The sequence below is a fragment of the Balaenoptera musculus genome, chromosome 8 (assembly GCF_009873245.2).
Source record: "Balaenoptera musculus isolate JJ_BM4_2016_0621 chromosome 8, mBalMus1.pri.v3, whole genome shotgun sequence".
In the NCBI taxonomy this organism is placed as follows: Eukaryota; Metazoa; Chordata; class Mammalia; order Artiodactyla; family Balaenopteridae; genus Balaenoptera; species Balaenoptera musculus.
In genome coordinates this window covers 77,127,130-77,199,218 of record NC_045792.1, presented here as the reverse complement: position 1 = coordinate 77,199,218, position 72,089 = coordinate 77,127,130, and positions in this window count along the sequence as shown.

Below are 72,089 nucleotides of genomic sequence, written 5' to 3'. Positions count from 1 at the left end.
GGCCTAGTTGCTCTGCGGCATGTGGGATCTTCCCAGACCAGGGCTCGAACCCGTGTCCCCTGCGCTGGCAGGCAGATTCTCAACCACTGCGCCACCAGGGAAGCCCTTTTGGCTACTATTAAATTTGAAGTTACAGTTGTGCTTCTCATCATCTTTCTCTTGGATAGTGTTGTTCCAAGGAAAGGCAAATGTAGATGATCCTTGTATATCTGGTTCTGGGGATATTTGGATCTGATGACTAACCATGAAGATTTGTTTGTTCTTAGTTTTCCTCTTTTCCTTAAGTATTTCCACATGGCAGGGATTTGCAATGTTGGAGAGGATGAAGGTTGGCATCAAAACTGATTTAAGATTCCACAGTTACAGTATCAATTATTGATATTCATAAAGTTTAGGAATGGTTTTCTTTGGGTGATCTAATCTTTTGATGAATAAAACACAGTGGGGAGACAATATCACTATTTCCTGTATATAGATGAGAAGGATGAGTCTCAGAAATCCTAGTCCCCAAGCGATGTTATAGAATCCAATCTAGAGACCCTCAGTTACCCCTTATATTTAATTGTTAAAGTGACCTCACATCTTTCCAACCCTGCTTATTCTGAGTGCTCCACAGTAATCCCCAACTATAATGAAAGTCAACTAAAACTGATGACTAAGCGTTAAGGCTTTGTTATAGGCTTCTGGGGTTTGAATCTGGGTCCATGACTTACTAGGTCGATAGGTAAATATCCATATTTTTAACCTCTCTCCTAGTTAATTTCTTTTTATTTTTTAAATTGTGGTGACGAAAACACACATAATATAAAATCTACCCTCGTAACAAATGTTTAAGTGTAGAGTACAGTATTGTTAACTAAATGTACATGTTGACAACAAATTTCTAGAAATTCATCTTGCATGACTGAACCTCTATACCCATTGAACAACAACTCCCCATTTCCCCTTCCCTACAGTCCCTGGAAACCACCATTCTACTCTCTGCTACTATAAGTTTGACTACATTAGGTACCTCATATAATTGAAATCATGGTATTTGTCTTTCTGTGACTGGCTTATTTCACTTACCATAATGTCTTCAAGTTTCATCTATATTATAACATATGACAGAACTCCTTTTAAAAGTTGGGATTATAGTAGTACACACTGTCTAGATTAATTTTAAAGGCAAAATGAAGACAACACAAACCCTACAATATATTAAGGGATCATTTTATTTTAGTTTTTAATAATTTTAATAATAACTTCTATGCAGTGTGAAAAACAACTACTGAATAGGGTTGAACATGGCAAAAAGAAGAAAGTTCATGCTAAGAATCAGAGGGTGTACCCTCAGTCTTTAACAAAAGAACAAGAATGCCTAATGTCCCTCTCAACTTGAATAAACTTTAGACAGTCTTCTTTCTGATTGTAGGCCCCTGACTTCCTTTTTCTTAAAGCATTTACTTTAGAAAACGTTTGAGTTATTTCCCTGCCCCTTTGAGACATATGTAAAACTTTTTAAAAACCTCTTGTCAGTTTTAAGACCCAGTGATGTCTCTCTTAAGGACCTGAGAGGCATCCCTTTGAATTACAAGCATCCAGGAAGATATCACCCCTATCTCAGAGACCCTGTGGGATAGTAGGAGCCTAACTTTAATAGGCACCAATTAGCAAGCACAGATGGCTTAATCACAGAGAAGAACATTAGCAAACTCAGGAATAACTCAATGTGCTCCACACATTCCACTGATAGACCTCTCCCAAAGTCCTCCAGTACTTTTCTACCAGCTCAGCCCTCTCACCTTTATTTCGGCTGAGTTGAGTTCCAACTTTAGCTCTGGCTTCTGTCCTCTACTGTAATAACCTTGAATAAAGTCTTCCTTACCTATTTAACCTTGTCTGGTGCAACTTTAGCTTTAACAAACAATATATCTTAATATATAAACATTCTTATAATACCTCTAATAAAATTTAAAATCAAGGGCGATTATTTAAAAAAAAAACCCAAGAAAAATAATTCCTAGCAAAACCTCAGAGAAACAAACAAGAGAAGTACATTATTTTACTAAAAGATTATAAATTAGCTCACTCAAACTTATTGGTTTGTGATTAAAAATTAACTAAATAAAAGATATTCCTCTTCTACTAGAGTTTTCCCAAGTTAACTTAATCATGGACTCTAAAAGGTCACTAAATCTGCCCCTCTCCTTATTACCTTTTTTGGATTATTTTCTTCCTTCTACAGGGAATTTCATAGAAAATTAAGTTGAAAATAAAAGTTTCTTCTCTCTAATCATATTAAAATTTTCAACATTTTTGGAGTTGGCCCTTAATTAAAGACAACAAACAAAACAGGGTACTGAGATAATGCTGTTAGGGATACAAAAGTGAGTAAGGTCTGTCTTTGTTCTCAGTGTACACACTGTAATTATGAAAAGTTTTATCATACATGTAATAAGTCTGTTTCATGCCGTATCTACTGTGGGACTTAAGCATAGACAATGGAATAATTCTAGAAGCTATTAAACAAATCCCAAAGGAAATTGTATAGCAGAAGACACTAACACATTACAAAAATGTAAAAGACTTCAAAAATACATTGATGCATTTAAATTTTCTTAAATGTCAATGTTCATTGAAAAGAAATAGAGAAGAAAATAAATTGTATTTTGGAGATATTGGATGTTGAATCAAAGCTGAGATGCTCAATAACTGCACAAACCATTTATTGTCATATTCATCAGCATTGTGAGTACTACTCTTGGCAGATGACAACAGAAGAGTTGCTCCTTAGAAGTCTGGAGAAAGATTAGGGTGATAAATTCTGCCCCAGGTCAGCTTGTTATATACCTCTATTCTTATCAGGGCACTGAGGTGTTACATAGAGGGTACGAGAGGACAGGATATAAGGTTATATACTGATAGTAAATGTGCACAGCATACTGAAAATGCTACTAAGCATATTAACCACATAATCTGTAGGATTCTATTTGAATTGTCATGCCTTTTGATCATCAAATATAAAATATTTGCTACTAATTAGTAATGTTCTATCAGATATGTATACATATAAAATGTTCTATCAGATATATATATATGTATATATCTCTTAGAAGTACAAAAATAACCAGTTAGATCTTTCAAATCCTTGTGTGTTATACTTGATTCAAAATAATCTTTAAATTTTTATCATAGTTAAATTAAACATTTTAAAAGAGAATCAAATAGAATGCTTACGTTTAAGCTTAATTTCAGTTTCCTCCACTTAATGGTTTCTTCAATTACTCAAGAAGAAGGCAGACTGAACTCCTTCAATGGGAACTGAAATGTCAAATTGTATATATTTTTAAGTCTGAAGCCAAGGAACGACACATACTTCTTTGAGCATTCTTGAAAAAACGAAGGATTGGCTTTGGTCATTGTAAAGTCAAATATTTAGTTCACTGGAGCCAATTAATAGTTTTCCAGTGGCTATATCCTGAGTTGTATTTCTGCCAAAGAATAACTCAAGAAAAAGTAAAATTGGAGAAATGCACTTCTAGTAATTTTTACACACACACACATACAAACACACACAAACGCACACAAATACTGAATGGACACACTCTTTACTCCATCACTTCCCACTCCTTAGCCACACACTTCAAACTGTGTACTGTTTCATATTTTTCTTTAGCTTCTCTACTAGAAAGCAAAAGCTTTGATGGTGAATTTAGGTCTAACCAGAATCCATGATCAATATATATTTGTATCAAATATATTTATGGCAATAGTTTTGGATCTTTTGTTTCTCATACTTCATTCAAGAATTTGCCCCACTCCTTTAGTTCTAATTCTGTTGGGCTTCTGTTCATAAACTTTTAAATATTGATCTTGTTAAGAGTCTCCCTAATTCTTCCAAATCATAGCTTTGCAATTTTCCTTTTTTGCACTTACTCCTATTTCTCTGGACAATTAATAGTTGTTGATAATTCTGGAGTCAGACAGACAAAGATTTAAATCTTGTCTCTGCTATTTACCAGGTCTGTACTCCCAAGTTACATAATTTCTCTACGCTTCAGGTTTTTTTGGCTTTAACTTGTTAAATAAGGTTGATAAAGTCTGTAAAAATGCTGTTGTGAGGATCAACCATCACAGCCTGTATTTTTAGCCCAGTTACTGTCAAATGCTAAGATGTTAATTGTTACTCTTGATACTGTGTTTCATATCATTATTAATAATCAGACTTCAGAATTCCACACTGCCCATAGTTGACCAGCCTGGTTCTCCTGAATGTCAGTGGACCTGACATTGTTACTTAACAGTGAAGCAAAGTAAGGGAGAGTGTCTTATCCATTGCAGGCAGACCCCTAATATCCTTGCAATATGGCCTTGTTTATTGAATAAAATAATAATGAATGAAAAACAGTAATGTAGCCTAGCATGTTATCTGCACGGAAACAATGAATTGTCAATTTAGGAAATTATGTGGAAGTATGTGAAATTGAGGAATTATATGATGACCTAAGCTAGTGGTATAGTTTGTATTCTATGAAAGAATTTTTTACCCTGAATTATTTTTATAATATTCTGTTTCCCATTTCATTAGAATAGCTATAATGTTTTACCAATATCTGAATAGAACTGAACTTTAGGTATAAGTTGTTTTGTAGTCAGAACCTTATTTAACAAAGTTATACATGAGAATATAAAGCTAATTTCAAAAACTGACCAGTAATAGTAAAGACTAGAACAAGAGACAGAGCTTGACTTTGAATTACAGTTAGACTCTTCCTGTTATTTTAACATCAATAAAAGTATTTTTTGCTTTTAAAGTGTAGTACCATTTATTTTTAGGTGTTCCAGTTTCTATTGTATCCAGTAGAAATTAAAATGAACCTCATAAACCATTTTCTTACTAGAAATGTAAGAATACTTATCAAACTTTTGTGAAACTAGCTTTGGCTTTCAAATCAGTGATAACAGTTTAAATATTTTCTACTACATAATGAAACTGTGCCAACCTTTTAGTATTGGGAAAGAAAATGAACTGAAATTGCTTCAAAAGGTGCTTGCTGAGATACAGGTTTCCATGATAACTGAATAGTGTGTCAGGGAAAACAAATTCTCCTAGGACGAAAGTGTTATTTGTGAGTGATTCTAAAGGGAAATGATGCATTCTGTGTTAACATGTGACAAAATTTGGAGGGGGCAGTGAGTTGATTTTAGTAACAAAGAGGAGAAAGAACGTACAAACGCATCATTTAACACTATTTCTTGATTTCCTATAAAATCTTATAGGATGTCATTTAAAACTCACCTACTGTAAGACTCTAATAGTGAATAATTTTATTAAAAATATGTGCTTCAAATAACAGAATTTGAAAAAAATATATTTAAAAGTTAAAATTGCATATAAAACTTCAATCCAGATATATTTTTTAAATCACTTTTTTCTTCCCAAATTTTTGTTTGATGGTACATATGATTTGCTATCATTCATACACTCTTTAGAAAGAATCAAATTTCTGTTGGGTAATTAATGTTGGAGCATTTTCCAAGCTCTCCAATATTTTGTTTTCAATATTACATTTAACAGCTGCTTAATAATGCAGTGTATGAATATAAATTTTCATTTAATCTGCATTCTTTTAAATAAGTGATACTTTTCAACACCATAATGTTATTATGAATAGTTTTGCAAACAAATCTTTGTGCACTTCACTTACTCTGATATGTTAGCATTTCTATATTTGAAAAGCTAGTAATAGAATATTCTGAGACTACACATAATACACCTGTTTCCTGGTGTTCTTAATTAAGAATGTCACATTTCCTCCTTTTGCCTCAGTATCTACCATAATTTTCTCATCAACAAGAAGCTTTCAAGACAATGATTTATAAATGCACTCTGTGACAAATAAAGAAAGAGAATAAAAACAATGTGAAAATTAGAGAAAAGCAATGGAATTCTATGTAGGCATTAAATAGATGATTAGGTTAAAACTCTTTAATGACATGTAAGTATATTTTAGTGTATTTTTAGATATTAAATACTGTGTTCTTTTTAAATGTGCATGTGATAAAAATTATTTCAAATGTGCATACTTAAAATCAGTCATCTCTCTCTAAATGCTGGTATTATGAATACTTATCAGTATTTTACAAAAGTTAAAAAGTAAAAATTTAGTCTGTATATTTGAAAAATTTCCAGGAAGAGGCACATTTTGTCAAGTACTAACTTAGAAGCGTTTCCTCTAGAAAATGTGGCTCTTAAATATAAATGCTTCTTTTTTCATATATTATACATGTCAGTACTTTAGAAAACTGATCATCTGCAGCATTTGTTATTCAAAAACTATCATTTTGTCAATTTCATATCTTATTTTGTTCCTACTTATCATTAAATAGGTGACCCACAATTTATAGTGAGGTTTAAAAATATTTCCTCTGATATCACATCCTCCTTTAAAAGCACCAGTAGTTTCCTATGGCTAAGGTCTTCTCGCCTGCCTCCTTTCCCCAGAGGGGTCTTCTTTCAGCTCCTAGAGTATATGTGCTCTTTCCTGAAGCAAGACTTTCTCAGGTATGAGAGTGCTCAGTAAATATTAGCTGTGAGAGCATATGAAGCAACAAATTCACTTAATTTTCATTTTTGTTAGAATTTCTATAACGTATTAAGCGATGTGCACGTAAGACTATGAGGAAAAAGCATTTTGATGCCCTAGACTTGTTTCAGAAGACTGGATTTAGGTTTTCATTTTTGTTGTTGTTGTTTAGAATATGGTGTAATAACAGATACTCTGTCTTGCTGTGATAACATTAAAAATGTATGCATTGTAAAATATTTTTAACCATAAATATCATATAAACTAAATTTATTATTATTCTTACTGCTACTGTTTCTATTATTGTTGTTGTGGATGGTATATTTGTTGTTGTTATTATTGTTGTAGGTTCTTTGTTCACCAAAAGATTTTTAAAAAAATGATATTAGAAAGCTTGAAAAGCAAAATATGGCAATAAAAACTCTAAGAATACAGGTTTCAATTAATTTAAACTGATAAGTTATTCATTTGGGATCTCGTTAGTGATGCTTTTCAAATACTTCAATAAATTTTATATGCTGGAGTTAAGTTTACAGGTAAAATGAGACATCTAATTCTAAAGCATAATTAACTTATAATTTTAGGAATGTATCTGCCATTAATTTTCCTTTCCACTGTCCTTCCCTTTTGTCCACTTTGTTACTGAACTATCAGTATTTCAGGCTCAGCCATCTCAAATGTCTGCCACATTCCAGGTCCTAGATATATAAAGATACAAAATAACCCAGTTTCCTACTTAAAAAGTTTAGGCAGTTTGAACTACACAAAGGATTTCACTAGCTGTATAATATTATTATAGATAAAGAAAATATTTAAAAATTATTTCCCAATGTGAACAAAAATAAAAGATTCCTAAGTAGTTTATATGTCTGAAAAATTACAAATAAATCATAGTTGTCCAATATATTAAATATATTATGCTATCTGATAAAATATGCAATAATATTGATCATGTTCAAAAATACTTGCTACTATCTTGTAATAATTGAGGTTCTCTTAAAGAAAATTATACATACATACACAAATGCACACAGGGTAGTGTCTTCTCTTAACCTACAATAGGTACAGTATACATCCAACTTATAATTGCATGAGTGTCACTTCTTCATAAAAAACTGATGCAACTGCCTGCAAAAGGGCAGAGTTGCTGATAAGGTTATAATTGATGGGAATAACTTCTTAGTTTAAGGAACACATCCACTGGATTTTAAGAACTTTTTGAAGACTCAGAGTGTTTTTGCTTTTATAAATGGGAGATAAGAGATGGCTACATATAGGATATGATACTTTAAAGCCAGCACTGTGAAAGACCCCAAAAAGCTCTGCCGTGATTTCACGAAATCTTGAATAATTCAGTCACCATCATACAGTGGTGAAAAACACGGTTCTAATTTCTTTGAAATCATTAAGATTTAACCGTCACTACATTGGGGATGAATCAGTAATGCAAATTCCCTGGAATTTTATCAGCATGATCCAAAAAAACTAATTAATCTCACACATACAGAAGGCTCTTGTTTCCTATGGTTTTGAGAAGTTCTTTTGGTGAAAGTTGGAATTATTTTGATTTGTTTCGCTTTAATTTTAATTGTTCAAACTCCATTTAGACTTCTACAGTGAATATTTTTACATAAATGGTTATGTAACATACTGTTCACACCTAGAGGTTTGAAACTAATAATAATTTTAATTAAAAATTAATTGAGTTATGAAATGAGACTGTTGGTCTATAAGCATTTTTTTCAAATGAATTCTTTGAATTTCTGGATTTATACAGGGATGTCAGTGATCCCCCAAGAGGGAAGACGAGGTTGAGTAGAGAGGGAATATGCAGCCACTTATCACCTGCAAGAAAGGAGAGAGTTCTGCTCTTTACCTATGTTCAAATATTAGACTTCTTGCTTAGAATTTATTTGAAAAATATAAAAATAAAATAAAATAATTTGTCCTGCTATAAAAAGCACAAAAATCCCTTTTAACTTTGATTTTAAGATACGCCTTTTTATTTACAGCTAGTAAGTGGCAGAACTGAGATTCAAACTAGGCAGTATAGCTTTAGAGTCTGCTGTTAATAGCTAGGCATGCTGCATTCCAGAAACTGTGCTAGAAATGTAACATGTAATCTCATTGCATTATGTTCAGTGTTTTTGAACCATCACCCGTGTTTCATAGAAAACTAATGAAAACTTCGGTAAATTGTGCAAAATGTCACACACCCAGGGATGAAGGAGCAGAAAACAGGATGTGAATAGTCTGTCAAACTCCACAGTCAGCACTCTTATGCATGTTGCTTGGCACTAAGTTTCTTACACTAATGTTAAGTTCTTGAATTAATTTTTAAATTTAGTCTGTATCACTCTTTGGTATCATGATTACTTTTTTTTTTTTTTGCTACCTGTTGTTTGAGGGCACTTTGCCTTAACATCGCTTCTTATCTATTCTAATGTCCTAATGTTCACTCTTGTAGAACAAGTGTGCGTCCTCATTCTTGTTTCTCAGCATTTGAAAACAAAGTAGAAGCTGGACAAATTAGCAGAAATGAGAAATGCTATAGGAGAGATTTGAATTATAGAGTTAGAGTGTTTGGTATGGGATGAGAGTCATATGGAGATCTTCAATGTTTTGTCATCAAGGTCCAAGACTCCCCTAAATGCACTTTTTTACTGAGAAAATACAGGTCATTGGTATCTCCGTTTTTTGTGTCTTTGACTGACTTTTACATCAAAAGTTACAAGATCTTTATTCTTTCTTTTCAAATTGTCTCTCTTCTCAAATGCCGGTATGTCTCCTTTCATTGTCTAGCTGCTGTACTTGGGCTCATGGCCATATTCCTTATTGCTTCCTATGGAACTTTGCACCAATTATTACCAATCTCTCTCACACAGAATTTCAATATCTCCTTCCTTTGCTTCCTTTCTCTCTAATTAAAATGTGTTCCCACCATTTACCTAAAATTGGAGCTTCCATTGATCTGTCTGCCCTTATCTTCACTACCAAATTTCTAGAAGGAAATGATCCATTTTTACCTCCACACTCTTGCAAATTCCTGCTAATATTAACACACTTGTATTTCTCAAATCCAATTCTATTTCTCTTTTTAGCTACCACTCTCCCTCTATTGATCACCCAGAATATAGCAATCTTCTTTTCACTTTCCCTGCCTCCAGCTTCCTGCCTTCTGATCTTTTCCTCTACTTAACCACTTGAGGTATCTTTCTAAAACTTTAGTCTTGTTAGTGTTTCCCTTGCTTAAGTTCTTTCACTGACTTTCTAGTGGCTTCTTGATATGGCCTAAATAATAGGTTGATAGATAAGCCCTGGAGAGGAAAAAATAAATCACATCAAATATTCTTTCCACATGCTATAAAGAAATAGAATTTTATATTTGGCATTTTATGCTTAGTGATTTTTATGGGAGAAAAAGAAACATAAGGAAAGTAGGTCAATGATTTTTATCTCCAAAGCAAAATATGCCCTTACACTTAATAAGACTATGGCTTGGTTCATTATCAGTGAGACCATATGGGGGAGTCTTTCTGATTTATGGCTAGGTAACTGGTAAACAAAAAATAATCTGAAACACCTTTATAATTACTTGTATCTGCTGCTTTAGGGACACCAAGGAAGCCATTACTGCTGGGAGGGATTCCCTAACAATTATAATGACAGTATCTTAAGAGGAATTGGAACAAGATTGGTACTATTATATGACAGTCATAAGAATTCAATAGTGATATTTACTCTGAATATATATATATATTACATATTGGAATTAGGTACAGTAAAATTTCCACCAAAAATAATGTTTATTTCTCTCTCTCTATATATTTTTAATTCGGTAAAAAACTAGTTAATTTTCTCTTCAGATTGCTACAAAAGCCTTTGAAAAGAGATCAAAGCTCATATCCCAGGGAATCTAGTTCTATAAGTAATGTTCTTATTTGATAGTCCCCAAGGTAAATGAAAGAGTGAACATTTATTAGCATATGATTTCAAACCATTCTTGGACACCAAGCAATGTAGCAGTGTTAAAAAGTCATAAAGCTAGCTTCAGTCAATGTATTGATATTTGTTAGTTCAATGATATTATGATTTAAACATGCAAATGTTTAACCTACAACCTAAAAGAAAATAATGGAAAAAAAACTAAAAACCTAAAAAAAATTATGCACATATCAATTTGCACATATTGATGTGAAAAATAAAGAATTTTAGGATTAAAAATGTTTGTTGTGTCTAAAATGCTCTATCTACTAAGATGTAGGTATATAAGACATCAAGGCCTACCAAAAATAAATAAATATTTAGACTTATAAATACCTTGCAGAAGTTTTTTTTATTCCTATGCATTCATTGTCATCCTCAAAATTATCTTGTTCATATCTTGGGAAGATATGTATTTAAATTTATATGTTTAAATAAATAGCATGTAGAGAATATAGTTACATAAAGGGTAGATCCTTCGAGGAGTGGAAGGATTACCTACCTAATAGCAAACAACTGATCAGAAAGTGAGCTATCAAATACTTATAACTGATATCTGGGCTCAGTGAGAGATTATCTGATCTAGTGGCAGGAAAATGGGGAGAAAAAATAGTCTTATTTTTAGAGTCGCCTTTAATTCCCAGTTTGAGAATGTCCATTATTCACAACGTTGGCTGTAAATTAGAATACCTACGGGCTTTTAAAATCATTTCCCAGAATGCACTCCAGCTCAATTAAATCAGCATCTCTGGACGTGGGACTTTGGCGTTAGAATATTTATAGCTCCATGGTGATTAAAATGCCTGGCACAGGTTGAGAATCACTTATCTATTATGACTCCAGGTGCACCTTGAGAATTCTTGGAAAATTCTCTGCAACAGATTTTTGGCAAAGGAGAGAGAAATGCAAAAACTCCTTGCTCCAAACTTGCAGATGACAAGCAGAATGTAATTTGCCCTCGGATGCCTTCAAGCTTCTGGATAGGGCTTGGTGCCCTAACGTGACTTTAGCATTCCTGACAAATTTGAAAAATTGGCAAACAGCCATTATCCAATTAAACAGGTTCAACAATCATGGCCTTTAAATTGCAAAGTTTAAGTCTAAGCCAGTAAGTGTCATGGGAAGGAAGAAAACAGCCTGGCATTGGGGTGTTCTAATAACATTGTCATTGCTTTTTAATCTGCATTTCTTGTCCAAATTGTTTTTCATTGTTATCTTTTATTTCTGCTGTATCTTATACCATTTGCTGTTATAATTCCTAAATTTAAAGGTACTCTGAGGATTCTATTGTCCTTTTAAGAAAACAATTCATACTTATTGTTTAGATATATTTTCACATGAACAATAAAATAAGGTAAGAGCTTAATTTTGGAGGAAAATAGTATCACCCAATCAAAGAACCTTCCTTATATCTTTTCATAGTATTACCCAAGTTTCCAGGTATGATCATGACACTGATTATATACATCTATCACTTGCTTTCTTGGTGCCAGTTTGATCACATTCAGATTGATTTTTCATAAGAACAGAATTTTGTGGCATTTTAACTTACTCCATATTCATTCCCATTCCCTGCTCAGTGGTAGTTGTGAAAATAACAGCCTACATTCCCAGTACTGCAGGGAAAAAACAGAGCTTATTCTCAAGGAATTGTAAATTAACTAAATGAATAAATAAATGGGAGAGAAAAGACAAATCTTCTAAGTGAAATAACTTCAAATAATTCATGTAGATGCTCTTCCCTCAAAGAGGTAGAGTATAAGTTTTTATTTTTCTTCCTCTAGTATGGGCTGTGTATAATAACTTCTTTCCAAAAAGTACAGTACAGAAAAGGGATAAAAGTAATTTTACAATGGAAACCTTACAATAACTACTTCAGCCACAGGATGTCAAGGTCTGCATCAACAGACATAAATCATGTCCATAGTATGCGCCCTTGTTATGATGTAATAAAAATTACACTTTATCTCTGTGATCCTTCTCCCCAAAACTTATAACCTCAGTTTTATCATGAGAAAACATCAGACACATGTCAATAGAGGGACATCCTACAAAATATCTGACTAGTACCCCTTAAAACTACCAGAGTCATCAAAAACATGGAAAGACTGAGAAATAGTCACAGCCAAGAGCAGCTTAAGGAGACACAAAGACTAGATGTAATGTAATAGTATGCTGGATAGGATCCTGGAACAGAAAAAGGACATTAGGTAAATACAAGGAAATGTGAATAAAATATGTACTTTAATTAATAATAATCTATCAGTATGGATTCATTAATTGTGTCCATTGTACCATACTAATGTAATATATTAATAGGGGAAACTGGTTTTAGAACATATGGGAACTTTCTGTACTGTCTTTGTGATTTTTCTGTAAAACCATTTAAAAAATGAAATGTATTTAAAATATACTAAGAAAATAGTTGATGTATTTATTAGCTTATTGTAAATTAATTGATTAATTTTTTTAAGATAAGCCAAAAAAAAACACTTTTTTAAAATTTACATCAAGCTGATGCCCATCACTTATCCTTTCTTCAGCACTTCCCTGTGTTCTGTCATGTTCTAGAAGCTCATGGAAAAGAACAGAGCTCTTTAGTGCTTAAGCCATTTAACCACTCTGAGACTCATAGGAGATAACACAGTTATTATGAAGATTAAGTGAAATAAAATGATGCGTGGAGGACTTTGTGAACTCTTGAACCAGTAGACTAGCACAGCTCAACAATAACATGGAAAGTATTAAACATAAAACAGTTTTAAGGCAAAATAAGTAAGTAAATAAATATGTTTTTAAATATGTACTATTTATAATCACATGGAAGCCATTCTTTGTGTAGAACCCAGTACACACATTAAAATCACAATTACATTGTTCCTGGCTTATATGGTCTCTCAGGCGTGATCAAAATATGTGGGATTTAGAGGAACTGAAAACTAATGTATAATAAAATGTTCCTTTCATTGGGCTAATTATCTGGGATTTAGAGTTTAAGCTCTAAATATATTCCTTTGTAACCTCTTTATTAACTCCTCCAGTGATTTTTTAAAGGACCTGCCTTCATTTATATTAGACTGATGCATCTCTCCCCAGTCTTGATAGTTCAGACAGACTACATCCTTAAAAAACTTGTATTTAGGATATCAAAATGTTGATTCAACCATCCTTGCAGATGGTCATCAAACTGTTTTACTTTAGGCACCTACTGGAATTGAGTTTATAGTGATATTTCAATAACAGTCTAATTCTGGGTAGCCATAATCAGATAATTAATTAATTGACATCTCCAAAATAAAAATTTTTCTTTACCAAGCATGAGAAAAATCAAATATAAATCTTGGTTTACTCTGGGAAATATAGTTAATTGGACACCCTGAGGAGGTGTTAAAAAGTCCAGAGGTCTTTCTCTTTTTTCATCCTCTATTTGCTCATTCATTCACCAGAAAACCCATTCATAAGTCCATCTACTCACTCACTTCATTCTTTCTTCACCTTTTCACTCACTGACCTATCAACCCATTATACATACCTCCATCCATCTACCTACTCACCCATCACCAATTTCTGATTAGTATATTCATCCATTTGTCCAATTCTGTGTTTGTCCACTCATAAATTGATCTATCCATCCATTTTTCTGCCTACTTTTTATTAAAGCAAATTATAAGCTAGGCATTAGGAAGGTGCCTGAGGTACAAAGAATAAATGCATTGAGCTTATTTATACAAGAGAGGAGAGATGTTTGATCTCCTGTAGTTAGAGAATTAAAAATGTTTTATAAATGTTTTCCAAAGAGTTCTGATCAAACTATAATTATTATCTTTCACTTACCTAAATCAAGATTCCTTAAATAAATTATTCTTTATTCTGGCTGCACAGAGAAACTATCCCATGTATTTGTGAAAAATATACATACTCAGGCTTCAAACTAAATATCCCAAAGCAAAAATCCAGCAGCTTAGATAGGGCATTAGTGTTTTTAAAGACCTGCATATAGATTTTGGTATACATCCAGCACTGAGAAAAATGGCTCAGAGCAAGCATATGATATAATTTTCATTCAATACAATATTTCCCCTGACACAGCTCAGTAGAACACTTAGATATTTTAAACATTTTTAGCATCCAATGTAAACACTATATAATCCAAAGGAAAAGGAAAATTCAGTATTAACATACTGAAAATATATAGTAAATATACTTTAAAAATAAACAATTCCATTGGTATTATTGAAGAGAAAAGCAATATGTTTTAGAACTAACATTTATCAAAGGACAATAAGGGTTAGATTTCAGTATAGATCTTTCTCCTTATGGTTTCATGAGAAAACTCTCCCTTCATTTTCCAAGAGGGATTGATGATGAAGAAACACTTCGGGACCCACTCGTCATTTCTTACCCAGGGTAGAGGTAAATTTATGAGTGGTAGGCTGCCAAGAGTCTAAAATGCATTGGTCACCTTTTTCAATATATATCAGGGTTAAAGGTATTAAAACACTGCGTTTCCTCATGGTATTGTAGGAACAAATGGGACACAAGAGGATGGTCATGTCCAGGTCTCCACTGAGTCCCTGTAAGTGGCCACCAAGTAAGGGTCCTTGGCTTTGTGCAGGAGAGAATTAAAGAGCAAGCCATAGTAAAGTGAAAGCAGGTTTATTTAGAGAGGTACACACTCTATAGACAGAGTATGGGCCATCTCAAAAGGTGAGAGTGGCCCTGAGGTGTGGGGCTGTTTAATTTTTATGGGCTGGGTAATTTCATAGGCTAATGAGTGGGAAGAATATTCTAGCTATCTTGGAGAAGGAGAGGATATTTCTAGGAATTGGGGCACCACCCACTTTTTGGCCTTTTGTGGGCAGCCTTGGAACTGTTCTGGTGCCTGTGGGTGTGTCATTTATCATGCTAATGTATTACAATGAGTGTATGAGGCTCAAGCTCTACTGGAAGTGGAATCTTCCACCATCTTGGGCCTAGTTGGTTCTAACTGGTTTTTGTGGTATTCTGTTCTTAATGGTTGTGTCATTCTTTTAATGGTTGTGCCCTGTTCCCTTTTCTGTCTCGGTGGCTTCTCTTTATATCCTCCTTTGGAACTTTCCTGTAACCCGCTAATATTTTTTTCACTCCTAACCTCTGAATGGTAACTGTACCTGCATAAGTGCCCACTGTGTGCTTTCTAGAGTCAATTCTGGAGCTCATATCTCTTTCTGCTTCTGGGATCCTCTGCATGAAGGTGTAATCTGCTTTGTATTATAGTTAACCTGCTATTGCCTTGCAGACCCCTTTCCCTTATGCAAACATGAATTCAGAGAGTATATTGGAAGTAAGTTGAGGAAGTATTAGGAAGCCCAAATCTGGCTGTAGCTCATAACCACATTCTCCAATTCACCAATAAAATTGATGTTAGACGAAGCACTTATGTCTATTTTTCAATTTGTTTAGACCATAAAGGTGGAAACAGTGAGATTAAATAGTATCCTTAGACAAACCCTCAACTTCTCTGTGTACTACATGTATAGCTTATATTATTAATAGTTTTTGAAATAGAAGATTATTCAGTTTATCAGCAGAGATACCTCTCACTTTTTCAAGTCATTTCTTAATTTGGAATTACCTTGTACTTTCAAAGAGATCAGTTTGATGAGCATTTACTAAATAAGTCAGATATTAGCATTATCCTATTATCTTCTTCCCCCCTCATCTACCATGTCTAGTCCATGGACAAGTCTTGAATATTTACCTCATAAATGTCCTTCACCTCTGCCATTCTTTTCCATATCTTCCCTTCCTCCATATCAGCATCAAAAACTAGTCCAGGTTACTCACATTTTCTATCAGGAGAGCTTGAGTAGCCTCTCAATAACTTAACCAATGTTCTTTTATCTGTTTTATTCTCCTACTCTGGAAAAAAAAAAAAGATGGGTATATTTTCATTTTCTCCAATACTGTCTTGCTTGTGAGCCCTTAAACAGATGTAATGAAAAAACTTTAAAAAATTGCACTTACCCAATGTTGAAGAAGAAAATCCTATTTAAAAAACCCTATAGAACTTACATTATCTGGGTCATATCAGCTCCTCTGGATGTATCTCTCAACATCCTTTCCCTCTTTGTTAATTTTTCCTTTGCTGTGCAGATGCTTTTTCATTTGATATAGTCCACTTGTTTATTTTTGTTTTTGTTGCCTTTGCTTTTCATATCAAATCCAAGAAATCATCATCAATACCACAGATGTCAGGGAGCATACCACTTAGGTTTTCTTCTAAGACTTTTATGGTTTTAGGTCTTATGTTCAAGTGTTTAATCCATTTCGAGTTGATTTTTGTGTATGGTGTAAGATTGTGGTCCAGTTCAATTATTTTGCATGTGGCTGTCCAGTTTTCCCAAAAAAGAGAAGATACTGTCCTTTCCCCATTGTATATTCTTAATTTCTTTGTTGTAAATTAATTGACCATATATGTATGGACTTATTTCTAGGCTCTCTATTCTGTTCTATTGATCTATATTTTTGTTTTTATTCCAATACCATACTGTTTTGATATCTATAGGTTTGTAATGTAGTTATTTAGTATAGGTTTTGCATGTGTGTGAGATAAATATTCCATCAACTGGACATACTACAGCTTATTTATCTGTTCATCTGCTGAAGGACAACTTGGCTGCTTCTAAATTTTGGCAATAATGAATATGGCCACTATAAATATCTATGTGCAAATTTTTGAATGGACATGACTTTTCAACTCATTTGGGTGAATACCAAGGCATGTGATTGGTAGATTATATGGTAAGAGTATGTTAAGTTTTATAAGAATGTGCCAAACTTTTAAAGTGCCTGTACCATTTTGTGTTTCCACAAGCAGTGAATAAGAGTTTCTGTTGCTACATATCCTTGACAGCATTTGGTGTGTTCTGGATTTTGACTATTCTAAAAGGTGTATTGTTGTTTCACTTTGCAGTTCCATAATGACATATGACATTGAGCATCTTTTTATATGCTTATTTAGTGAGATGTCTGTTCAGATCTTTTGCCCATTTTTTATTTTGGCAGTTCATTTTCTTATTTTTGAGTTTTAAGAGTTCTTTGTATGTTTTGATAACAGTCCTTTATAAGATGTGTCTTTTGCAGATATTTACTCCCAGCCTGTGGCTTATAATCTCATTCTCCTGACAATGTGTTTTGCAGGGCAGAAATCTTTAATGTTAATGAAGTCCAGCTTATCAATTCTTTCTTTCATGGATAATGCCTTTTGCTGTATCTAAAAGTCATCATCATACTGAAGGTCATCTAGATTTTCTTCTATTTTATCTTCTAGGAGTTTTGCAGTTTTGAATTTTATGTCTAGGATTGTGATCCATATTGAATTAACTTTCATTAAGAAAAAAAGTCCTGTGTCTGGATTCATTTTTTTTTTCCCAGAAGGGCATTCCACAGTGAAAACCTATGCACCTTTTAGAGCATATTTTTCTGGGAGTATCTGGGAGCTTGTGATTTTTATTTTCTTTTATCTCTTTTATAGCTTTGTAGAGATAGAAGTTTATTTGTGGAAAACTAAAAATAATGTAAAAGATTCTTGCTTATAGACAGGTGAATATATTTTGTCTCATTGATATTGAGCTGACTCCCCTCCTCTACTGTAGAAGAAGCCCATTTTGTATCTATTAAGAATGTCCTTTTGGGTGTGTTGAGGGGTTAGAGTATGAAAGCATCAAAATTAAATAGTAGTGTTTTAGAGTGTGGATTCTTACCCAAAGCCTTCATTTATCCCCATAAACCTCCCGATTACAAATGTCATAATCAGTTTCATTAGTGCTATATAACCAGGTACTCAATAAACATCTGTTGAATGACTTAATCTCTGCTTGAACCCAGTTGTGCAGCTATAACATTATAAAAAGTACTCCTTTTTTTCATTTTCACATTTAAAATTTATGAGTCATAATTATTTTCTCTGTTAGCAGAGTCAAAGAGATAATAAATAACCTCTTTATTGAATTCAAATGAAAATGAAAGTGCTACTAGTGGTTTAAGACTACATAAAACACAGGAAAAAATGCAGACTCAACCATGCCATAAAATGTGACTTGTTAAGGGTTATGAAGTAGAATGAATTCATAACCAATGCCATGGGATAACACAGCAATTATGGATTACTGTGCCAGAGTGATACAGACTTTAAGTATTTACCTTGAGATAATGAAAGACTATGAAACACTACTCTCTGTGGATTACCTCGTGAATGCCATTTGTGCCCCTCATGTCTAAAATAGAAGTGTATAGGTCAAGCCTAGCTCAGATTTACCTGTGAAGTATCATGAAATAGGCAATTACTTTTCATTGTATTTGTCTTCAGTAATATACAATAAATCTAAAATGCAATTTTGTTAAAAATAAGCTGGAAAAAATTAAAGAAGTCAGCATTTGATTAGTACCTACTATGTACCAGGCTTTTGTTAAATAATTTAACAACACTTTCTATTTTGACCCTCAAGATACTCCTTTAAGACAGCAGTGATTTTAATTCAGTTGTAGAAATAGACTTAGGTTAAGAAATTTGTTCTGGGCTGAGATGTTAAAGACAATTGGAAATGAGAATTTAATCTTTCAGATCTCTGTCTCCAGACAGCAATCAAATGAAATCATGTTAATAAATTAATTTCTTGATATCTATATCCATTAAGGAGGCTCATGTAAACACTTTATCAGAAAAATAAAACCATAATGAAAACTTTATTTGTAAAAAGCTTTAATGCCCTCCTTTTTTGATAGCCTAAGAAATAACAGAGCACATGAGTTTTGGACTCTATGTGTTCCAGAGGCTTTTTTGCCTTTATAATGTTTAATTAAAGTAAACAGAGAGCTTCCCCTCAGGTGAAGTGGATGGATTGTTCCCTTAAGGTAAATAAGGGGGCAAAACAAAAGGTCCTGGAAGATACTTGTATACATTCCAGAGACTGAAAAAGACCCTGAATGAAGAAGGTGTGATGCATTTACTGACTGAGAGAAAGATCATGTTTTAGACTCAGAAAAAATGGTCAGAAAATTTATTGAGGAATGCATTCTTTCAGAAAAATAGAAAGCAAACCATTGTTACAGGAGAAAGGATTTTCACATCTTTGGCTTAAAAGAATTTCCTGCATGTGTGTAATAAAATATTTTGTAAGGTGCATTTACAAATATAATCACATTTGTTCCTGTCAAATAACTCTGAGTGGGATATGTTAATCTCATGCCCTGTTTACATCCAGGGATGTTGATGAACAGCAAGGTTAAGAGAACTGACCAAGTCAAGTTGCTAGGTAAGAAGGAGCTAGAAGAAACCCAAAGTTTAACCATATATTTATTCTACCACATAAACTGTGTTTCCTAAACAAGAATCAAGGTAAACATCTTCAGTAGAAAATGTTCAGTGTAGATGCAATTTAAAATATCTAAATAACATTAATCATGGAAACACCACATCTGACATTGTAATATAGTCTTTCTCAGAGCTCTTTTTTCTATTTCTGCATGCATTGCAGACCTGGACCCATGGCAGGTGCTTCCTAATTGTGGTATGTAGATTTCCTGATTAATATCAGGAAGTACTAATTGCACAAAAAGCTTTAGGTGATTTATAAACGCAGAGTTTCCATACATCATATAACATATCCCAAGATAACCTAGAAGTAGCCTCAGGGAGTCTTCATACCTCTAGTTCTGGAGATGGGACAATGATTGGAGAATATGTTAGCTGAGATTTCCAAATGAAAGTTTGCAAAATTAGGAAGAAAAATTAAAATGGTGTATTGGCAGTTGTAATTTCCAGTGTGTTTTTTTGTGTGTGTTTTTTTTAAAAATTTATTTATTTATTTATTTTTGGCTGTGTTGGGCCTTCGTTTCTGTGCGAGGGCTTTCTCTAGTTGCGGCGAGTGGGGGCCACTCTTCATCGTGGTGCGCGGGCCTCTCACTATCGCGGCCTCTCTTGTTGTGGAGCACAGGCTCCAGACGCGCAGGCTCAGTAGTTGTGGCTCACGGGTCTAGTTGCTCCGCGGCATGTGGGATCTTCCCAGACCAGGGCTCGAACCCGTGTCCCCTGCATTGGCAGGCGGATTCTCAACCACTGCACCACCAGGGAAGCCCCCGGGAAGCCCCCAGTGTGTTTTATCAATTTACAAATGCCTAAGTGTTATGAGTTCAGGGCACTAATATGATCTTCACACCCTCCCCAAATACTTCCACCTTGGACCTGCCTTCCCAGGTGATTATTACCTTTAAGTCCAACAGAGGTCTGTTCTTTACTTAAGACAAAACCGCTCATGGGAATGGAAACCACTTACACCAGGAACTTAAATTCTCAATGGAGAGAGTGAGCATAGAGAACAGAATAGGTAGATAGAGAGTAAAAAGACCAAGAGGAGAAGCATGGAGGGAGAAGACGTGCTTTTCTCTCTTCACAGATAAGAGCTTGATTCATCAGTGAGGTTCCTGTTGGAATCTATAAGATCAGTTTTCACCTTATATTAGCTGGAGATTCTGTAACAATCAGAACTTAGCAAGAAAAGGATAACCTTTCTTGGGGTGTAGAAAAACCCTTTCACTGAATGATTTCATGTGAGGCAAGTGGGTGTTTTGGAAGGCTATAGAGGAAGTTCCTACATTTTGTAAGGGAATGGGCTAGATGGATTTTCAGGACCTTTCCAATTGGAGATTCTAAGTTTCTGAAAACTTCTATAAGAAATCGTGAAGATACAGGAAGTCTCTTCTCAGAGGTTAGGCAAAGAATTGCATGTATTGGCCACTGGTACACTATTGCCATGGTGTAAAACTCTTACATTTTGGTCTTATTTTTATGAGATGAGTAAGCACCCTTTGATAAACAGTGTATTTTATGCAGTGCTGTCATCGGATTTCTTTTCTCCTTTTCCTCCTCCTTCCTTCCTTCTTTCCTCTTCCTCCTGCTTCTCCTCCTTTTCTTTGTCTTCTTCTTCCTCTCATTATCTTTCTCCTCCCCCTTTTTATTTCTCTTTCAAAAAGTTTTCATAGCTGTATCTGTTCCTGGAAGTTTCCATATAATTACTTTTAGAGGTGAATGTCTTTTTTTTTTTTTTTTAATCAATAGGTTTAAAAACACCCTTGTACCAGAAGATCCATAACAAATGGAATAAAATAAACTAATGCATCCATAAATTTGGTTTCAAAATGATACACGCTAGCAGCTTATAGAAAATAAATATGCTTAAATGTGAAGTTATACATTATTTAGAGCATATCATTTGGGGTTACCTGATTTTTATTCTGCGGGGACTGCATGCCTTTCATTAGCTATGGACTATTTCACATCTTTCTAAGTTGTAGATAACAGATACCAGTGCAAAAATAATTCCTGTCTGCGTAGATGTAAATACATTCTGTCCAGTGGAGTTTCAATTGACTTGTCTACCCTACTGTGGAAGAAATCAGTTTTGCATCCATTTCTAAACTGATTTCAGTATTCTGATTTATAAATGGCTATGTTTTTTCATTTTCCTTAAACTGGTTTTAATATCTGCCTAGCCTTCTTTTTAATAAGGTAGTAAGTAAAATCTTTAACACATATTTATTTTATACCTGTAGGACAGTCATGATTTTATATGTTTTTTTCAAAATCGATCTTTAACATATAGAAGGGAACAACTAAAGTGCCTAAAGGAATAATACTCAACGAAAAAGTACAATTTGCTCCTGCTTTAGAAATTATAGATAGTATCACCATTAAGATAAAAACAAGGCATGTTTTTAAAAGTATGTAATGAATTAAATTAGTTTATATTTTCTTCAGTGACCTTTCTTTTATTTTACAATAAAATTTTATAACAAAATATGCTGCTTAGCATGCAGGTCCACATTGGAATTTTCTACATTTTAAATAGGGATAATGTGCTATTTATGAATGTAATAATTCCCTAGGCAGTGATTCCACAATGTCTAACTGCAACTCTAAAGAAGGCCATAATGGCGGACAGTATTTTAGAACATGACATGACTTTTTCTCTCAAAAAGTGTTGACCTTCAAGTCACTCAAAAGATTTAGAGGGTACATTACAATTTAAGTTTTTAAAAAAGTAATTGCAAAGGAAGCATGTAGGGCCTGAAGAAATGGTTTACCAATTAAATGCTGAGTTACTTAGGATAGAGATGATGGTAATAAAGGCAATTCCCTGAACAGGAGTAGGAAAAAAATAAACAGAAATTTGAACAAATGTATCTTTAAATCCTGGCTAAGAGAACTTCCTAAAGAGAATGGTGTTTGTCAGCTGGAAAGAACACTTCTCAATGCCTCATAGACAATAAAGCCTCAGTAAATATTTACTGAATAAACAAATGAATAAACTTGGAATTATGAGACTTAAATTGAAGTTCTGTGACCTTATATAAATTTCTCAATCTCTGGGTTTATTTTTGTTCTTCTTGCCCTTAAAATATGATAGGTGGGCTATGTTATCTCTAAATGCTCCTGGATAACCCAACCTTTAGGGATTCTGTGTATTTAAGAAAAATCCTAAATTCGTATGGAGAAAAATTATGTCTGTATACACTCTGGATTGGCGTGGCATTTGATAAGCAACAGATATGCTTATATATGCATACCTCACAAACATACCCTAATCTATATATCTATCATTTTAACTGGTAAGTGATGGAAGATAATATTGGCCAATTGACTTTTAGGCTTTGAGCATGAAGTAATGAGATCCAAAGAGTTAATTTGACATGTGTTTCCTAGTCATATGATATGTAGTTCAAACGCTGACCAAAGATCTTTTAAAATAGTACGGTTGATTACAAAGATTGGAGGCAATAGGCAAGAGGTTATGTCTGAGTGAATGTATATCTCTGCAAATATTTGCCTGCTCTGTAGATAAATCATTATATTTTCATATAGAATATGCTAGTATTGGTAAGAAAATGCACCTAATTCTGGTTACCTATTAATATATTTCAATATTACTAAACAGCTATCTCCAACAATGTATGTTTGGCATCTGGATTAGTATATTTTAAAGTGCTTATACAGATGTTTGGTTCTGTGTATTAATAGACATTAAACTATAAATTCATATTAGTCTTAAGTAGTTATAAAGGGAAATTAAGTCAGAAAAAAAGATACTATTACCATGCATTTCAATATTTTACAGTATCAATATATGAAGCAACTAGAAAAAATTCAGAGATAATATATAATCTATGCTTTTATAAGGAAGAAAAAATATAAATCATTCATTAACTTAGGATCTAAAAATAAAAGAAGGCCATATTCTTTTCTCTAACACCAAAGAAATTCCTCTCCTGCGCAACCACTGTCCTACCATCCACATGAGTATTGTGAGTTCCCTGTGAACAAATGAGAAAGACTAGGATACAGTTTATATACAGATCTTTCTAACTCAAAACCTTCTAGTAATAGTCAGGAAATGCACAATCCGTATCTGTATCATTACTAAGAATATGGCAAGTATAGGAAATGAAGGAGACTCCCTCTCTACAGAAACATGTAATGAAACTAGAAGAAATACTAAATTAACTTATATTTCAGAGCCATTCACCGTAGTATTTTATCTTATGGAGCATCAACCACCATTCTAAATTTTTAATATTCCTATTCATATCTTCAAGGACATTATTATTTTTGTCCATGTTAGGTTTTATACTAAGAACTATTACTTTTGTACTACTATAATTATCACCTTCTTATAGGGATGTTCTCTCAAAGATGGACACCTTTTCTCAGTAAATCAAATGTAAACAGAGAATTATACAATTCATTATCTATCTATCTATCTATCTATCTATCTATCATCTATCATCTGTTTGCTTTCAGTCGAAAAATCTCCTTGGGGTCATGATTTTAAGAAACATACCACCCACTGTCAAAGAAATACTTCCTTTTGTTTATTCTACATTTGATTCTTCAACACATTTGGTGAATAAAAGTAATTTCACTTTACCAAAACAATTGTTAATAATTGTATAGATTCATACCTTTTCCTTACTGTTTCCTTTCCTGTTAAAACATTCTCTTCCTTTTGCCTGAAAAATGTATTGGCCTTCCTATGGAACTTTTCAGTTCATCTAATTGATTTTGGAGTAGAGACCTCAGAACTATTAAAGATTAGTACAGAGTTTTTGTTTGTGTTTTTCTGAAATGGGGCATTAGAATAACAACATATGTTTTGTGTCCATAATGTCTTTTCAGGATCCTGGATATTCTGATAGGATTTATGGCTACTTTATAAGATGGATATAAATCCAGATCACAACATACATTGGTGAATCTTGTATTCCTGAGGTGGGAAAAATCACACTCACTATGAGTTACATTTCCCTACCAAATAAGTAGAGATCATACAGACTGGATGTATTCAGTTCAAAGGGAGAAGAGGATAATTAATTATTCTCATTAACATTGGAATAGCTAGATTTGTGTATTTATACATTTACATATGTATGTATTTATTTACTTATTTACTTACTTATTTTTAAGAAGTGCTTGAAACCATTTTCTTGCCTCAGCAAGAAGAGAAAAGAAAATGTATTGGTTGACTAAGATTCATCATCAACCACAAATTCCTCAATCTGATAATTTATTATCTTGGCACAGACCTGCAGAATTGACATAGAGAAGTTATAAAAATTTACTAGAATGTCAATGAAGTGACATATTTATTATTACAGACAACTGTTAAACAGGTTGGTAAAGTATTTCAGACAACTTCAGCACTTCAGATAGGAAATGACAATGGAATCCTTTGATTAAACAGCCATTTCTTAGATATATGGCTTTAAAACATTTAGTGATGTCTAGAGATTTACAATGTTTTCTTTTTTCTTATAAAAATGATTAAAATTGTGTTAGAAAATATGATAAAATAATCTAACTGCTAGCAGTAGAAAAGAAAAATTATGTAAGATAAGTATCTGAGGTTTAAAAGAAAAAATGGCATGAATATTGTTTTTATCTGATTAAGGCTAGAAGAATAAAAATACAACTCACCTCTTCTGCATGGATGCCTCCCAGCTTGTTTCATGACAAAATTTGCATTTCAGACTTTTGTACTAAATTTAATAATAAAAAATGCCATTGTTTCAAATCTGAGTATTTATATAAACTTAAGTTAAAATTTTAATGTAGACGTATGGTGATTTTATTCAATGAAAACTGTTGATTAATTAATATCATCCTATTTATAAACAAGATGAAAATTTATATATAATAAATTTATAGCATTTTTGTGAAAATATAACTAGTATAGCATTTATTCAGAATGCCAATACTCAGGAAATTTTGGAATTCTAATTACAAAACCCTTGGCATTGAAAAATTCTTATTCTTAGAACAATGTTGGGTTAAAGAATCAAATGTCCAAGTGCCCACATTTAAATGTATATATTATAAAAAACATATATAATATTTTTGTCTACTTTTTAGTCTGAGACAGTTTCTAATTTGTGAAAGCACCATAAATTTACTTATTAAAATATCCTGGATGTTGGACATGGTGTATCCTATTATAACCTACCCAAGGCTCATCAAGAATTAGGTATTTCTTGGAAGGCCTCAAACATTCTTTTTTTTTTTTTTTTTTCTTCTGCTGTCTTTATTTTTTAACTAAATACAAATGCTGTTGCAACTTCCAATGAGATAACTTTGGGGCTTTGCTTTCTCGAAGGCGGCAGAACTTAGAGGAAAGAACTTGGGCTTTAGAAATGAGGCTGATCCAACTCTGAATCTAGGATCAGCCACTGACTGGGACTGATTCTCTCTGGGCCTCTCTTCGTTAGGGAGTATAATACCTAACTTTCTTGGCTGTCACAGAGACAAAATAAAACATGTATAAGAAGTTCTAGCATGTAAGAGGTAATCAATAAATAATAGGTTTAGCATATTTGTATTGAAAGCAGAGCCACACCCATGAAAATATTAAATATTCTGACACAAAACATAAAAAGATACTTTGACACATTGAATCATCTCCTAACTCCAGCTTGCCCTGTTTCTTCTTTTCTTTTTTTTATTTTTCACATCTTTATTGGAGTATAAATGCTTTACAGTGTTGTGTTAGTTTCTGCTGTACAACAAAGTGAATCAGGTATATGTATACATATATCCCCATATCCCCTCCCTCTTGCGTCTCCTTCCCACCCTCCTTATCCCATCCTTCTAGGTCGTCACAAAGCATCGAGTTGATCCCCTTGTGCTATGCAGCAGCTTGCCACTAGCCATCCATTTAACATCTGGTAGTGTATATATGTCAGTGCTACTCTCTCACTTCATCCCAGCTTCCCTTTCCCCCACTGTGCCCTCAAGTCTGTTCTCTATGTCTGCGTTTTTATTCCTGCCCTGCCACTAGGTTCATCAGTACCACTTTTTAAAATTTCATATATATGCGTTAGCATATGGTATTTGTTTTTCTCTTTCTAATTTCACTCTGTATGACTGTCTCTAGGTCCATCCACGTCTCTACAAATGACCCAGTTTCGTTCCTTTTAATGTCTGCGTAATATTCCATTGTATATATGTACCACATCTTCTTTATCCATTCATCTGTCAGTGGGCATTTAGGTTGCTTCCATGACCTGGCTATTGTAAATAGTGCTGCAATGAACACTGGGGTGCATGTGACTTTTTGAATTATGGTTTTCTCTGGGTATATGCCCAGTAGTGGAATTGCTGGGTCATATGGTAGTTCTATTTTTAGTTTTTTAAGGAACCTCCATACTGTTCTCCATAGTTGCTGTATCAATTTACATTCCCACCAACAGTGCAAGAGGGTTCTCTTTTCTCCACACCCTCTCCAGCATTTATTGTTTGTAGATTTTTTGTTGATGGCCATTCTGACTGGTGTGAGGTGATACTTCATTGTGGTTTTGATTTGCACTTCTCTAATGATTAGTGATGTTGAGTATCTTTTCATGTATTTGTTGGCCACCTGTATATCTTCTTTGGAGATATGTCTAGTTAGGTCTTCTGCCCATTTTTGGATTAGGTTGTTTGTTTTTTTGATATTGAGCTGCATGAGCTGTTTGTATATTTTGGAGATTAATCCTTTGTCAGTCGCTTCATTAGCAATTTTTTTCTCCCATTCTGAGGGTTGTCTTTTCATCTTGTTTTGGTTTGCTTTGCTGTGCAAAAGCTTTTAAGTTTCATTAGGTCCCATTCGTTTATTTTTGTTTTTATTTCCATTTCTCTAGGAGGTGGGTCAAAAAGGATCTTGCTGTGATTTATGTCATAGAGTGTTCTGCCTATGCTTTCCTCTGAGAGTTTTATAGTGTCTGGCCTTACATTTAGGTCTTTAATCCATTTTGAGTTTATTTTTTGTGTATGGTGTTAGGGAGTGTTCTAATTTCATTCTTTTACATGTAGCTGTCCATTTTTCCCAGCACCACTTACTGAAGAGGCTGTCTTTTCTCCATTGTACATTCTTGCCTCCTTTGTCAAAGATAAGGTGACCATATGTGCGTGGGTTTATCTCTGGGCTTTCTATCCTGTTCCATTGATCTATATTTCTGTTTTTATGCCAGTACCATACTGTCTTGATTACTGTAGCTTTGTAGTATAGTCTGAAGTCAGGGAGCCTGACTCATCCAGCTCCGTTTTTCTTTCTGAAGATTGCTTTGGCTATTTGGGGTCTTTTGTGTTTCCATAAAAATTGTAAAATTTATTGTTCTAGTTCTGTGAAAAATGCCATTGGTAGTTTGATAGGGATTGCATTGAACCTGTAGATTTCTTTGGGTAGTATAGTCATTTTCACAATATTGATTCTTCCAATCTAGGAGCTTGGTATATCTCTCCATCTGTTTATGTTATCTTTGATTTCTTTCATCAAAGATAGTTTTGAGTTTTATAGTTTTCTGAGTACAGGTCTTTTGCCTCCTTAGGTAGGTTTTTTCCTAGGTATTTTATTCTTTTTGTTGCAATGGTAAATGGGAGTGTTTCCTTAATTTCTCTTTCTGATCTTTCATTGTTAGTGTATAGGAATGCAAAAGATTTCTGTGCATTAGTTTTGTATCCTGCAACCTTACCACATTCATTGATTAGTTCTAGTAGTTTTCTGGTGGCATCTTTAGGATTCTCTATGTATAGTATCATGTCATCTGCAAACAGTGACAGTTTTACTTCTTCTTGTCCACTTTGTATTCCTTTTATTTCTTTTTCTTCTCTGATTGCTGTGGCTAGGACTTCCAATACTATGTTGAATAACAGTGGTGAGAGTGGACATCCTTGTCTTGTTCCTGATCTTAGAGGAAATGCTTTCAATTTTTCACCATTGAGAATGATGTTTGCTGTGGGTTTGTCGTATATGGCCGTTATTATGTTGAGGTAGGTTCCCTCTATGCCCACTTTCTGGAGAGTTTTTTATTTTATTTTATTTTATTTTATTTTATTTTATTTATTTATTTATTTATTTATTTATTTATTTATTTATTTATTTATTTATTTATTTTTAATTTATGGCTGTGTTGGGTCTTCGTTTCTGTGCAAGGCCTTTCTCTAGTTGCAGCCAGTGGGGGCCACTCTTCATCGCGGTGCACGGACCTCTCATTATCGCGGCCTCTCTTGTTGCGGAGCACAGGCTCCAGATGCGCAGGCTCAGCAATTGTGGCTCACGGGTCTAGTCGCTCTGCGGCATTTGGGATCTTCCCAGACCAGGGCTCGAACCCGTGTCCCCTGCATTGGCAGGCAGATTCTCAACCACTGAGCCACCAGGGAAGCCCTGGAGAGTTTTTTTATCATAAATGGGTGTTGAATTTTGTCAAAAGCTTTTTCTGCATCTATTGAGATGATCATATGGTTTTTCTTCTTCAGTTTGTTCATATGGTGTATCACATTGATTGTTTTGTGTATTTTGAAGAATTCTTGCATCCCTGGGATAAATTCCACTTGATCATGGTGTATGATCTTTTTAATGTGTTGTTGGATTCTGTTTGCTAGTATTTTGTTGAGGATTTTTGCATCTATGTTCATCAGTGATATTGGTCTATAATTTTCTTTTTTTGTGATATCTTTGTCTGGTTTTGGTATCAGGGTGATGCCTCATAGAATGAGTTTGGGAGTGTTCCTTCCTCCACAATTTTTTGGAAGAGTTTGAGAAGTATAGGTGTTAACTCTTCTCTAAATGTTTGACAGAATTCGCCTGTGAAGCCACATCAAACATTCTTGAGGCTCATGGAACATTTGTGTTTTATGCTCAAAGGACTTCTTGATTCTTAGAGACCATCTTTTCAGTTCTCAGACGCATGTTCTCCCTGATGTTGAGACTACTGAAGATCTGGTGATCCTCAGAATCTGGTACACCAGATCCAGATTTACAGACATATTCCTGGTCCTTATAAGTTTTGCAACCTATATTAGCCATGTCTTCTTAACTATGTGAGTCTAAACCAACATCAATATTAATTCTATATGTCACATTACACTTAGACTCATACTATATTTATCCTGTTCGAGTCATGGATATAACTTTCTCCTCTAATAAATGGAAGTAATTGGAAGTATAGAACTTTATATAACCCACAGGCTTTAGACCTGATACTGGGTTTATAGAATTAAAAAGCATGACATTAAATGTACATATTATGTAGGATGAAGAGAGGTGAAGAAGCTTCAGAAGAAAGTTTGAAGCTAGCAGAGGTTGGTTCATGAGGTTTAAGGAAAGAAGCTGATATTTAAGGTGAGGGTTTTGGTCAGTCATTTTGGTGAGTTACTCAGTTTACCCGGGTCTCTGTCATGTATACATGTTATTAAACTTCTGTTTGATTTTCTCCTGTTTACCTTTCTCTTGTCAGTTTAATTCTTAGACCAGAACCTAGAAGGGTAGAGAAAAATTTCTTCTTTCCCAACAGTATGGATCACAATTAAAATACAGTATCTGCAGTGCAAATCATATAGATATTAAAAACAATAAAGCAGACTTATAGATAACACTCCTGAAAGTTGCCTGAATTTCTTTCTCATATAAAAATTACATAAAGAAATATGTGGACTATGATTTCATTTCTCAAAAAAATAATTAATATTTACATATATATGTGTGTGTGTGGATGCAAGATATTTGATAAAGATGAGAATCATACAACTGGTTGTAAAATGATTACAAATCATTAAAAATCACTGTAAAATATGGTGTTAAAATGTGGAATTAAAACCCTCTCTATAATGTTAATTCAAATATGTAATAATTGAGGAGACACATCGAATAACTCGATTTTAAATGAAAATCTTTGTGATTAAGTGATATGATTGTGACTTATTTTCTTCATGATTGTTTGTTGTACATTTAATAAAAGTAAGATTTCAGTATAGTGTTCATAATTTAAACCACCTTTTCGATATAGTTTTTGGAATTTAAATTATAATAAGAAAATAGATAATAGCTAAAATGATATGTTAGTACTTTTAGAAGTATATAAAAATAAAAACATTTAATACGAAGTGTTAAAACTTGAATTATGTTATTATTACTGTTTATATTTAGGTCCTGTTTCCACCCACACCCAAGCTTAAAGCTTAATCTCTGTCTGGTTTTTCTCTTCATATCCAGTGCCAGAAACAATATTCTAATTGTCATTGGTGCTGACGAAAGACTTGTTACTGAAGACTATCCTAACACTAAAGAGGTGGAAATTCAGTGCTTCTGAGGAGCACTATTTTGTCGTCTTATCTCTTTTGACAAAAGCTTGACATCTTAAATCTGTATCTTGAAAACACCTAAAGCATCTACTATATTGGTCTTCATTTTGCTTCCAGAGGAGAGAAAGGAGAACACTTTGTCTGTAAATACGATGCAATAATTTAAGTCATGTTAATTTCTGTACTGTTTTGACCTTCCTGAAAACTGCAGTGGGTTTACAAAACACTGCACTGTATTCCTCCAGCCAAGTGTCAGCTTGAACCAAACAGTACTGTGGTGATGGCTCCAATTTTAGCATATCTCACTAGGCTGAGAGACCCTTTAGCTTTACAATCATATTGCCTTCAAACATATAATCAGGAAAGATTCTCAGTGAATAGCATAAAGGAGATATTCAATAAATGTGCTGAATGTATAAATTAAATACCGCATAATAGGTTGTGGCTTCAGTGGGAAGTCATTTTATTTAAAACACATATTTGAGTCATGAGTATCCACATTACTTTGTTGTCAGGATAGAAAATAGTAAGCTGCCACCTGAGTCCAGGCAAAGTCAAGAGATTAAAAGGAAGCATTGGAGTGTTGATCTGTGAACGTAATATTTTGGGTGTAGAATTTTAACAAAAGGTGTCATATATGTCTGTGTTTTATTGGGTTGGCCAAAAAAGTTTGTTCCATTAGTGAATACATTGTTCAGTAAAATTCTTGGTGAAAATGAAAAAAATGTGCCTTTTATTTTTACTTAAAACCGAACGAACTTTTTGGCCAACCCAATATTAAGTAGAAAAATGCGAAGTACTAAACATATGCAACTTTTATTCAGAGTGCTACATGAATGAAAATTCATATTTCATATGCGGGATTGGCATACCTTTTCTGTAAAGAGCCAAACAGTAAATATTTCAGGCTTTGAGTGTCATACAGTATCTGTCACAACTACTCAACTCTGTTATCATATGCCAAAAGCTGTCATAGATGGTACATTCCAAATTGGCAGAGCTATGTTCCAATAAATCCTTATTTACAAAAACAGGCAGCAGGCCAGATTTATCCATGGACCATAGGTCACCAACTTATATCCTACACTATAATAGTGATATCATTGGGTATTATTGAGATTTGCAGTAACTTTTACACCTCCTTTAAATGTCCAGTGTCTGGCTTTTTGCATGTGTGTTCTTAGATTTTCTGTTTAGAGTCTTGTTTTTTTCTGTTTAGGGACTCTTAGTACCATAAATAAATACATATATGAAATATATAATATTTCATCTTACTATAAGTATATAATATAAAATATATAATATAAAATAATCTGTAAAATATATTTTTATATTATTATAAATATATAATATACAATAAAAATAAAGTAATAATCTATTAAATATAATTGTATATAATATAAAATATGTACAATTTTATTTCAATATCATTAAATATCTACATATTACAATCATAACCACAGGTACAATTTATAATTTTAGATTAAAAATTCAGTTTATATGAGAAACATATTTGTTTATGCCAGTCCATAAAGGGTCACCAGTGCCTCAATATGTTTAATTTATGTAAGCATAGCCCCTATCATCTTCTTTAATTGTCCCTTTCTGCCTCAACACTATTACAATGTCGTCATTCATAAATCAGGTCTGCTTTATCGATTGTTTCAAATATTTGCTAGTAGTCAGTCACCATGTAATCAATAGTTTTGTTGTTGTTGTTGTTGTTGTTGTTTTAAACATCTTTATTGGAGTATAATTGCTTTACAATGGTGTGTTAGTTTCTGCTTTATAACAAAGTGAATCAGTTATACATATACATATGTTCCCATATCTCTCCCCTCTTGCATCTCCCTCCCTCCCATCCTCCCTATCCCACCCCTCTAGGTGGTCACAAAGCACCGAGCTGATCTCCCTGTGCTATGCGGCTGCTTCCCACTAGCTATCTGTTCTACATTTGGTAGTGTATATATGATACAGCCACTATGGAGAACAGTATGGAGGTTCCTTAAAAAACTAAAAATAGAACTACCATACGACCCCGCAATCCCACTACTGGGCATATACCCTGAGAAAACCATAAGTCAATAGTTTTATAAATGGTGATTGCAAATGGTTATCAACATCAATTTAATGAAACCATGTGTAGGTATACCCTTCATAAAGATCACATAAACTATTTTCAGTTTGATCAATTACATGACGTTCAACTAAAACAATACTTGAAAATGTCATCTTGATTAAAAAAATGAATCTAATTGGTGACCTCTATAGATTATATGTCTACATTGGCTCTTTATTAACTTCATGCTTAATTAATCTGATGTATTTTAAGTTTATTAAAATGCAGACTATCTGCTTTCATGCCTATATGACTTTGCTATCACAGTTATGCTCCAATATAATTTTAGAACCCTCTTTTTTTTCTTAGAATGGTTTTGGGTTTATATTTGCATACAGTCATCTGATTTTTGAATTTACCTGTGGGAATTTTGTAGATTCATAGATGTCATAGATTTGGAAGGAACCTGGTATATTATGCTGTGCAGTCACTTTCATCTGACTATATTATATTGACTTTAGTTAGGAAAAAAACAACAAAATAAAGCTATTTGTCTCAGTTAAAGCAAAGAGAAATTCACTGATGTCCCCCTCTATTCATTCTGTCAGGTTCCAAGGTGATTATGCAGCATAATTCACAGGGTTTCAATGTAAACGTGTATAATACACTTGGACAGAAAAGCTGGAGTGGCATAGGGAAGATTGTCAGGGCAGGACGTGGATGTGCATATGGCCACGCAGAAATGGGCAGTGATTTAGATGCATGCCACAGTTCACTCCAGCAGGCAGTGGTTCCAGGCAACTGTGTAAAGTGATATGTTCCCATTTAGCCAAAGTTATTCCCAGAACTTCAGAGAGTATTTCACTCTTTGGAAAGATATCCAGAATTGTGTGTTATTAAAAACAGCCACAGCTGGGCCAATTGAGCCTGAAAGCTGAACAGGACTCAGAGTAGCCTCTTGTCAAGGCTCCTGCCATAGTTGTTCTTAGGTCAGAAACTGTCATTTCCAAGACATAGTTGGCACAGGTGAATGAAAAGGGGGTGCTGACTCTCAACTCAGTGGCCGATATAGCCTCTTTCCTCATGATTAGTGCAGCTATTATTTTTTTAACTTATAAAAAGTAAGAGTGACTTGAGAATTAATTTCTTCAGGTTTTTGAGAAGACTTGTGTAATGCTCATCTGCACCTTCAGCAGAAGTTCTTATTTTTATTAGAGCATTTAGATAACTAAAACATTGTGATATCCTCTTTACTTTCCTAAGAAGTTATGCATTGTAGACCCATACTGATAGAATTAAAAACAACAGAATAAAGTTCAAACTATAATATAAAGGAGATGTAAATGGAATGTAGTTTATAATGAATATGCACCTCGATATGCAAATTTCTGAGCACAACCTTCTGGAAAAACTAATATAGTAGAGGCTTTTGCCTACATATAGAATTGCCTGAATGCAAAAAGCTTTAAATGGAGAATGTTATATTGTATCAGCACCTCAAGTATCACAAGCAATACTAACCTTGGTAATGTTCTGAACAAAACAAAAAAGGTATTTCCTAAACAAAGTAGTTCTTAAGTTCAGCTGGTAATTACATGCTTGGGAAATTTTCTGTATATTAAAATCATGAAAAACTTTTTGTTAATATACAATGAGTGAGTGTAAGGTTCTAGTTTACGATAATTATAAATGGCTTCTTTTATTTGTGTTTGTTTGGTTTGGTTTAGTTTGTTTTTCTAAATGAAGGCCTGGTAGGGCATTCAAAAGTTGTATGAGCTGTGGAATATTTTTCTGTGTGCATTTGGAAGATAATCCTGGCCGGGCTTTACAAAATACCTATCTTCCGTGTTCCCACCATCCCCACCCCGCCATGTCCCACATGGCAGTAGTATTTCCCAGTCATGTGCAAATAACATGGACCCATGATAACCACCAATTTTCAAAATACCTTTTGGAGATGGTACCATCTATACTGAGAAGCACAGCTGTAGATGGATTTCATAGCAGATAAACTGTTTAGACTATGGACAGAGCAAATTTGTTACAGCCATTTACAAAATGTTTGTCCAAAATAAGTGGTAATTTCACCTTTCTTACCATGCATGAAGGTAATGTCTTTATTACCTTGCATGAAGTATTTCTCTCCATTCTTTTTTCGTTGAGATTCCTTAAGATTCATTTGGGAGGACACCTTATCTAGTAAGCTTTTCCTAACTCTCTAACCTAGGCCCTGTGTCCTTCTAGGTTATGAGAATAGCTTTCTAGGCCCTCATATTTACCTTATAATGATATAATTGGTTTCCAAATCTATCTCCCTAAATTAGCTAAAAGCAATCCCAGAAAACAGAAATGTTCCCAAAAGTTAGTAGCCTTTGACTGAAATAATCATTAATTGTTATTTAGTTTTGAGAATTAGCCATTTATCATTATGTTTCCCATTTAACTAAAAGTTTTGTTGTTTTTATTTTACCTTGTTTTGAATAACTGGTAAGCTTCCTGTAGCTTGAGAAACTCATTAGTGGCCTTCTAACTTTTAAAGTTATTCTCTTTCACAAATCAGAATGATAAAGAAGAAAGTTGGATTTACAAAGAACTGTATATGTATATATATATATTTACAGATTACCGTGTGTGTGAATATATACATGTATATGTATATATGCATGGTTCTTTGTAAAACATAAATGTATATATAGTTTCTCTCCATATATAATTGATCAACGAATAACAAAATATTTCTTTTTAGCTCAGCAACTGAAATTTCCTTTGTTAATTAATACTAGTAAAATTACATAGTCTTTTTTCATTCATTACTCTGTTTTAGGAGCTGGGGATATAGAAGTAAATAAAAAGATCCTGTCCCCATGGAGCTTATATTCCAGTGGGATGATATATGTGCAAACTTTAATGCACTATACAACATACATAAGCACATTTTCTCAAGATCACTATTCATCTTATTCCGATTTAAAGAACAATAGGAATACTTTGTTGTCATGGGGAAGGTTGCTGGGGCATGTTAATTAGCTGAGTTAGAATAAGTTCTGTGAAATTGTTTTCAAAGTATGGAATACGTACTAATTGTCCTGCTCATCATGTCTCTTTGCTTAACAATGCCTTTTATTATAGAAATTTCTTGAAATGACCGACTTTAGCCCAGCATTTTTTCAAATTATGAAGATATGATGATACTTAAGAAGATAATTTTTTTTTTCTTCTGGATATTCTGAGATTGTGAGCTTGAATGAAATGCACATTATAACTTTAAAACCAGTAGCTATACTGACTCACATGACGTATAGCTCTCTATCCCATGCTTTGTACCTCAAGAATCTGAAATTGCTCATGCCCCATTTGAGGAGGTATAAGGAAAAGTAATTTAGAAGAATCTTTATCAAATGTAGTAAATATCTATTGTTTCTGCCTGCTAGCCAGCCTCTATTGTTCCTTCTTCTGGTTATCATATCATGATTTTTTTTCCAGGGGATACACTTCTCCTCCACAGTAAGCCTTCTTGGTGTGGGTAGCATTAACACCACTAAGTAGATTGGTGAGTAATGTATGACATAATTCTAGCCAATCAGAACTTTAATTTACAGTTTACTGCAGAAGCCTGATTAGCTAGTTACAAATATGTGACTTTTCCTAGAATTTATAGGAAAAGGCTATAGATCATCACTAAAGCAGAGCTTATCAATTAATAAATTCAATACAGGAGAAAACAGAGTTAAGATATAGAAAGAGAAATACTAACCTGGGATGATACAGCATGCCTAGATACAGCTATACCTGAAGCTCTACATTTTTGAATTTTTCAGTTATCTAGAACTATCGTCATTGGTCACTTTCCACAATATTTGACTCCTGTTGCCCTGCCATGAATATTCGCTAATCTTTAAAAAAAAATGTCATTCTGTTACTACATTATAAATCAGAATAACAGACAGGAATAAATAGTTGGCCAAGCTTAGACCACATTCCCATGACATAGCTGTCAGGGAAAGGAAAAATGAAATATCTTCCTCTCATAGTCTTCTATAGCAAAAGGCAGATGCTTCTTACCAAATATTTACAAGTACCTTCAAATAAGAAGTTTGGTTAAATGCTGGATAGAACAAATGCCTACTACAACCTTTCTAAAACACAAATTTACATACTTGTAAGTCTTGCCTAACCTTACTTAGTTTATTGTATTAATTTATTATTAATATTTACCCTTATTCACATTAAAAATCTCTCAATATGATAATGATATTGAGAAATTCTTATTAGAAAACCCAGTTTTAACTTTTGAAAGGAAACCTAAAATATTATGAATTTAGTAAAGCAAGTGTGCATAGCTAAAATCCTTAACAAGTTTTTAGTCTGTAAAACAGAAATGAATTACCATGATTCTAGTAAATATTTATAATTTTCCTGCATGAAAATTCAATAATTGCAAAATCACTATGAGCCTCCAAGTTATACCATACTTTTAGGGTATGAATTGAACAGGATTCTTTTGGAAGAATTTTGGGTAGAATTTACAGAAGGGCTGGAGACCAAGCCTTAGAAAATGGCTAAGAAACAAACAATATAAAGCATCTTCGTACACATCCAAGGTCAAGAGATGGGATTAAAGCACTATACATAACTGTTAAGTGGGATAATTGAACTCCAGTGTATTTAAATGGCAAATTTCAGAATCTCAGACTAATTATGGTTGCATAAATTATAAATTATGAAAATGTGTGCATCATATTGTTTTCAGATCTAAATAAAACTTATCATTGCCCTCAGCTGAAAACATGCCATTAGATTTGCTAAGTATAATTAAATTTAAAATGAGAGCAAAAACACCTGCAGAAGTATTCAATCTAAAACTAGAGTTTGCCATGTCTTACTGTGGAAAGTACCTCCTGTTTAAAATGTACTAACTTGACTGTACAGAAGCCACTTTATATGACTGCTTAGGCTCTATGCATATTTAAATATTTCTTAAAATCCTTGAAGATGTGATGTTTACCCTTCAAAGATGAAAGTTTGCAAGCAATGAAGAATTATATGCGCCAGTAATAAGGAAATTCATATTATATAGTGATTAATATAAACTTATCAGTTCTTACATAATGCAGCTTTTCACTTTCAAACCTTTTGATCCCAGGATGCAGCTTGCAAAAGATGAAAACTTTTTCATGTATTGTTTCTTCTAATTCTAGAAAGTTGTTGGTAGGTCAGCATCTTAGTTAAAATGCAGATTATAAGATAGGTGATGTACAGAGTCACAGAAGCTCTTGTTTTGAAAGAACAAATTAGCTAGCTGTTGATAACCACATTTGATGTATGTATTGAATTAAACGTTAATATGCATTTATTGTCAGAAGCCTGAAATTTTCAAAGCCAGTGCAACCCTCTATCAGGCAATATAAGGTACTATGATTCAAGGAGTAATTTATAGCTAGAGCAGTAACTAGGCAAGATAAATTTGCTGTGAAACTATTAGGAAAAATTAGTTAATTCACCCATAATTACTGCTGAGGATATTTGTGCCCTGACGTACTCAATTAAGGCTTCAACACCTGCCACTTTTTCTTTGCTATTCTGCTGAGAATTCCCTGGCCAATAAAACCATTTAGTTGTAGGAACATGGCTGAGTGACTACAGTGATTAAAAACAGATCTCACTCTTAACTCAACTTTGTGAGAAATTCTTCCTGCAGTTTTTTCAAAATTACTTTTCCTTTTTGTTCAGGCCAAAGCTATAAGAATATATTATATATTTCCAAATTAACAAGATAAATTTTCTAGGTGCATTAAGACGTATAAGTAACATTTGCTTTAAAATGTTATGCTTAAACACTAACAATAAACAGGACATATAAAGAAGATCAAAGATAATGTATCAGATGGAGTAAGTGAACACCTTGTGTATTATATGTGCATTAATTGAAGCTTTCCAAATATTTACTATTGTGGACAATTCTTAATTACTAATTAATTAATAACATCTTACGGGAATCCCGAACGAACTTTTTGGCCAGCCCAATAGCTAGGCTCTCAAGCGGACAATAAAATGCTCTTGCATATTTAGGAAGCAGGGTGTTTTATATAATGTGTTTGGTTTATTTTCTTCCATCAGCATCATTTGAGAATTTTCAGTGCTGGGTAGAATGGGCAGGGACATGTGAAGTGCCTTATTATCTGCCTTATTATTTCCAAACAGAGTAAGTTAGCCTTGTCTATGGTATAAACATACTGCATTGATTAGGGGTATTGTTAGGACAACAATGTTTGACTTATTCCATGAAAGTGACTCTAATAATAATGAAAGTGTCTTTGCAAAATATAAAGGAGATAAAGTTTTCCTCTTATACCATGATTCCATGGTTTCTTTCCTCTCTGGTGGTAAAAACAATCCTGAATTTGGTGGATATATTTTTGTAGTATATAAAAACATTCTCTCTCTCTCTCCCTCTCTTTCTCTATATATATATATATATATATATATATATATATATATATATATGTATATATATAATGGACTATATATTATATATATAGTCCATAAACCATATAGAAGCATGGTTCTTAATAATTTCAAACATTATATAATGAATTCCACATTTCTAAGTCAATTGGTCAAATACTGATTCTTTTTTATTAAACATGCACACATCATTTATTTTGTTATGTATAATAATTGAGTAGCAGTTTCTAAAGACTATGAATTATCTTCATATATATTAATAGCATATAACTTACGATATATATACACACTGTAACAAAGCATGAAAAAGAAACTACTCAGCCTCTTAAGAGTAGCCTCCTGTTCAAGATTAACATGATAAACTATAACTAGTGTTAGTAAAACAGGAAAGACTACTATGTTATTGAACCAGTTAACCAGTGACTTTCTTTTTTTTTTTCTTTTTCCTTGTTGGTTATCTATTTTAAATATAGCAGTGTGTACATGTCAATCCCAAACTCCCAATCTATTCTCCCCCCTCCACTCTTGCCCCTGGTAACCATAAATTCATTCTCTAAGCCTGTGAGTCTGTCTGTTTTGTGAGTTCATTTGTTAGCATTTTTTTTTTTAGATTCCACATATAAGCCATATCATATGATACTTGTCTTTCTCTGACTTATTTCACTTAGTATGGTAATCTCCAGGTCGATCCATGTTGCTGCAAAAAACATGGTTCAAAAGGATACATGCACCCCAATGTTCACTGCAGCACTGTTTATAATAGCCAAGACATGGAAGCAACCTAAATGTCCATCAACAGATGAATGGATAAAGAAGATGTGGTATATATACAGTGGAATATTACTCAGTCATTAAAAAGAATGAAATAATGCCATTTGCAGCAACTATTGAATCTTATCTTCCTCATAATATCAGTAGAGTTTCACATTTGATCACAACTTTTTCTTACTAGACATATTTATTGAGCTTCTATTCCTGACACAGAGCTCCTAAATCCCTTGTATTTTCCTGGGTGATAGGAGCAACTTTTGTTCTAATGAGGTAACACTTGGTAGGCTCCTGGATGGGAACTTTTTATCAGAAAGACCAAGCCATGATTAGAAGCTGGGTACTTTCAGCTCCCCCCTACCCCATTCTCCAGAGAAAGGAGAGGGGATGGAAATTGAGTTAATCATCATGCCTACATTATGAAAGCTCCATAAAAATCTCCAGTGTACGGAGTTGGTGAACACATTCCCTCATGACTCCATGGGAACAGAAGCTCCTGCACTTGGGATCCTTCGGAACTTTGCCCTGTGTATCTTTTTGTCTGGCTGTTTATGTGATTCCTTCATCATATCCCTCATTATATAATAAGCTAGTAAACATAAGTGCTTCCTTGAGTTTTGTGAGCATTTCTGGAAAATTATCAAACCCAGAAGGGGTTGTGAGAACTATGATTTATAGCTAGTTAGTCAGGAGTACAAGTGACAACCTGGACTTATAATTGGTATCTGAAGTGGTATGGTCTTATGGAACTGAACTCAACTTGTGGGATCTGAAACTATCTCCAGGTAGGTAGTGTCAGAACTGAATTGAATTGTAGGACACTAGGCTGGTGTCAGAGGATTGACCAGTGCAGAAAAAAAAAAATTCATACATCTAGTGTCAGAAGTATTGTGAGTATGAAAGCAAAGGAAAACACAGTGCATTTTTCCTATACAGCTTCAGAGACACCATATTCTTATATTCTTGTGGACTGTGTTGCTTTGATTATTTTCCAGGGCATTTTTCCCCCTTTCCTCTTCCTCCCTCACTGGCCACTTTTCATTAGTTTCCATTGCTTCCCAATCTTTTCAACCTTGGGATTACCCATGTCTCAGTACTTCTCTCTATATACTAACTGTCTTGGTACTCTCATTTAGCATAAACTTTAATTACCATCTGTGTTAATGGATTCCAAATGCATAGCTTTCAAATTCCAAATGCTTACCTGACATGTCTACTTGGATTTAACCATATCAAGCCTAATAGGTCTAAAATGTACATGTGATCTGTGTCTCCAAACCTATTTCATCCACAGTCTTCCCCTTCTTCATAATGGAAAAACTCTGAATACTCCAAACAAGGCTACCATTTTCATAACTCACAATTTACACACAGATTTTTCAAAAATACTGTTGCCTTTGTTTTATGAATATATCCAGAATCTAGCATTGTGTATCCTTTATTTCCTCTATTTTAGAGACTCTCAATTTGTCACTGGTGCCATATTTACATTCATGACACTGTGCGGAGATATGCAGGTGATTCAGAGATGAGTAAAAGATAATTCAAGACATCAGGGGTACTATTATCAAATAGGGATGCTCAAATATGTTCTCTAATAATTACAATTCAAGAAAAAAAAACCTTGATTCAATGAGTTTTGACTAATATCAAATAAAGTATTAAGAGGTTTTTTTTACAGGAGGAAAACATCTAATCTAATACCAATCTGCTTGTGAATAAATAAAAATTTAAAACTATCTTATGTTTTAAAGTCTGAGTTCTGCAATTAAATATGTAAGTTTTGAAACCCAGACTGCTGAATTTACCAGCTATTGACATTATCCAAGTTACTTCATTTCTCTGGCCTTGGTGCCCTAATTTTTAAAATGTAATTAATAATTGAGTGGATTGAGTTAATGAAGGTAAAGCACTTAGCAAGTGTTTTATTTATAGTAGATGATCAATAGATATTAACAACCATACTTCATAGATGTCACTTCTTTCCCAACACATTTGCTCGATTTTGTCTGCATTTCCTAACTCATAAGCACCCAGCTTGCAATGTCTTTCTTTTTTTCCCTCCTTGCACCTTTCCAACTTAGGCATGCCCTTCCAGACCTAGTGAAAACTTGCCTCTTTTAAAAAACAAAAAAACAAAAAAAACCTTTTATTCTGATTAGTGTCACATCACTGGATTTTCCTCAAGTCCTTTCCCTGTACTTCATTACACTTATGTCTTGAGCTTCTCTTCATGTTATTTTTCAGTTTTATATTCTAACACCTTTTTGTATTTTTACTTTTTAATGGGACTCTGCATTCTTTAAGCTTAAATCATATTACTTCATTTGCATTTTCTTTCCTCAATATCAGATACAGTGTTCTTCACAGAATGCACTTAACACAGGCTTGGCCAAATATCTACACTCAAAGCCTAAAAGTTTACATTAGAGGAATATATAATGTATGAATTTCACCCATTTATATTATGATAATTCTCAAATTGCACATTTCTGTAAGATGCACAGCTGTGATAGCCTATGCCTTAATGCTATATGCAGTTTGGATAAGTAAATAACTGTTAGAAAGTACTATTTCTTAAAGGGGGCTCTGTTTTGATGGCTAATTTTCAATGAATTCCTCTGTCAAAAAATAAAGATGAAATTGTATTTTATTTTTATCTATTCCAAAATGTATTACAAGCATAATAGTTTCATGAAGTCCAGTATGTTTTGGAGTGTGAGCTATATTAATTTTTCTAAGCAGAATTCAGAATGTACATTTGCAAATTAAATTTAGTGGAATGAAAAAGTAAATAAGGATTCTTACAGTGAGAAACACTGTAAGTTTATAGGGGAGGAAAGGATCTGAGATAAGATTTTAGTTAACTATGATCTTCAGAGAGGGATGCCAATGTCATAGATGTGTGTAAAAAGATCTAATGGGCTATCGTAGTGTTCAGAATAAGACTTCACTGATTTAGAACCTAATTGTTCCTTAAAAAGCATACTAGGAGTGCTACACATCATTTATGACAGAGCAATTTGAATCCCTCTTGAATTAAAGAGTAAAAAAATTAATTTGTTAGCCCTCACCACTGGTTAAATGATTTTATCTGAATGTCTATTGAAATCATTCTTGTTTCTGTGTAGAGATGACAGATGATTTAATAAAAACTACTTAGGATTTTCTACTCAAATTAGTTAAGAGAAGTGGATTGGAAAATTTGAAGGCAATTTGACACCGAAATCAAGATAATTATATCTAGTGTCACATTCCTCTGATGATGTCCCCCTTCTCTCTTAAGCACAAGTTTGCTCATTCCTATCTTCATGTCTTTGTTCCTAATCTTTAAATAATAAGTACACTGCCAGATTTGTCCCTTCTCTGCTTCTTTTTTTTTTTTTTTTTTTAAATTAATTAATTTATTTATTTATTTATGGCTGTGTTGGGTCTCCGTTTCTGTGCGAGGGCTCCCCCCAGCTGCGGCAAGCGGGGGCCACTCCCCACCGCGGTGCACGGGCCCCCCACCACCGCGGCCCCTCCTGCTGCGGAGCACAGGCTCCAGACGTGCAGGCCCAGCAGCCGCGGCCCACGGGCCCAGCCGCTCCGCGGCATGCGGGATCCTCCCAGACCAGGGCCCGAACCCGTGTCCCCCCGCATTGGCAGGCAGACTCCCAACCACTGCGCCACCAGGGAAGCCCCTCTGCTTCTTATAAAACTGAATTTAATACTTTTATAGCAACTGAACAGCTAGTGGCTGTGCATGTTATTATGGGAACAGATGCTTTTAAGGGACACCTGTCGTACAGTACATATTATGTCTTTTGAAAAGTTTTATCTCTATGTGTTTTTCTGCACGCAAATGCCTACTTTCTTTTTGGAGAAAACATCTGTGTTCAGAGCACACTTCAAATGTTATAGAAGAGAGAGTTCCTAACGTGAAGGTGCTGAAGGACTCCATGGCAAGGTCACCTCTTTCCATCTCAATTCTAACTTCCGATGGTGTCTGAAATGTCACTATTAAAATCAGTGCTCTGGGTTGTAACTGTGATCTGTGTTCCATCAGTTTTATTCCATCATTAATTTATTCCTCAAACATTAAATGCTTCTGTGAACCATGCATTGAAAATAAAAAGAATCATGAAAAACTACATATGACCTTGGAGATCTCACTGTCTCCTGGGGAGACAGACACAAATACTATAATACACAATATTATAATAAACAGTTTGTATTATCATTATACAAAACACCTTGAACTTCTAGGTAAAATGCATATTCTTAGAAGAGTAATATTAGTATGATTATGTAAGAAAAATAATGGAGAACTTATAAACATGTTTTCTTGTTTGATTATTAAAAAACATATAATGAGCACAGTACACTATATAATGGGGATGACTATACATCCAATATATATGCAACTGCAGCCCCAGAAAACATGTAATTGCAATCCCTTGAAAGACCCCAACCAAGCTGCCCTTGAAAACCTGACCAGTAGAATCCATAAGAGATAATAATAAATGCTTATTGTTGTTTAAGGTAAGAAGTTTTAGAATGATTTAATATATAGCTTAGATAAGTAATACCATAGCAAAGATATTCTTCATTGTATTCTTCTGTAAGTTTTAAAGTATGTACAAATTATTTTCTGTTTATGGAGAAATAAAAAATTTCAAGTACTTCTATTTTATCTCAAACATTTGTGGTTTAAAAAAATTGTCCTTTTCACCAGTGACTTCTGTTGAAAATCAATTGGCCATGTATGTGTATGTCAAAGAGAATGTTTTGTGCTCTCTTTTCTGTTCACTGGTCCTACTTGCCTATGCTTACTCTATTCATACTGTCTTGATTATAGTAAGTTTAAAAATCATGTGATGTAAGTTCTCCAATTTTTTTCTTATTTCTCAAGATTTTTTTTTTTACTATCATAGGCCTTTTGCTTCCCCATATAAATTTTAGAAACAACTTGTCACTTCTTTAAAAAAACTGAGCAAATTTTGACAGAAATTTATAAATATAATTTTTTAAATTACTGAATGCATTCATAACATGCTAAAATCCATAATTATCTTACACATAATTCATTACTTAAATGTGTTTTACCCTTATATCTGTAAGTGTACCTAGCTTATAGTAAGTGTTCCAAAATATTTTGAAGAAATAAAGACAATTTATTTTCATTAATTTCTTCAATTCATAATTATTTTATTATAGTATGTTTTCTTTTTTCTCTTGAAGTTGAGCTTACATGTGAGCCCTATATTGGATATGTATTGTCTTTTAGGTACTTTTTTTTCAATTTGGATTTTTCCACTAAATGGTGAAATCTTGGGTTATATTTGTACTTTTTAAAAAATTCTAGGAGAAAACAGTGTTCTAACATACATCAGATATATGTGTATATATTATGTATACGTATGTATACATATTCTATAAAAATGGTTTAAACATTATCTAAAAATAGTATGTACAGTTAACAATGTACATACTATTTAATGAGTGATAGAGAAAATTTAAATAATGTATAAAGTTCTTAAAAATTTAGTACCATATCTTCGAAAATGTGTTTTATGGAATACAAGTTCTTAAATAAAATCAGTGAACAAAAAAAGCTGCACTGTCAAATCAAAAATTGTTAATGTTACACTCTATCCTCTTTCCCTTGGCTGTCTCAGTATATATTGGTTCATTAAACGTTCTGAGACATTCTGTTATAAAGAAGCCAGTTTATCAGTGTTAAAGATAGAATTTTGCAAACTAGTCTGACCATTTAACCCCTTCTGGTAGAACATCTATTAATATCAGTCAGTTACAGTGCTTTTCAGAAACTTGTAGACTAGGGCGTCCATGGACCAGAGGCATAGGCATTGATTAAAAATTTTTTATAAATGAGGAATTTCAGGTACCACCCCAGACCTAGTGAATCTGAATCTGCAAATTAACAGAATTCTTCAGGATGTTCTTATGCAGGTTAAATTTTAGAACAACTGCCTTAGTATACAATTTTTAAAATTTGGGTTTAATGTCTTGTCCCCTAAATATCTATTATTAATGATCAGTGCTTAATTTAACTTTGATTTTTATAAATATTAAAGATTTTTATGGAGTAGGTTGCTTCCAGGCTTTTAGACTATTCCTGTGTGCTCCAACATATGGGTTCTGTCACTGTAGGTTTCAGGTAAACTGTATAGCTGATTATATTCCAATCTTAAACTACTTGTTATAGAACATGGGAAAGGAGACATTAGTTTCCTTCTTAGCTCTCCTAAATCTCTATGAACATTTAAAATATTTCTCCTCTGCCTTTAAAATAAAACTTGTATTTTGTATGTCCATATTATTACTGAAGTGGCTTGATTTGAAATAACATTTCTGCATTTTTTGATTGCCCTTTACCCCCATTGAATAGCTTGAAAAAGGGGGAAAACTAATGTCACAGAATAACTTTTAGATCTGAATCAGTGAGTAATGTCTATCCCTGAAGTCCTCCTTACAGTTATAAGTTTCTTATTAACCATATTTCATTTTTATTAGCTACAGTTGGTCTCTTTCTTTCCTTCTCAATCTACATAAGAGAGGATTTTATTTGTTAAAGCAGGATTTTGACTGTTGTTTACTCTAAATAAGTTCTGATATATATATATATATATATATATATATATATCTTCCTTGGGGTAACCTTCCCAAATTTGCCAAATTTGCTGCATTTGAGTCTTCTCCCCCAAGATGGAAATCAGAAACTCATTTTCTGGGTCTCCTTGAAGGCATGTAGATATGTGAATCAAGTCTGTAAATCAGAGATACCAGTGTGAGACTTTTATTCAGAAGAAAACAATGTGAGGAAGCAGGTGTCTCAAGAAATTCATTTTTCAAAGAGGATGGTAGCAAAGGCAGTTAGCTTTGGTGGGTAGATTGGCAGAGGTTTTGAAGTTCTGTGCCCCTTGTCTGCACTATGAGCTAATGTGTTCACTCCCTGGGTGTACAGTGTCATTGCAGGAACAGTATTGGGTTGTAATTAGTGTTTTTCTGGGCTGTGTAATGTCAAAGTTCTAATCTTTGCTTCTCACCAAGTGATCTTTGCGTTGCCTAATATCTTTTTTAAAATTCCTGTTCTGCTTAAATGTGTTGCAATGGATTCTCTTGTTTGCAAATGAGAATGCAGACTAATAAATGATGAATGTTTTTAATATTATGTCAGTTAATTAGCTTTAAAAATATGTCTGTAATAGGTTTATTGTCTTTCAAGGAAGTCTGAAATAGTGATAAGTACACAGTACATATTGAAAAATGTGTATAGGAGTTTATATTTTCCTTGCTAAATTACAGAAACGTTCTAATTCTCTTTCCAACTAGATGATCATGATCTAAAATGGATAAAAAAATATGTTTGCTAATGTGTATTATTCCACAAAACTATCTTTCTTATCTTTATTCTATTATATCCCAGATAGCAATGAAAAGAAACTAGCATAATAAGAAAATCTTTGGAAATGTATATCAGATGATTCATTTCCAATTGCTCCCCTTATATGAGTTACTAAAGCCATGGCAATTTTCGTGAATCAATGTAATTTTAGCACTCTTCTTGCCTGATTGTTTTGCAAGAAAGAAAGAAAGGAAGAAAGAAGAAGACACTGTCACTGGCAAATGATTCTCCTACCTGCTTATCTCCCTGCAGAACAACGCATACAACATGTATGTGAAACTGTGATTCAGCTGGATGATATCCCAACTGAGGTACTTAAATTTTAAGTTTAAAGATTGAGAACAAATGAGGATTAGTTGGCCTGATTCTATATATCTAAGCTTCAGCACACAGAATTCACAAGATAATACATTATTTTGTGAATACTGCCAGGTGGGCAATTGCATGCAAGAAAAGGAAAGATGACTGTGCTGATTACAGTCATCCCTCAGTATCTGTGTGGGATTGGTTCTGGGACTTGCCTTGAATACCAAAATCGTGGATACTACAGTCCCATGGTCAGCCCTCCATATCTGCAGATGCAGAACCCATGGATAACAAGAGCAGACTGTATAATCACCTTGTTCTTCTAGATCTGTTCTTTCTCTACCTTCCTGTATCCTCAGTGTGCTGTCGGAATGTGATCCTGATGGTTCCCTTGCACTCTGGGTTTGAGTTATGTTCAATCATTGAAGGACCAGCAAGAGATACGATGCTAGCAGAAAAGAGAGGTAGAAGCATTTATTCCTCTGGTCCCTCCTTTCTGGGCTTTGGGTCAGAAGTGGATGAGTTTCTCTACTGAAGGTCACAGCTCCTCTCTGATAGTCCTCATCTACAGCTAGAGATTTCTCTGAGGCTCTAATAACAGTTCTTCCCCCTTATTCCTTTAGACCTAGGTGTAGTAGCTATTTCTCTCTGCTGCTAACCCCCAAGTATTTTCTTATCTATCTCTTGTTAACTTTACTTTGTCCACAACTCTATTAATGGGCTTTACATTAAATGCTATACAGTCATTTCTTTTGAACGTTCATCTATTTATCTTCTGGGATCCCATTTTAATGCTTTAATTCCATGAGTGGGCCTAGAAAGAGATGCTCCATATGGTTATCTAGGTTGGGTTATCCATATACTTGGCAAGTGAATGGATATCCTTTTCTCGGGAGAAATGGAGCAATGAGCAATGATAATCTTTGACGTGCAGTGATATTATGATTATGAAACTATCACTAGGAGTGGGTTGGAAAGTAGTGAAAGTACTGGACAAAGTCCTGGGAGATGAAATACCTGTGGCACCTTATCACTGTCATGACAATGGTGATTAAATAGGAATTCAGGCATAATTTGTTACTTTTGGCAACACTAGAGAGGGTACATAGAGTAAAGGACCAAGTAAAAGTGTGATTGCCCAACCTTGAGGCAAAGAGAAAAAACAGAAAGCCTCTTGGGAGTTTTAATGGTTGAGATTCATACTTAGGGCCTTTATATTCAATAATATTGACAACCTCACCTGGGCTTTAATGTGTTGGCTTGAGTGTTCGGAGTTGCATTAACATTCCAATCTCCAGTCCCATCAAACAAAGGAGGTGACTTGGTAGAATTAAGAATTAGACTACTGAAAGCTGTGTTGAACTGTGATCTTGAAGAAAATGTCCCACAAGAATGTGGTGCTTTGCAGTAGGATTTGATACATGACTCAAATATGTGTACATATAGTGAAGTCACCTCTGTAGCTGGAATACATGTGTCCAGGAAGCAAAAGGTAGAAGTGAGAATCAGATGACTGATTTGTATGTCAGAACACTATGGACTTCCACCGGGTATCTCTAGTTTTACTCTTCTCGGGTGTAGTTACCATCTTGTTGTTATTCCGTTTAACTCACGTAAGAAAGTTTTGCGTCTTGTCCCTGTAACATTTGGTTCAGTGAATATAGATGACTTGGTGCTCAGCATAGGATTCTTTTTTTTTAATTTATTTATTTTACTTATTTATTTTTGGCTGCATTGGGTCTTCGTTACTGCATGCAAGCTTTCTCTAGTTGCAGAGAGTGGTGACTACTCTTCGTTGTGGTGCGCGGGCTTCTCATTGCAGTGGCTTCTCTTGTTGCAGAGCATGAGCTCTGGGCACACAGGCTTCAGTAGTTGTGGCATGCGGGCTCAGTAGTTGTGGCTCACAGGCTCTAGAGCGCAGTCTCGGTAGTTGTGGCACGTGGGCTTAGTTGCTCCACAACATGTGGGATCTTCCCGGACTAGGGCTTGAACCCGTGTCCCCTGCATTGGCAGGCGGATTCTTAACCACTGCACCACCAGGGAAGCCCCCTCAACATAGGAGTCTTAAAAAATTGTAGTAACGTATATAACATAAAATTTACCATTTTAACCATTTTTAAGTGTACAGTTCAGTGACACCAACTACATTTATATTGTTGTGCAGCCATCACCACTATCCATCTCCAGAACTCTTTTCATCTTCCCAAACTGAAGCTTTGTACTATTAAACAGTAATCACCCATTCTCCCCTCCCCTTAGCCCCTGACAACCAACATTCTAATTTCTTTCTCTATGAACTTGACTACCCTGTAGACCTCATATAGTTAGAATCATACAATATCTGTCCCTTCATCTCTGGCTTATTTCGCCTACATAATGTCTTCAAGGTTCATCCATGTTGTAACATGTATGTATTTGAGAGTGTGTATATATCTGACTGGAGGTATGGGACTGTGTTCTCACAACCAGCCATACACAAAACACACAATTTTCCCCTAACTAACTCCTTGATTGAGAATCAGACTAAATTGTTCCGTTACTTGTGCTAGCTACTTATTTCAGGAATACATTTTCTCTTCATTTCTAAAAAAATAATGAAGAAATACAATGATTTTATTCACAATTTCTCTTTTTCATTGTGATGCACAGGTTTGCTAATGCAGAACAGGGAGATTAAAGTTTCCCCCGTAAGGTAGTAATTAACCTTCCCATACTAAGTGGGCTAGAGTTAGAAGCTGACGGTGGCTGATCATCCTTCTGAGAGCTCCATCCAGACGAATTTCTTTCTTCTGTCATTATTGGAAACAAATCACTAAGGCATTGGGCCAAGTTTTGTCTTTCAAAGCTTTATCACTTTGAATCTTTTATGAACTGCCTAATGGCTTATCTTTTCCCATTTATAGCAATAGTATCTTATGGAAAAGTAACTGCATTTGTTATTAACTGGAATTGTTTCTTGAGTGTCTTCACCAATGTTTCTACCTTGGGAGTGATTGATTATACACAAGTTTTGGAAATTCAGCTAGCATAATGGAACAATGCGTCCTCAGGCCCTGAAATGAAGCTTCATGAATTTGTCTGGACAGGGTGACATCATTTTTCTCTTTACTTTCACACAATGAAGATTAGAGAAAGGAATTTCCTTGCAGACTCAGTTCTCCTGAGTATAATCCAGATGGTATGATGAGTATCAGCTCAAAGAACCTAATATCTTTCAAATTCAATTTGTTCTCATTTCAGACCATGATTAGCAGCAGTAAATATGAAACTAGTTATAGTCAACCCTCCAATCCACTTCTTTTGTAGAACCCTGAAAATATAAGCCCAGAGAAGACATCCTGATTACTGCTAAGATGAAGTGAGAAATTTACTTCCCTATCAATCACGGGGCTAGACTTATTATTTTTCCTCTTTTCTTCTCCAATATAAATTATACTTAATTTTAAGATCTGTGAGCTTCTACCCCACTCAGAAAGCTATTTTTGGTTATTCTGGATTCCAACAGAAGTTATGAGATTTATAGCTTTGTCTCTGGAGGCAGACATATCTGGATTAAAATCTTGACTTTATTTTCATAAAATCCATTTTCAGTTGTGCCATGTGGGAAATTAATTATTCTCTCTCATCCCAATTACCTCACCTGAAAAGTGAGGATACTCTCAGAATCTTTCCAGTAAAGTCATTAAGAGGATTTCATGTAAATTATGTCAGGTAGTACATATCTATATGTTAAATGCTCAACAAATCTTAGCTCTCAACAGTATAATGATTGTCATTATCATCACTACCATTAATGTCACCATCTTTAAATTATGTCTATATCGCGTATCATCTCAGCAAAATTTTGGCTTTTTTTTTTTTTACTGTTTAGTTACACATATATTTATATATTATCTCTTATAATACATAAGAGATTATATATTATGTAACATTATGTGTAACTTCCTTGATAACAATAACAGAATTCTTATATTTGTTACATGATTGGAATATAAGAACAGAAAATGTATTAGTTTGCTATTGCTTCTATAACAAATTACTGCAAACTTAGTGACTTAAAACAACACAAATGTTTTCTCCCATAGTGTGTGAGGTCAGAAGTCCAAAATGGGTTTCACTGGGTTTGAAACCAAGGTGTCAACAGAGCCATGCTTCCTCTGGACTTCTAGGGGGAGAAAAATCTCTTTCCCTGCTTTTTCCAACTTCTAGAACTATATCTCTTGCATTCCTCAATCTGTGGCTCCTTTCCCAATTTTCAAGGCCGGCAATATAGCCTCTTCACAGCTCTTTTTTCTTCCACCTGCACATCACCTTCACCTCTTTTGTCAAATTTCCCTTTTGCTCCCTCTTATAAGGACACTCATGATTACTTTTAGAGGTCACACAGATAACCTAGATTAAGCTCCTCATCCCCAGATACTTAACTTTTTATATATTCAAATCTCCTATTTCCAAATAAGTTAAATTTCACAGTTTCCAGAGATTAGGATGTAGAAATATTCAAGGGTTATTGTTCATCCTACAGTTATCTACTCTTTGGTCCACAAAGATTCATGTCCAGCCCACATGCAAAATGCATTTACCCTATCCTAGCATCCCCAAAAGTCTTAACGCATTGTAAAACCAATTTAAAGTCCAAAATCTCACCTAAATACCATAACCTCAAAAGTACTCAAATTGTTACTTAAATAACCTTAATCAGGTCTGGGTGAGACTCGGTATAATTCTCCCTGGGGCAAAATTTATCTCCATTTGTCAACCTGTGAAAACAGAAAATAAGTTATGTTACATGCTTCAAAATTACAGTGATGGGGCAGGCATAGGATAACAGTATAACACTCCAAAAGATAGAAAATGGAAGCAAGAAAGTAGTCACTGACCCCCTAAATTTTTGAAATCCAATTGGGCAAACTCCATTAGGATTCAAAGCCTGGGAATAATCCTCTCTGGTTTGAGGCTCCACTCCACCCTTTGTACCCATGGTTTCCCCCTCTGTGCACAGGGCTGCAACCACTAGGCCCAAATTTTCTCTCTCTCCACCCTTAGAGTCATACTTCCTTTTTCTAAAAGGGTAGCACATATTTGCAGCTGAGTAGATTCATCAGGTTCTTTTTCCTACTGGTATAATTTCAGAAGTCAGATGTCTTCTTTCATTCTGTCACACAATATTTTAGAAGCATTAAGGAGCCAGCCAAATACAGGTGGATTTCTTTAGTCAAAGCATATTGAAATTTATAAATTTATCCAGGATTAATGAATCTAAATAAAATACCTGGAACACTAGCATATGGATCATCTGAAGTACCCCATGCACACATACAAAAGAAGGATTTTCAAGGGTACACATGTACACTTAGGAAATCAGAAAAGTTGACATTAGGTCTTGCTCTAACATAGTCTCTGTGTAACCTTGGCAAGACCCTGCTCCTCCCTGGGCCTTTGTTTCTTCATCTGTTAAGAGAGAGGACAGATCTGCATAGTCCATTTATTTTTAAAGGTATTATGAGTCTCACCCTGAGTCGAGGACTTTTACATGCTGTTCAACATCTCAGTCACAGACTCAAATGCCCTCAGAAAACACACCAGGGCCTACTACCAGCACCACCAACCAGCGTCACCACTACCATGCAAATGAAAGAGAAGGAGACATTATAATTGAGGGGTCCTTTTACTCCCAGGGACCAGGGTCTTAGATATCTACAAAAAGTCTCATTGAAATCTTTCTAAACATCTAATGCACTATTTTATGTCCGTTTTTAATGCAAGAAGAAATATAAAGCTCAGAAAAATTAAGGCAGTTTCCAGAACAACAGAACCAAGAATAGTGGAGTTGAGATTCCACCGTGGTTCTATCTGACCTTACCCTGAAGGCAGGGAGAATTGAATCTCCATCTCACTGATTTCTGACCTGCCTTAGAAATCATTCCAAACCAAAAATTACAGGAAACTCATTTACTTATAGTCATACCTGTATTTTGCAGTTGTAAATCAGTTTAATAAAGGTACTAATCTGACAGATTTAGGGACAGAAGAAATATCTTGGTGACAAAACAGTGTCCCAGGGTCCTAAGGAACATATGCCCGTATTGATGGAAGAGTTAAACTTTCAGGGATGATTTTCTTTACCATAATGGGAAGCATAATCTCTCTCTAGGGAAGATTTTTCACTCCTTCAGAAAATTCTTTCAGTTCTTACCTTGTGCCTTACATTACAAGTGTTAGAGGAAAAAAATGTTTGAACATGGCCAAGTTAAAATATATTGTAGGCTGATCAAACCCAGGGAAAGCTTGTTGCTTAGGTTTTCCATTCCTTTACAGTGTCTAATCATTTTAGTTATAACTATTAATATTAGGGAAAATATTAGGGAAATTTAAACACATGGTTTCTTATTTCCCTAAAAACTGAGGGCATCCTTTTCATTATTCTCACGCCATCATCCTTTTCTTTCTTTTTTTTTAAAAGATTTATTTATTTATTATTTATTTATTTATTTTTATTTATTTATTTTGGCTGCATCAGGTCTTAGTTGTGTCACTCGGGATCTTTTGTTGTGGCGTGCAGGCTTCTTTCTAGTTGTGGTGCGCAGGCTCCAGGGCGCGTGGGCTCTGTAGTTGTGGCACATGGGCTCTAGAGCACATGGCTCTGTAGTTTGTGGCATGCAAGCTCTCTAGTTGAGGCGCACGAGCTCAGTAGTTGTGGCGCATAGGCCTAGTTGCCCTTCAGCATTTGGGATCTTAGTTCCCTGACCAGGGCTGGAACCCATGTCCCCTGAATTGCAAGGCGGATTCTTTACCACTGGACCATGAGGGAAGTCCCTCTCTCTTTCTTTATAATTGTTCCAACCTTGTTTTGCCTGTTTTCTGATTTATGTTTTCATGTAAACATTGTAACCAGTTGTACTTTAAACTGACATCTGTACTGTTTGCCTTATAGATTTGAGAGGAATTATAATCTGTCTTTTCAAAATGCCATTTGAAGAGAAATGTAATTTGTTTATTTTTGTGACTTTGCTTTTCAGATGCTAAAAAAAGGTACTTTTCCTTTTCATTTTTATTTTGCCATTTAAACATTTTAAGCTTAATCAATAAGGAAGTTTAACTCTAAACATGCTCAAGTTTTATTCTCCAGATATCAAAGTTATCTATCAAATGCCATGTCATCACATCTTGACATGACATTATTTTAATGGCTATAACACCTTTGTGAATATAAATGAAATTTTTTTTTGTTTTACTCTTGCAAGTAAATGATTAATACAAAGAAAATGTGTAATGCACTTTTCTACATTTGGTGTTGAATTTTTAAAAGGTGAATGAATGCAAAGAGGTCAATTAACATAATAGAAGAAGCAAATATGAAAAACAAATGGAAAAAATGTTCACTCTTTTGAGTAATCAACAAGAAGCATATTTAATCAACCTTAAGGCATCATTTTATACTGTGAACACTAGACAATATTACAATTATAATGATGATTGCTAGAAGATGTAGTAAAATGAAAGCATTGAGATAGTTTTAGAAATTGTAAATTGGTTTAAATTTTTAAAAATCAATCAGGTAATAAGTAACGATAGTTATAAAGACGTTTATGTACTCAGTTATGTACTCACTTCTGGTTATTGCCACTTTGAGATAGCTGGGGTGCTTGTATTCTAAGTTTATAGTAAAAAAGACAAAATTTTAACTCACAAAGATACTTCTTGATGCATTATCTATTATTTAAAAAGAAAGGGAAAAAAGCCTGGAAATAACTGAAGTGAACAATGATACTGAAATGGAACACTGATGCTAAGCCTTATTACCTTATCATTAAATATATAGTTAGAATGGCGACTAAAGATAATGGGAGGGCTTCCCTGGTGGCGCAGTGGTTGAGAATCTGCCTGCCAATGCAGGGGACACGGGTTCGAGCCCTGGTCTGGGAAGATCCCACATGCCGCGGAGCAACTAGGCCCGTGAGCCACAATTACTGAGCCTGCGCGTCTGGAGCCTGTGCCCCACAACAAGGGAGGCCGCAACAATGAAAGGCCCGCACACCGCGATGAAGAGTGGCCCCCGGCTTGCCACAACTAGAGAAAGCCCTCGCACAGAAACGAAGACCCAACACAGCCTAAATAAATAAATAAATAATTTTTAAAAAAAAAGATAATGGGAAACATTTTGAAATATTACATTAAATAATAAAATAAATTATATTTATTCAGTCATTATAGTTGCAGTAATATATTTCTGTTTGTGTATTTGCTCAATTTGAAAAATGGAAATGGAAATAAAATATTAACTACTTCATAGTTATGGGAAGTAAATGCAATATATAAATAAAGTGTTCAGAACAGTGTCTGGCTCATAATAAGCCTGCAATGTAGGTTATTATTGCTATTATTGTGAAATGGCATAAGCCAGTTTTAGCTTTGAAATTATTGTTTTTTTCTTTGTTTGTTATGATATAACTCAGTGGGTTCTTAACATTAGTGCAAGGTAATCTTTATGAGTCTCTATCCCCACAACCCCACACTGATCAGGTGGTATATCATAATGAAATTCGACTCTTGAATTCTGCTGCTCAAAGAAACATAACATTTTTTTTGAAAAAATGCTTTTACACAAATACATACACAAATACTCAACTGTTACAGAACACTTATTGTAACCTTGATAAAGTTTCAGTTGTGAAACTAAGTGCTGAGAAAAGTATCTTGCAGAGACGACTCTCTTGAGGAAGATGCAATATTTCATGGTTAGCTAGGCTAATTTAATGGTCTGATTAAACAACAAAATCCTCTCCCAGTTACAGAGACACAGGGCCAAAACTGAGCCCTAAGCCTGTATGTACAGTCGGAGATCACAGGCTGCCAAAATCACCTCATGCAATTCTTATAAGGGGAGAGATGCCTGTAAAATCTTCCTAACTAATCTACATATATGAGCTGCCATATATTTCCCCAATGAAAATATATTTCTAATTATCTATAGTAACTAGAAAATATTCTATTGAGGATGCTATAGCTATAGGTGAAGCATTTTTAGTGCCCTATCCATAGAGAATACACAAGCGATTAGAGAACTTCAAATATTAACTGCCATTAAAGTATAATTTAAAACTAAGACACACAGGTGTATTACATCGTCTCTATTGAAATGTTAAGAATAAAATTAGAGAAAATATGACAATTATGAATGTTGTTATAATTTACCTTGAATATTTTACACATGAGTGTACAATAAATAATTATACAACCAAATTATGGGCAAGGATGGGGGGAGGCACTTGATATTAAAGGAAGTAATTGTAAGGGGATAGAAAACATATGCCATGCAAATGGAAATCAAAACAAAGCTGAAGTAGCAATTCTCATATCAGACAAAATAGACTTTAAAATAAAGACTATTAAAAGAGACAAAGAAGGACACTAAATAATGATCAAGGGATCAATCCAAGAAGAAGATATAACAATTGTAAATATTTATGCACACAACATAGGAGCAACTCAATACATAAGGCAAATGCTAACAGCCATAAAAGGGGAAATCGACAATAACACAATAATAGTAGGGGATTTGACACCCCACTTTCACCAATGGACAGATCAACCAAAATGAAAATAAATAAACACAAGCTTTAAATGATACATTAAAAAACATGGACTTAATTGATATTTATAGGACATTCCATCCAAAAACAACAGAATACACTTTCTTCGCAAGTGCTCATGGAACATTCTCCAGGATAGATCATATCTTGGGTCACAAATCAAGCCTTGGTAAATTTAATAAAACTGAAATCATATCAAGTATCTTTTCTGACCACAATGCTATGAGACTAGATATCAATTACAGGAAAAAAACCGTAAAAAATACAAACACATGGAGGCTAAACAATACGCTGCTAAATAACCAAGAGATCACTAAAGAAATCAAAGAGGCAATCAAAAAATACCTAGAAACAAATGACAATGAAAACACTACAACCCAAAACCTATTGGATGCAGCAAAAGCAGTTCTACGAGGGAAGTTTATAGCAATATAATCCTACCTCAAGAAACAAGAAACATCTCAAATAAACAACCTAACCTTACACCTAAAGCAATTAGAGAAAGAAGAACCAAGAAAACATCAAAGTTAGCTGAAGGAAAGAAATCATAAACATCAGATCAGAAATAAATGAAAAAGAAATGAAGGAAATGATAGCAAAGATGAATAAAACCAAAAGCTCCTCATTCAGAGGATAAACAAAATTGATAAATCATTAGCCAGACTCATCACGATAAAAAGGGAGAAGACTCAAATCAACAGAATAAGAAATGGAAAAGGAGAAGTAACAACTGACACTGCAGAAATACAAAGGATCCTGAGAGATGACTACAAGCAACCCTATGCCAGTAAAATGGACAACCTGGAAGAAATGGACAAATTCTTAGAAAAGCACAACCTTCTGAGACTGAACCAGGAAGAAATAGAAAATATAAACAGACAAATCACAAGCACTGAAATTGAAACTGTGATTAAAAATCTTCCAACAAACAAAAGCCCAGGACCAGATGGCTTCACAGGTGAATATCAAACATTTAGTGAAGAGCTAACACCAAAATCTTCCATAATATAGCAGAGAGAGGAACACGCCCAAACTCATTCTACAAGGCCACCATCACCCTGAAACCAAAACCAGACAAAGATGTCACAAAGAAAGAAAACTACAGGCCAATATCACTGATGAACATAGATGCAAAATCCTCAAAAAAATAATAGCAAACAGAATCCAGCAGCACATTAAAAGGATCATATACCATGATCCAGTGGGATTTATCCCAGGAATGCAAGGATTCATCAAACTACACAAATTAACCAATGTGATATACCATATTAACAAATTGAAGGATAAAAACCATATAACCATCTCAATAGACACAGAAAAAGTTTTTGACAAAATTCAACACCCATTTATGATAAAAACTCTCCAGAAAGTAGGCATAGAGGGAACTTACCTCAACATAATAAAGGCCATATATGACAAACCCACAGCCAACATGGTTCTCAATGATGAAAAACTGAAACCATTTCCACTAAGATCAGGAACAAGACAAGGTTGCCCACTCTCACCACTATTATTCAACATAGTTTTGGAAGTTTTAGCCACAGCATTCAGAGATGGAAAAGAAATAAAAGGAATCCAAATCGGGAAAGAAGAAGTAAAACTGTCACTGTTTGCAGATGACATGATACTATACATAGAGGATCCTAAAGATGCTACCAGAAAACTACTAGAGCTAATCAATGAATCTGGTAAAGTAGTGGGATACAAAATTAATGCACAGAAATCTCTTGCATTCCTATACACTAATGATGAAAATTCTGAAAGAGAAATTAAGGAAACAGTCCCATTTACCATTGTGACAAAAATACCTAGGAATAAACCTACCTAAGGAGACCAAAGACCATATGCAGAAAACTATAAGACACTGATGACAGAAATTAATATGATACAAACAGATGGAGAGATATACCATGTTCTTGGACTGGAAGAATCAACGTTGTGAAAATGACTGTACTTCCCAGAGCAATCTACAGATTCAATGCAATCCCTATCAAACTACCAATGGCATTTTTCACAGAACTAGAACAAAAAATTTCACAATTTGTATGGAAACACAAAAGACCCAGAATAGCCAAAGCAATCTTGAGAAAGCAAAATGGATATGGAGGACTCAGACTCCCTGACTTCAGACTATACTACAAAGCTACAGTAATCAAGACAGTATGGTATTGGCACAGAAACAGAAATATAGATCAATGGAACAAGATAGAAAGCCCAGAGATAAACCCATGCACATATGGTCGGTCACCTTATCTTTGACAAAGGAGGCAAGAATATACAATGGAAAAAATACAGCCTCTTCAATAAGTGGTGCTGGGAATAATGGACAGACACATGTAAAAGAATGAAATTAGAACACACCCTAACACTATACACAAAAATGAATTCAAAATGGATTAAAGACCTAAATGTAAGGCCAGATACTATAAAACTCTTCAAGCAAAACATAGGCAGAACATTGTATCACATGAATCACAGGGAGATCCTTTTTGACACACCTCCTAGAGAAATAGAAATTAGAAAAATATATAAACAAATGGGACTTAATGAAACTTAAAAACTTTTGCACAGCAAAGTAAACCATAAACAAGACGAAAAGACAACCCTCAGAATGGGAGAAAATATTTGCAAACGAAGCCACTGACAAAGGATTAATCTCCAAAATATACAAGCAGCTCATGCAGCTCAATATCAAAAAAACAAACAACCCAAACCAAAAATGGGCAGAAGATCTAAATAGACATTTCTCCAAAGAAGATATACAGATTGCCAACAAACACATGAAATGATGTTCAACATTACTAATCATTAGAGAAATGCAAATCAAAACTACAATGAGGTATCACCTCACACTGGTCAGAATGGCCATCATCAAAAAATCTACAAACAATAAATGCTGGAGAGGTGTGGAGAAAAGGGAACCCTCTTGCACTGTTGGTGGGAATGTAAATTGATACAGCCACTATGGAGAACAGTATGGAGGTTCCTTAAAAAACTAAAAATAGAATTACCATATGACCCAGTAATCCCACTACTGGGCATATACCCAGAGAAAACCATAATTCAAAAGGACACATGCACTCCAATGTTCATTGCAACACTGTTTACAATAGCCAGGTCATGGAAGCAACCTAAATGCCCACTGACAGACAAATGGATAAAGAAGATGTGGTACCTATATACGATGGAATATTACTCAGCTATGAAAAAGGAACGAAACTGGGTCATTTCTAGAGGCGTGGATGGACCTAGAGATTGGCATACAGAGTGAAGTAAGTTAGAAAGAGAAAAACAAATATCGTATATTAATGCATATATGTGGAATCTAGAAAAACGGTACAGATGAACTGGTGTGCAAGGCAGAAATAGAGACACAGATGTAGAGAACAAACGTATGGACACCAAGGGGGGATACCGTGGCAGGGTGGGGGGGGTGGTGGGATGAACTGGGAAATTGGGGTTGACATATATATATTAATATGTATAAAACAGATAACTAATAAGAACCTGTTGCATAAAAATAAATTTAAAAAAGATTAAAAGACAAAATAAATAAATACTTATAATTAGTATTTACCAATGATTATTAAAGTTTTGCTCCTCATGAAAAGGATTACATTGGAGTTATATTCATCCTCTGAATTTTCATATGTTTCAAATTTGAGTCATGAATAATTATGTTTAACTGTTACCTAAGGGAATCTAAATGTGCATGCTTAACAATTCATAGAAGAGATGTGAGTCTTGATTACCTTGGCAGTTTTATTTCATTTCTCTGCCTCCTTTAGCTGCATTGAAGATTTTTCAATTTATATTAATTTTCAGTTTGTTTGTGATGTACCCAGGCATAGCTTTCTTGTTTATATGCTCTTTGAGGTTCACTGAGCTTTTTGAATCTTTAAATTTATTATTTTTACCTAATTTGCAAAATTTCAATAATTATTACTTCAAAAAAAAAAAAATCTGCTGAGCTGCAAAGGAGGTGATTTAGACAGCCCTAAATTAATTGTTGAAGAAAACTCTTCAGAGTTTCAGCTTTACATGAAGCTGGGCTGTAGCTAATTGGAACCAAAATATGTTGGTCAACATAATTCACTAAGGAGAACCACTCTGAGCTATTTTAGATATAAGATTTGGATATCTTTATAATTAGTATAGAAGTTCCAGTACAAGGGACAGCTGTTGCACTGAAAGTAATAGAAGAATCAGAAGATCCAGGTATAATCTGAAATTAGCATTAGAACAATTAGTAGAAAATATGCATGGTATCACATTATTTCAGTTTAATATAATCTTATATATTCTTATATTTTATAAAGCATGTGCTTACTTTAGCTCTAATTCTATAATGTGGAATTAATTATGCTCACTATTTCTAGTGATTTTATATAATATTGGATTAAATATTCTCTTCTGTAACAGGAAAAATATATATGTAGTCTCCAGTGACAATTCAGCCTTCTCCTCTTTGACTCTGCTTCTTATTACATCATCTTTCAGATAAGGATTAGAACAGAAGCCCTCTACTGGCCTGACCAGGGAGATTCATTCCAATCATTGTGGAGCATTCTGGAACCTCAGGAGACTTCTGTCTCCATTCTGCCTGTCTGTTATCTGTGGATAGAGGGCAAAGGAACAGGTATTTTCAGAAGTCAGTGTCTATGTAAATGCTTTAGATTAAACAAGCTTCTGAGAACCCCCATCACTCACTTAATATTATTCTGGTTGGAGGCTAATTTAAATAATTTGGATAAGATGAAGGGATTTGGGGTAATTTTTTCTTTAAATGCTCTTTCTTTCAGCTATTAAAAAATGATTTATAGGGCTTCCCTGGTGGCGCAGTGGTTGAGAATCTGCCTGCCGATGCAGGGGACACAGGTTCGAGCCCTGGTCTGGGAGGATCCCACATGCCGCGGAGCGGCTGGGCCCGTGAGCCACAATTACGGAGCCTGCGCGTCTGGAGCCTGTGCTCCGCAACGGGAGAGGCCGCGATAGTGAGAGGCCCGCGCACCGCGATGAAGAGTGGCCCCCGCTTGCCACAACTAGAGAAAGCCCTCGCACAGAAACGAAGACCCAACACAGCCATAAAATAAATAAAATAATAAATACTTTAAAAAAAAAATGATTTATAAACATGGGTCACTCTCTGCTATGAAGAACATAAACTTCCACCTCTCCAAAAATGGGTTTTCTCTGGTCTACAAGAGCTCATGTATGACTTTATCTTCCTTACCTGTAAAGTGAGGTAGAGTTGTAGTAATAACCTAGGCTTTAGAACCTGGGGTCTTTCACTTGGTAATTCTGTGACTTGAGAGGACTACTTGCTTTCTTTTTTCTTTGTTCTTCTCATCTGTCAATTTGGAATAATAATAATGGCTTTTTCACGTTGTCATTAGGATTAAAATAGATGATGCATGTAAATTGCATATAGTAGACTTTTATATCAAAGTTATATTTTGTTTGATTAAATTAAAAACATGTTATGTATGTAGTAAACAACTTTAATTTTACAGGGCAAAATTTTATGTGTTAAAAAACACATTTTTAGTTTATTCACTATAAAATTCTTGTATGTAATTGTAACCCCTGTTAATGACAGAACAAGATAATCAACAATATTGTGTTGTATTGATATAGGATATAGATATTTATGGTAATATTTAAACTTTAAAGATATAGTATTAAAGTGCGAACCAGTGAATTAGTCATCTGAATTAATTTATTTTCCATAGAAAGTGGTTAACTTATACAAGATGAAATTAATAAAAATAAAATTATTTCTGTAAAGATAAATTATATTATCTAGACTTATACTGAGAAAAGTAGCTCATTAAATGAATGGCTTTCTAAATAACACCTAGGATCAATAAAATTAAAAACATTACAATCAAAACTTATGTTACATGTCTAAATTTTTTATTAACATTAAAATCGAATCTTTACTTGCTACAGTTTCAAAACAGATATAGAGTTTTACTGAAAAAAAAAAAGGACAATACTTCTAGTATCTTTGAGTCCCAAATGCATGTGGTACCAGAATCCTAATTCTACGTGCAATATGAAATGAATGTTGGTGTATCTTACATGGGTTGAATTGTGTTCTCCCAAAATTAATATGTTGAAATGCTAATTTATAGTATCTTAGAATGTTATCATATTTGGAAATAAGATCTTTGCGGATGTAATTAGTTAAGATGAGGCCATACTGGAATTGAGTGAAAACCAACCCTAGGCCAATATGACTGGTATTCTTATAATGAGGGGAAATTTGGATGCAGACTCAGAGATGGAGAATGACATGTAAAGACTGTAGTTATACTGCCACAAAACAGGGAACTACCAGAAGCTAGGAGACAGACCTGGAATAGATATTTCCCTAGAACCTTGAGAGGGAACATGGCCCTACTGAAACTTTGTTCTTGGATTTCTGGCCTCCAGAATTGTGAAACAGTAAATTTCTGTTGTTTGAAGCCACTCAGTTTGTGGTACTTTGTTATGGCAGCCCTAGGAAACTAATACAGCATCTCACTGCCTCATTAACATTCCCACCTCAATGACAGTTCACAATCCATTAGGTGTTTCTCTCCATATTCCATTTCACATATAATGGGTATTTATGAAGGTATTTATTTTAGATTTAAATTCCATTTCTTCTAAATCAAATGATATGGAGCAGCTTACAAGGCAAACATAATGTGAAATAGGACACTTAGAGATAAAAGCAGAACTGGAGACTGAAGAGAGAGGAGACCAGTCAGGGGGACCTCACAGTCCCGCACGGAGAGACTAGTGAGTATCTGAGACCCCCTAGGAACCTACTTCACAGTTTCTCACCAGCTGAAGTAAAGTAAGTAAAGTTGGCATAAAATGTGTGGGTTTTTTTCATTTCCTGATTAGCAAATATGGTTTAATTAAGGTACGCTTGTAAGTAGAAAAGCTGAAATTTAATCAGGTTCAGGTGGAGATTTGGGGCTACAGAACCTAACTTCAGCTCCTCTCCCGTGTACTGTCTGGTCTGCAATTCCAGGACCACAACTTCCTACCTTTGTTCTACAGCTTTGGTGACTGGGAATTATTGTAACAACAATGGTTTTAGCAATCATTTTATGGCAGGTACTTAAAATTACTGTATACAGTGTATGGATTATATAGCACCCATCCTAGGGACCCCATATGCCTTTTGTTCATCATGAGTTTGTGTGTGTATTTTGACATTTTTCTGGCACATGGTAGAAAGGTACTTTGAGCAGATAAGCTGTTTTATAATTCTCTTAAAGACAACATAGAGGCATGTATTGACTCAGACCTTCCTTTAGAGTTTACATACATAATCTATTCTTATAGCAACATTTTTGAAGGAGTGATATCCAAATTTTACAGTTGAAGAAACTGAGGTTCAGAAAGATTGCAACTTACCCAAAGGCACAGAGCTTGCATTGACTAATCAAGGATTTGAACCCTAATCTACTAATAAATCACATGTATATGATTATATATATCATACATGTATCATATGGACTTATATATGATATGTATAACTTTTTATTTTGTATTTTTACAGTGAAAAATTTCAACTGTTTACAAAATAGAAAGAATACACAAGTGAGCCATCACCCAGTTTTGATAGCCTTCTTCATTCAACCACTCTTGTTTCTTCTATATTTTCCCCACTTCCCATCCTTCCCACTTGATTATTTTTTAAATATTCTATATTAAGATGATAAATACAGGATCATTAATAATTAAGTGGGAATAATAATTTTGGATTTTTTTAAGGTTATACCTGGGAGAGTGTATTAAGGCATTTCGTAACCTGGGGAGTTGAGGGAAATCCAGCAACACATGTGAGTGTTATTTGTCACACATGTGGCAGAGCACCTCTACAATAGGGCAGGTCTTTCTTGGTAGACATCCATTGTTTCATATAATTTATACTAAAGAGATATTCTCAGTAGAGGTCAGCGTGAAAATACATGTTACATTTATTTATATAATATAATTATTTATCCCTAATCTGTAAATTTGAATCACTCCTGTAGGGCTTCTGATGAAAGCAAATATCATTGTGCCTGTAAAGTGGCTGGAAAGGCTAATTTTCTTAATTCAAGGCCACGCTGATGGAAAAAATAATGTCACATGACTTTTTGTTGCCAGCCCAGAATTCCCAATGTTCATTTTTGAATGCCTCTGCATTTCATATCTTGTATCCATAATTGACTATTTTCATACAAAATCAGCTGACTCCTGAACAATTGAGAACTCAATATCCCAGAATGCTTCTGCAAGCACAAAGTACACATTTAAACTCTAAGAAATGTGTCTGTCCTAATAAATTCTATCTAACTTATCTGCAGCTTGAAGATTTAACTCTTAGACTGTTTAATTTGGCTAAAAACTATACCATCTTGGAATTTTAAGAATATTACATTTATCTTTCATGGCCCATTATCCTATGGTCATTCTTATACAGAGAGAAAACTCACAGCATTGTGACAAATCATATGAAATGAGACATATAATTAGTAAATTCCCTAAAATATAATATTTTACCATAGCTATAAGTGCATTAGCATTACTGATACCCTCTTATGATCCAGGGACTGTGCTATGTACTCCCTAATCATAGCTCTGATCATAATATTCTCCTGCTCAACAAAGTCTGTCTTCACATTGCCTGGTAAATCACCAAACAGCCTGATTTTATCTGTGCTGAGCCAATGAGAGTAATAAAATGAGGAGAGGGCAGGATGAATTTGTTTCATATGGAATTTCCTCTTTTTAAATTTATTTTTATCCTCTTTCATATTTACATGATCATGCTGTATATAGTATATACTGGGTGATGCAGGGCAGGGTACTGAAGGTTACAGGAGAAGAGGGATTTACACCACTAACTGTCACACAGACATATGGAAATGCCCTTCTCCCTAAAGTTAACCTTCCTAATTTTAAACTCCCTTCATGCTTTGCTCAGCCACTTAGGTTACATTTATGAATAGATTGTAGGCATCCCCTAACGTATGGGAATATATAACTTTAAGAGAACATGCACTTATCAGTAACTCTCAGTACTACAAACTATGGCTACTACTGTGTTTTGTGCTGCTGTTTATTCATGCACAATTCCATTAAATCTGATGCCCAGGATAAGGGAAAAGTTAAACTGGATCCCTAATTGAACATATCATCTTATTTATCTTTTTCCTTGAAATGGAAGGTTAGCAGTTTTCTTCCCCAGTGATAAAATGTTTATCAGTTTTCTTGGCATGTTCGCCAGAAATACAAAGAAATAATTTGTAAGTGTCAATACAGGATCTGATGAATGAGTGAGATCATTCATGCTAAATGTAGCTATATGATAAATGGCTCAATTTTGGAAATTGTTTTCACCTATAGGTGATATATTTACTCATCATGTCTGCTTTAATGGTTTGATTGGGCTTAGAAGTTAAAACAGGTTGAATTTAGGGACTTCTTGGCAGTCCAGTGGTTAAGACTCCATGCTTCCCCTGCAGGGGGGTGCGGGTTCTATCCCTGGTCGGGGAACTAAGACCGTGCATGCCAAGTGGTGCAGCCAAAAAGAAACAAACAAAGAAACAAACAAACAAAAACAGGTTGAACTTAAATCATAGAGCTGTCAATCAGTTGTTGCACCTTAGACCAAGTGTATAAACCTTTCAGATTTACCTTCCTAACTGAATGTTGTTGAAAGGATTGACTCTGATAACATGTGTTAGCCGCACAGCATGTTGTTTCGACTGACTTGGAGTACTGGCTGAGTTCACAATGACACTCTTTCTTTAAAGATGTCATGATGTGGGAAGGGTCCTAAAAGCTATGACCCTACACCCATGGCCACAGATACAGAGGTGATTGTATAGCTGGTGGAAAGATGGCCCAAGATTCCTAGAAACTTGGAACGGATCCAGTGACATTAGTGAAAGAGAGAAGATGTGAAATATAAAGTTGTATTAGTTAAGAAGTAGATAAAATCTGCCAACACAGAACAAAATAAACAAAAGGAGTTAGAATGAAACAGCTGAAAGAGGAAAACAGATTAAAGGGAGAAAGTATTGCCAGAGCATTTCCAGCTTCTGGTTTTAATACAACGTAAATTCTTTTCTGTCTTCGCTCCAAAGATCTTTTAGTGTCTTGTCAATAAATTCACTGGTCTAAAGTAAATGCCTACAACATGGTAAATATTCAATAAATATCAATACAACTACTACTAGGCAGTAACGCAAATGCTTTGCCAAATGTTTTACTATATGAAACAGATGTATATAAACATACATGAAAATGTAACATTAATGATTTAAAAAGCAACAAGCTAAGACAACCCTTTTTTATTAAAAAATTAAAATATTTTTAAAAATCAAATGCACACATAAAAACAATAAAAATATTCTTCATTAAAAGACAACAAAGATATGAAGATATTCTTAATGAAAGAACCCCCTGTAAGGAATAAGAGATAGACTTCCCAAACCTCAGGCAAACTGATTCAAACAAAACAAGGTTTTCAATATGGACATTAGCAGAATTCATTTAAATTCATGGAAAAAATCACATATCCACTCACATTCAAGATGGGAAAGACCTCTGAGATCAGTCATACAGTTTGTTCTTAAATTGTTGAAAGGTGGTGCTCTGCTTTATTTTACCGTATATTTGCCCATCTGGGGCCAAAGGTCAGATAATATCAACGCACACAGCCAAAAAATCACCATCATAAAGCATAATCAGCAAATACCAAGTCTCAGCAATACACCAACATTTGTTTTTTTCTTCAGGAAGAATCTTTATAAATTGTTTGCTTGCAGAAGTCTACTAGTACCTGAGAAGTTGGTTAAATATTTTGCCCTCATTGATGATGCCTGTCTTCAGAGAAAGGAGCAAACCCTTCATGTCATGTTTCAAAAGAAGACTGGAAATGAATGCACTGCTTACTAAACAAACAAGTGTATCTTGGCAAACTGGGTCGAGAAAGGCAGATGTACACACATCACTGCATTTCTAACACTTCTTTTCAAATCTTAAGGAAGTCTGTTTTATCAATCCCGAAGTATTAAGATCAAAACGTGACTCAGTAAATGTTTCCCCTTCTGAATGACATTCTAAACATTACCAGTATTCTTCTCTGCTAAGATGGTGCATCACCATTTTCTCTCTGAGGAGACATCCCTGATCTCCTGACTTAGGCACAATGATTTGTCCCTCCACCTTCTTACAGGAAACTATGTATGAAAACAATAAATGTGAATTTTGGAGTCTTCTCAAATCTCAGTTCCTTTATTTATTTCTATGTGATACCGACAGATCACTTAGAGTATTCAGTCATTTTAAGACATCTTTTGAATATCTTGCACAATCTAAGGTTAAAAACCATCCAGATATTGCCATAGGTAAATGTCCAGACTGCTTCACTTTACTTGGTTCTTAGAGTCAGGTCTTAGAAATCAAAATAGGCACAGGAGAATAGTGATTGCTTCTCAGAGAATTCTGAGTGTGCTAACACTGCATCAATATTACAGAGCCCTCTGATTCTCATTAGGAAAAAAAATGCTGCAGATATTTGGTTGATTTCTAAAGTGTCTTCCTTCAGCGATCTGTGAATTTTAATAGAATATGAAAACTATGAGAAATGGATCCATGTTTTGTTCACAAATGAGTCCCAGATACCAACAGTGATCAGTGCATCATTTGTGCTCAATTAAGAATTCTCGAATGAAAACATTTAAAAAAATAAAATTTCCTTAGCAAGTGAAAAAATAAAAATAAATAAATTAAAAACTGAGAAACTCCCAGTTACAGGAAGTTGTAAGACTAGTTTTCTAGACCTTAAAATATGCACATCCAGAAAGTATGCCCAAGGCTTTATGTGCTGTTACAGATAGAATTTTATGTCTCTGTGTGCCAAATTAGGCTTGTGGTAAAGCTATATTTACTTCTGGAGAGAAAAAAAAAAACATGTTTACTCAGATTTAAGCTTAAGTAATTACTAGTAATCATTATAAATCTAGCTAAGACCCTATTACACACAAAAGGCAATTACGTAAATATTAATTAATGAGTTATAATTAATTAATTATAATTGTTATTATAATGCCAGAGACACTCAATGAGTGCTTAATGAATGGACACTCAAAAAACCCTGTGGGTCTCAAAGAAGAGGTAACATCCTAAGCTATGGTGTTAGGATAATTCTTAAGGGAACCACATTGAATTTAGGCATAGTTCTATTAACCTCTAGAATAAACATCCCCTATATTTGCTCATTTTAAGCGTAGGTAATCACTACTAATCCCATTAAGAACCTGATAAGCAGAGAGGCAATTAATCAGACCTGGAAATCATTCCTATAATACGTTAATCACTGCCTTCTTGGCCTCAGTGAATCTTAATTTTTTCATATGTTAAATGAGGACAGTAATATCCATCTCATAGTTCATAAAGGTTTGTCATAAGACATAAGTGTAGTTACATAAAAGCATGTAGTTTAGTCCTTAACCTAGAGTAGCAGTTCATCAGAAGTTAATTCACTCTTTCTCATGAATTTCTTAGTAAAAAGTGATAGGTTAAAAAAAAAAGGCAGAAAATCTAAGGGATAGTTTGGTAACTGAAAAATTAGAGGAGATCAAGACTGAGAAGGCTGGAAGGGGGGTTCTGGACTTGGCTTTGCCATTGACTTGGCTGGTCATAAACATAATGCCACATGGGGTCAGCCCATCTCTCCAAGGAGTTTGATCTACCACCTTTATGAAATAGGCTTCTATAAGTGTATAAGTGCTACTTGTTTTGATTAGGGCATTCTGTTTCTTGCTGTTTGCCATTGCGTCCCAGGTTGAGCTTGTATGTGCCCCATCTAAATGAGGCAGCCCATGCTGTACTGTGAGAATCCTATTTCTAACATACCAAACTCATCATTTCATAGTTGGAATAACTTCTTATGCATGGATAATTTTTACCATATTTAAAATTGAATAACCAATTTTATTGACACTATGATAAAGGCAGAGGCTAAACACCTGTTAGGATCCCTCTCATTCAGGAATTTTCCCTATTTATGGAAGTCTAGATTTTCCAAATTCAATGTCAATTAAGTTTGGGTTATATTTAAGAATATCCTTATATCAATGAGTTTGACAAGGTATCTAGAAAGTCTTTCAATTTTGTAACTTTCCAATTCAAATCTGAAGGAAATATGTTACATTATAAATGACAGAATTTATATTTTCAGGAGAAATTAAAAGAGTATACAATTGTAAAGGTAATTAGAAGGGAACTGTCTTACTAAACTTTTTTCTTTTGATGCATGCCACTGTGATGCTGTATTGCTGGAATAATTTCTGACATCCTCTTCATAAAATTTAAAAGGTAATTTATGAATAATTGTAGAATAATACAACTATTCCTTCCTTCAGAAAGCAACGATGAGGAAATAATACTCTATTCCATTCCTTTGATACAGAGAGTTTAAACAATTTTTGCAATTTTTATATTATCTGAATAATCTCATATAGTGTACATTAAGGTTCGCTCTTGGTGCTGTATATTCTATGGGTTTGGACAAATGTAAAGTGACATGGATCCACCATTACAGTATCATACAAAGTATTTTTCTGCCCTAAAAATCCTCTGTGCTCTGGCAACCACTGATCCTTTTTACTCTCTCCATAGTTTTTGCCTTTCCCAGAATGTCATATAGTTGGAGTCATAGAGTATATAGCATTTTCTGATTGGCTTCTTTCACTTAGTAATACAAATTTAAAGTTCTTCCATGTCTTTTCATGGCTTGATAATTCATTTATTTTTAATAAACACTATTGAAGACAGTGTATATTTACAGAGAAATACAAAGATACTGCAGAGAGTTCCTATATACCCTACAACCCAGTTTCCCCTATTATTGTCTTACATTGGTATGGTACATTTGTTATAACTAATGAACCAATATTGATATATTGTTATTACTTAAAGTCCATATTTTATTCAATATCCCTGGTTTGACCCAATATCTTTTTTCTGTCCCAGGATTCCATCCAGGATACACGTTATAGTTAGTTGTCTTGTCTCCTTAGGATCTTCTTGGCTGTGATAGTTTCTCAGACTTTTCTTGTTTTTAATGACCTTGACAGTTTTGACAAGTACTGGTCAGGTATTTTGTAGAATTTCTCTTGATTGGGATATGTCTAATGCTTTTCTAATGATTTGACTGGGATTGGGTTTTTGAGAGGAAGACAAAAGAGGGGTGCAGTGCCATTTTTTATCACATCATATCAAGGAT